The sequence below is a fragment of the Rutidosis leptorrhynchoides genome, chromosome 8 (genome assembly GCF_046630445.1).
Source record: "Rutidosis leptorrhynchoides isolate AG116_Rl617_1_P2 chromosome 8, CSIRO_AGI_Rlap_v1, whole genome shotgun sequence".
Taxonomy (NCBI): Eukaryota; Viridiplantae; Streptophyta; class Magnoliopsida; order Asterales; family Asteraceae; genus Rutidosis; species Rutidosis leptorrhynchoides.
In genome coordinates this window covers 27,356,475-27,428,563 of record NC_092340.1, presented here as the reverse complement: position 1 = coordinate 27,428,563, position 72,089 = coordinate 27,356,475, and the positions used below count along the sequence as shown (strand labels likewise).

General features: G+C 34.3%; 1 protein-coding gene and 1 pseudogene across 1 annotated transcript; both read right to left on the bottom strand.

Annotated features, from left to right (window-relative positions):
• Positions 1 to 26,713: 26,713 nt before the first annotated feature.
• LOC139863252 (uncharacterized) lies at positions 26,714 to 56,560 on the bottom strand (annotated as a pseudogene).
• Positions 56,561 to 61,133: 4,573 nt separating this feature from the next.
• Positions 61,134 to 63,392, bottom strand: LOC139863251 (uncharacterized). Its single transcript, XM_071851890.1, has 5 exons — positions 62,711 to 63,392; positions 62,507 to 62,656; positions 61,813 to 62,000; positions 61,592 to 61,632; positions 61,134 to 61,509 (listed from the first exon to the last, which is right to left on the bottom strand). Exons 1-5 carry the CDS (start codon positions 63,390 to 63,392, stop codon positions 61,134 to 61,136), a joined length of 1,437 nt encoding a protein of 478 aa, XP_071707991.1.
• Between the last annotated feature and the right edge of the window lie 8,697 nt (positions 63,393 to 72,089).

Sequence of the window (72,089 nt, the reverse complement as noted above, 5' to 3'; positions counted from 1 at the left end):
TACAAACTAATTATTAAAAGTAATTCATAACCTTTATGATGTATTAAATTAAATTACCAAAAAATTGTACCTGCAGTTAAAAATTGGTAGAAAATGCAGAGAATAGAGACGAGGGAGGGATGGGAGAAATCATTAGGAGACTTTTTGGGCCACTACATTCTTGTTTTGGGCCACCGCTCTCTAGTTTGGGCCATTATTGGGCCGATCACATTATTCGGTGCAAGTAGATTTTCCCTAATCCACAAACCTATATTAATATTAGGGGTGTGTTCGGCATGCGCTTATGGAAGCTTATAAGAGTTTCGACTTATGATCTTAATAAACTCTGAGTCATAAATTTGTTTGGTAGTACATATAAAATATATATAGCATGTAAAAATCATAATCTCTAAAAAATTAAGCTCTTAAAACAAGCTTCTAAAAAAAGTAGAGCTTAAGGTTGTAAATTACTTAAATACCCTTTAATATATTATTTTACATTTATTTATGTAAGTCCTTTTAAGTCAATTCCACAACAACAAGCTCCAACAACTTAACACTTACCAAAAATAATAAGCTTCAGCTTTCAGTTTCAATCATAAGCTTCTATAAGTTAACGGACATTAGGGACGGGGTCCATGGTGATTCAGGTGGAAACCACATGGACCGTTCTTGTCGAAAAAAGTATTGGGTCCTTAAGTGTTATTCAATACAAACTACGGGAATCATCTGTGAAACTTTGTCTTAACATTTCCATATTTCCTCAAACACGTAAATATTTTAAAAGAAATTTCAACCATGATAACATAAATAAACGATCCAACGATCCAAAAGTTCAAATTTATTAAAATATAAATAAAATAATCTTTTTCAAACTAAAGTAATGGACTTAAATTCAAAAGTAGTAGTATAAGCAACTGTCCATAGCTGCGAATAGGTTCAATATGTAAAGTTGCAGGAGCCAATAATGTATCTCTTTGATGTAGGTTCAATGTGTAAAGTTGCAGGCGCCAATAATGTATCTCTTTGATATTTTTTTTCTCAATTCTTCGTTCTAGTGTCCCACATATTCGTGAATGTCCTAAATTTTTTGAGCTGGTCATGAATTGTGAATAATGCTATTGCTTGTTATCATTACGGCCCATATTGCCACCTCTAAATGAACATACTGAAATGAGAAAATACAAATCGACCCATTCATATGTGAGACAGTCGACCTAATAACCTCTCAACAACATCAAAAAAATGAGCACTAAAGAAAGATCTTACTACCTATTCGTCAATGCCATCCTGATCTTCAAGCGCTTGTGGAGGGTCAAACAAAGTAAAGACATTTAGACTTATCTGTCTTTGTGACATGGTTAACATTCTTTGGTCCCTTGACTTCTTTATTCAGGGGCTATTGCATTAAGCATTTCCTGGTAACCATTCAATGATAGTCCTGCAAAGTACCAACGCAACATGCGGTTAAGAAAAATGTAAGGTATAACAGTGTAATTGTGATATTAAATATGAATACATTACGGGTTATTTTTATAGTTGGAGATTGCAAAGTACATACGGGTTTACATATGTCAGAATGATTGAAAAAAAATTGCTGTGAAAGGTATGTTTTTCTTTGAATGTTTCTTTAACCAAAAGCAAACCCATTCAATTCGGGTATAGCAACGATATAAACACAAACCCATTCAATTTGCGTATAGCAACGATATAAACGCTGTTACAGGATTAAGGAGTGAAACCAACCCTGTGAATAAAGCACAATAACATGTACTACAAAATGACCAACCAAAGCATTGATAGAAACTTTCTTCTATACCCACCAACATGTATTGGCTTATATAAGTGGTTTGACTATCTAAGGCTAAACATAACTTCAAAAGTTTGAAGGATTTGTTACTCTAGATATTGGCCAGTTGTGTATGTTCATTTATACATAACCCATAGTGACACCTGTTAAGAGCAAGTACATATTCATATTAATATTAGTAAAACAATACATAAGGTGACTGAGTGTACTAAATCAGGTAGCAAAAATCTGAAATTCCTTTTAAGAATTTTTGGACAAAATCAACAGTGGATCATCCTGCACCAAAAATTCAAACTTGAAAATATGGAAGAATAAGATGAAGTGAAAGAAAATAATTGGAAAAAATTAAAATGAAATAGTAAGTATGTTAATTTTAGATTAATTTATTAAGTGTGATGATTTATAAGTTTTAGTTATGAGATTAATTTATATATTTGTGATAAATGAGGGGGTATTTATGAAAGTAGAACATGGATAGGAATCTTTAGAAAGTAGTTTTTATATTAGTAGAAAAATGTTGTCTGATTGTTTTGTACACCCATTTTGAGAGACAACTAGCCTATATATAGGCATAATAAGTCGGTGGACTTTCTCTAGTTTATTCTGATATTTTGACTTACTTTAATATCTAGATTTTTATAGTCTAATCTTCTTAAATATCTACCAGAGTAGTTAATATCTTATATCTCTAATATCTTCTAATAAAATATCTATTAATTCTAAATCATTCTAGAAATATATTATGATATTTTAACACTCTTCCTTAATGTATTTCGGTGTTACTCCAAGCATGTTGCGTAGAAACTCGAACTTGGGTCTTGGCAACGCTTTGGTGAATATATCTGCAATTTGCTCTTCAGTCTTGCAGTATTTTAATTCAATATCTTTCTTGGCGGAGACTTCTCGCAAAAGGTGATATTTGATGTCAATATGTTTTGTTCTGCCATGAAACACAGGATTCTTAGCCATTGCAATTGTAGACTTGTTGTCGCAGAATATTTGAGTGGCTTCATTTTGTTTTTCGCCCATGTCTTCTAGAATTCTTGTTAGCCATATAGCTTGATTAGCTGAGTTTGCAGCTGCTACGTACTCGGCTTCGGCTGACGATTGTGTAACGGTTTCTTGTTTCTTTGATGTCCATGAGAAGACACCAGATCCAAGTGTGAATGTGTATCCTGAAGTACTTCTCATGTCATCCACCGATCCGGCCCAATCACTATCTGTGTATCCATGAAGCTTCGAGTCTATAGTAGGCTTGTACCATATTCCATAGTCCATGGTACCTTGCAAGTATCTTAGTATTCTTTTAGAAGCTCCGTAATGTATTTGAGTAGGGTTTTGCATGTACCTGGATAGTAGACTCGTTGCGTACATAATATCTGGTCTTGTTGCTGTTAGATAGAGTAGGCTTCCGATGAGACTTCTGAATCTTGAAGCGTCCGCTTTCTCCGATCCATCTTCTTGTCTCATCTTCTCATTGGTAACTAGTGGTGTGGCGACGGTTTTGCAACCGTATAGTTTAAATTTCTTCTGGAGATTTTCTGTGTATTTCTTTTGACATATGAAGATGCCTTCATTTTCTTGACTAATTTCGATGCCAAGAAAATAGCGCATCAATCCAAGGTCGCTCATCTCGAACGTTTTCATCATGTCTTCTTTAAATTCTTGTATCATTCTCTCATTGTTTCCCGTATATATAAGATCATCAACATACAAGGAAATAATGAGAGTGTCGGAGTTACCTTGGGTTTTGATGTAGAGTGTGGGCTCACTTTGACTCCTCTTGAATCCTGAACTTGTGAAGTAGCTATCAATGCGACTGTACCAAGCACGTGGTGCTTGTTTAAGTCCATATAAGGCTTTCTTCAACTTTAGAACTTGATCTTCCTTTCCTTTCTGGATGAACCCTTGTGGTTGCTCTATGTATATTTCTTCTTCGAGAAATCCATTTAGAAACGCAGATTTCACATCTAGTTGGTGAATCTTCCATCTTCGTTGAGCTGCTAGCGCCACAAGTGCTCGTAAAATATCCATTCGTGCTACAGGTGCGTAGGTTTCGGTATAGTCGACTCCTGGTTGTTGCGAATAGCCTTTAGCTACTAGCCTTGCTTTGTGTTTTTGTATAGAACCATCAGTGTTGAGCTTTGTTTTGTAAACCCACTTAACTCCAATGATTTCTTTATTTTCTGGAGGATCAACTAACTCCCATGTGTTGTTTTTCTCGATCATTCTGATTTCTTCGTTCATAGCAGTTACCCACTTTTCATCTTTGGCTGCAACTTCATAGCTTTCAGGTTCTATGGCTGTAAAGTTACATGCCTCGTATACCTCTGCTAACGCTTTGACTCTTCCAGGTGTGGACTCTGGGCTTGACTCGTCTTGCACCAAAGGTAATCTTGTCGACGGAGAAGTTGGTGTAGTAGGACTTGTTTCTCCTGTACTTTCCTGTTGTTGAGAATGCTCCATTTGTAGTGGTTGTTGAGCTGGAGTTTCCATAGATATCTGCGGCAGATATGTTTGTCTTTCAACTTTGTCTTTCTCCCAGTTCCAAGAAGCGTCTTCGTCAAACTCCACGTCTCGGCTGATTATAATGTTATTGGTCTTCAAGTTGTAGACTCCGTAACCTTTTGATTGTGTGCTATAGCCCAAGAATATTCCCTTCTCTGATTTTTCTTGGAGCTTGTGACGTTTCTCCTTTGGAATATGGATGTAGCAGATAGATCCAAATACTCGCAGATGTTTCGCCGACGGTTTCCTTCCACTCCATGCCTCTATCGGAGTCTTATTTTCGACGGTTTTCGTGGGGCATCGATTTAGTATATATACAGCTGTGTATACAGCTTCAGCCCAGAAACTGTTTGGAAGGCCTTTTTCATGTGTCATTGTTTTGGCCATTTCCATTACAGTTCTATTTTTGCGTTCAGAGACACCATTTTGCTCAGGGGCATAACCAAAAGTGAGTTGGCATTTAACTCCTTCATCTTTGCAAAATTTATTGAATTGAGTAGAGGTATATTCCTTTCCTCTATCACTCCTTAGTGTTTTTATATGATGGCCACTACTCTTTTCTACGAAATTCTTGAACTTCTTGAATATAGTAAATACTTTAGATTTTTCACGCATGAAGTACACCCACATCATTCTAGAATAGTCATCGATAAAGAGAATAAAGTACCTATTTTGGTTAAGTGACGGGGTCCTCATTGGTCCACAAACGTCGGTGTGCACCAGCTCCAGTATACCTTTCGCTCTCCAAGCTTTGTTACGAGGGAAAGGTTTTCGATGTTGCTTGCCCATCACACAGCTTTCACATGTATCGGTGATCTCTTCTATGTTAGGCAAGTCTCTCATCATATTCTTCTGTTGGAGGATTTTTAGTGCGTGAAAGTTAAAGTGGCCAAATCTTCGATGCCATAGCCATGATTCTTCAACTTGAACTTTCATGGCTGTGTCTTGGATATACTGCCAACGAAGCGGAAAGTTGCGGTTCTCCATTGGCACTTCGGCTATTAATTTATAGTTATTTTTCTTGTCACGAATAACGCATGATTTGTCTTCGAAGAGTAAAGAGTATCCGTGCTCCATCATTTGTCCAACACTTAGCAAGTTACTTGCAAGGCTTGGTACTAAAAGAACGTCATTAACAGATCGAGTGACGTTATTAGTTTGAACAGTTATCGTACCTTTGCCTTTAGTGTCAACAAGCGCTCCATTCCCTAGTTTGACGCGGGACTTTACGGAGGTGTTGATACTATCAAATAACTTTTCATCTCCTGTCATGTGGTTGCTGCACCCACTGTCGATCAACCAAGTATCGTCCCTCTGTTTATTTGCGACATGACAGGCATAGAATAGCTGATTTTTGTTCTCCGGTATATCTTCACTGAAGTTAGCTCGATGATTTTGTTTTAAACGGCAATCTTTTTCTATATGCCCAAATCTTTTGCAATTATTGCATTGTGGCTTCCATTTATGGAAACAATCTTTCTCCAAGTGGTTTGTCTTTTTGCAGATACCACATGGAGGATAGTTTTTTCTTCTTTGATCGAACCCGGTTCTGGGTTTTTCTCTGTGATGACCCGGAAATTTCTGATCAAATTTAAACTTTAATCTTTATATGATTCCGACACGATAAGCAAAATCTGTATTGTTGAGTCTCGAAAGTTTCGAAATCTATATTTATGTAATCAATTACCCTTGTCTATGCTCGACGATTCACGAACAATTGTGTGTAATTAAATATGTAAATATATATAAAAATAGATTTAAAAATATAAATAATATTTTGAATTAATAGGATACACATTAATCAACTGGAATTAATAATGTAGAATAATATACAAATAATAATTAAGAAACTATTAAAAAGAATATAATACCTAAGTAATAATATATATCTATATATATATATATATATATATATATATATATATATATATATATATATATATATATATATATATATATATATACACACGCATATTGTAATTTATAATTATTAAAATTTCAAAGTATTATATAATTGGTGCATATGATATAGTGAATACATTGTACTATATTAAATTTAGTTACAAGTTCGAATATAATTATTAGATTAATACCATTATCATTATTTTTATTATTAATATTAATATTTGTATTATTATTTCTAAAATGAAATATAAGCATATATATGAAATCTGATATGTATAAGTATTATTATTAATATTAGTATTATCATTAATAATATTGATATTATTATAAGTAGTGTTATTATTAGCATTATTAATAATATTATTGTTATCATGATTATTATTAGTAAACTTATTAAAATTACCAATTTTATGATTTTAGCATCACTACTATTTATTATTATTACTACAATTAATATTATTATTAGTTTCATTTTTATTATTAATATTAAATATTAATGTTGTGTAATTATTATTAATATCATTATTAACATTTTTATTAACAACTACTATTATACTTGATATTAATAATATTATTATCATTTTAGTATTATTAATAATATTAAATGTATTATTATTAATATTTACTAATTAATTATATATATTATATATAAGAAATCAAATAACAGAATCTGAATCAGTTTCATGTAATTTTCATACTGTGGTTGATTGTTCTTTTTCATCTAACTAGTACCAATCACGAATCCAATCAGTAGAATAACACCAAAATCAGTTAAAGGTTAATATCATCTTTTATTTTTTATATATATCCCTCGTACCTGGTAAGCTGTAGATGTCGGTCACGTATCATAATTGAACCAACTTAGCTGTAACTATATCTGTTAATCTATTTATAAACCTATGTTAATGCATTTAGAGGGGAAACAAGAAAATTAAAAAGAAATTTTAATAAAAACCGAAGCTCCCTCTGTTCATACTTCATTTTATAAAAAATTTGAATTCTAATGAATTTTCAAAAAGTAAAAGTGCAGATAGGTTAGGATTAATTTACTTAATCTATCTGCAAAATATCACATTCAAATTCTTTCTATCCAATCCAAATTTTGGAGTCAAAGGTCAAGTTTAAAAAGTCAACATAGTGTTCCTTAATCAAATTAGAGTTCATGTTTATGTTTTCAGTTCAATTGAGAATGGAGGAGTTTTCTAGGAATGATTTCACACATTTTTCATGTTGGAGTCATGTTCTAAAACATCCTAAAAAGTTAAATTGATTTTATGAGTTCATCATCGCTGTTAAGAAACTGTCCCAGCTTTTTTTTTATTTTTTTTCTGTTTCAAATGATTAGATTAACACAGGTTAATCGTTTATGGTTCAGTCAAAAGTCATTAAAAAAATAATGAATTGAATACTAAGATTTTTTTTTTTGGATTAGTCGATTTGACTGGGAAGGCGATGAAGAACATGTAACAGAATTAAATTAAGGGTTTAAAAACAATTGAATGAGGTTTAAATCAGGAAAGTAGAAGTGGACGAGTGGTTTGGATGGTGTGCGGGTTAGCCAGTGGTTGTGGGTTCGAGTCCCACTTCGGGCAGTTTAATTTTATTTTACACTACAAAGGTATAACTAATATTATTGCTATTTCTATTATTATTATTATTATTATTATTATTATTATTATTATTATTATTATTATTATTATTATTATTATTATTATTATCATTACAATTATCATTAATATTATTATAGTTATTGTCATTTTATTGTGTGTTATAGTTATTGTTATGATTATTGTTACTATTAAGTATTATAATTATTATTACTAAAAGCATATTTATATTTATAAGTATTAAAGACATTTTAATCATTAGTATTATTATAAGTGTTATTAGTATTATTATTATTATTATTATTATTATTATTATTATTATTATTATTATTATTGCTAGTGTTAATTATTGTTGTTAAAAATTGTTATTATTATTAACATTAGTATTACTTAGTGTTATTGTTATTATTATTATTAATATTACATAGGTATTATTATTATTATAAGTTATAATCATTATTACTATTATTATCATTAATATGAACATAATATAAGTTATCATTATAAACATTATCACTAGTATCATTTTATAAATTGTTAGTATTACTGTTATTGTTATCAACAAAAGTATTAGCAATAAACTCACTTTTGACAATATTATTATTATTATTATTATTATTATTATTATTATTATTATTATTATTATTATTATTATTATTATTATATATTCATCAATATTATTAAGATTATTATTGTTATCAATATTATCTATAACATTATTATTAAAATAATTACGATTATGAAAAATAAAAGTATCAATGACATTATTAAAGTAATAAGCATAAAATAAAGATTATATAAATATAAATATATATTTAATACACTTAACTTAACTATATATATATATATATATATATATATATATATATATATATATATATATATATATATATATAAATGGAAATATATATAATGAAAATTAGTAATCTACTATATAAATGAATTACATCACTAATAATAATATATTTGCTTGATTACAAATTATGTATATTAATAAATATACAAATGATATAGGTTCGTGAATCCGAGGCCAACCCTGCATTGTTCAGTTGTTCAATATAGTCATATGTATTTTTACTACAAAATACATTAGGTGAGTTTCATTTGCTCCCTTTTTAAATGCTTTTGTAATATATATTTTTGGGACTGAGAATACATGCGCTGCTTTTATAAATGCTTTACGAAATAGACACAAGTGATCGAAACTACATTCTATGGTTGGATTATTAAACCGAATATGCCCCTTTTTAGTTTGGTAATCTAAGAATTAGGGAACAGACACCCTAATTGACGCGAACTCTAAAGATAGATCTATCGGGCCCAACAAGCCCCATCCAAAGTACCGGATGCTTTAGTACTTCGAAATTTAAATCATGTCCGAAGGAGGATCCCGGAATGATGGGGATATTCTTATATGCATATTGTGAATGTCGGTTACCAGGTGTTCAATCCATATGAATGATTATTTTGTCTCTATGCATGGGACGTATGTTTTTGAGAAATGAAAATCTTGTGGTCTATTAAAATGATGGAAGTGATTATTTATGTTTAACTAATGAACTCACCAACCTTTTGGTTAACACTTGAAAGCATGTTTATTCTCAGGTACGAAAGAAATCTTCCGCTGTGCCTTTGCTCATATTAGAGATATTACTTGGAGTCATTCATGACATATTTCAAAAAACGTTGCATTCGAGTCGTTGAGTTCATCAAGATTATTATTAAGTCAAGTATATTTAGATATATTATGAAATGATATGTATGCCTGTTAACTGTCGATGTAATGAAAGTTTGTCTTTTAAAAACGAATGCAATGTTTGTAAAATGTATCATATAGAGGTCAATTACCTCGCGATGTAATCAACTGTTGTGAATCGTTTGTAATCGATATGGACTTTGTCCGGATGGATTAGGACGGGTCCTTTCAGTTGGTATCAGAGCGGTGGTCTTAGTGAACCAGGTCTTGCATTAGTATGTCTAACTGATAGTTTTTAGGATGCATTAGTGAGTCTGGACTTCGACCGTGTCTGCATGTCAAAAGTTTTGCTTATCATTTTTGTCGAAAATTATCTGCTTATCATCCTTAGGAAATCACTTACTCATTATTCTTAGTCTAGACACGTTTTACTGCATTGACTGCATGAATAGTGTATAGACAAAATTCATACCTTAGCGTATCTGACAATTCATATCTTAACGTATCTGTTACTGTAGACCTTGCCTGATATCTCTCGTAAATTTCTCCTTAATTTAAGGTATCCTGGTACTATATATATATATATATATATATATATATATATATATATATATCTATGCAAATTATGCATTGAGAATGCCATCCAACTATTAATTGCTGTCACTAAACTCTTCACGCCAAAAATCTTTCCTGAGATCGCGTAAGATGGCCTCTACGAATCGACCAAGTTCCTCTGACTCTGAAGACAGCGTGACAGGAGCACACCAACCAATCAACTACAGTGATTACTGGAAAAAATGGGGGTGGGTTCACGACATACTCACCCTATGGAAATGAGAAGAAGGTACTCCATATCATGAACCGAATCTACCACCTAACCTTGGAGTACTCGACCCGCTCACTGGCGAACCTGTTCGCAACACCGTTTATACCTTTTTTGCCAGAATTTTTTGTCTTGAGACTACCATTAACGGAACTAGAGAAGATATCCGATCTCTACCTCATACTGATAACCAACCAGGGTTAGTAGAAGAAGTTAAAGAACTCCGAGCTCGAGTGTTAACTTTAGAGAGCACGGTACACACTTTGCAAGCACCAGCAGTATCACCAACACCAGTAACATCACCAACCTTAGCACCAACAGCATTAGTACCACCAACAACATCCGCATCACCAGCTTCGAAATCTCATTCTGTACCTCGAGTATAATCATCGTTCTACGTATCGTTCTATCTATTTTATTTTCATTCGACATGGCGATTATGTAATCTCTAATGTTTTAGAGATTATATATTCTTGTTCTAATGGTAAATCAAATGGGATTAATATCACATTAACTCATTAAATTCATGATTATATCTGAAGAAAATATATATGTATATATATTTTCATAAAGATTGTAATTAAAAATTCTTTCGTACAAACTGTTAATGGTGAAAATATTTCTAACGGGTAGGTCATACTCGAGGAATATTTAGATTTCACTTTAATAAGTTACACTATACATTCGATGAAGCTGATTCAACAGTCATTTACTATCTTATTTACATTCATCGATATACGAATCCGTTCACCACAGAATAACCATTTTTATTCAATTTCATATTTGGATTTTGACTTCTCAGAATCCAACAAGAGGCATAATGAAGAAAACATTGAACAAAATAAAAATTGCTAGAAACAAACGAATTAACTAATTGAAATATTGTTAAGAATCCACGCTAACTGTTCCTAGCTAACTGGTTACATTTTATTTTCCGCAATTTAATTATCGCAATTTATATTCTCGCAATTTTATTCATCGTCATTTAATTTCTGTTATTTACTTTACGCACTTTAATTATCGTCATTTATTTTCTGTTATTCATTTTACGCACTTTAAATATCGGGACACGTATACAAGGTTTTGACATATCATATCGACGCATCTATATATATTATTTGGAATCACCATAGACACTCTATATGCAGTAATGATCGAGTTCTCTATACAGGGTTAAGGGTGATTCTACAACAATATATATAGTTTGAGTTGTGATCGAGTCTGAGACATGTACACGGGTCACGATACGTATTAATTAATTCGAATATTATATATTAAATTATATATGAATTATTGGACTGTCAACTGTGGACTATCAGCTCAGGACTACCAATATTGGACAATTAAAATGAATTAAAATATTGATTATAACATATGAAACAAAACAATTCTTCAAGTTTGCCACTTGATTTCATCTTAAACCTCATTTGTATCTTGACGATTACAATCTGCGTTCAAACCTTTCATGATTCTTGAAAACATCTCAATCGAGGAGATGAACCAACCACACGATACCTATGAAAGAAAGAACTTATGCATATAGTTATGCACCTGAAAAACTCTCGGAAACTGAGTAAACGTTTAACACGTAGTTGTGCTAGTTCCTTAGTGTTATTATCACCCAAAATAACATTGCAATTCTTTTTCACAATTAGCCAATTTTGTCACAGCTCCAACAAATCCACTTCAATTTTTCATTGGAATAAACTTTATTATAAAGATTACCCCTTCATCATCATTACCGGAGAACCATTTATATACCACCACATTAGCAGTAAACTTACTAGCAAATTCATTATTCATTAACTTAAGTTTATCTCCGAAAAACCATTATAATTGTTCATTAAAGTCCTATCATATACCCATCTGCATCTTGTAAAGAGAACTGCCATACCAAATACCGGGAAATCAGCAATCAGTTCTTTGAAAACTCACACCATTACTGCATCAACAGTTATATGTATACATATAACACTTATCTCTTAGAATCATGATCTTCCATTATGGAATTTTGAAAAGCACCCAGTCTGCGAATCAATACTCTGAATATTGAAAAAGCTGAATGAAGCAGCAGAAACCATAGACAACCGTAAATGACCTTAATCATCAAAAGTTTGATGATAAAGAATAGTATGTTGGAAAAGCTCAGAAAAGTTGGAACTGGAAAACGGATTGAGCTAACCACGAAGGAGACCAAGGACAAATACAAGGACCATGTCATATATTCAAAGAACCCAAGTAATTCTGGATCCGATGAAACCTTCAACGAATATCTTACTCCGTATCCATGTTAAAATCTTGCGGAAAATCTTTCTTCATCAACCATCGAACTTAGAAATTCCAAAATATCATCATCAATATCTTCGATATTTCTGAGGATATTTTCATAAATATTCTCGTCCGAAATTATATACCTCTTTGTGCTTCATGTGTATCATTATATTGGAAACATTCAAGAGAAAATTTAGTACCGAAAAGCAGATTATGCTAAACTATGAAGAAAGCCGTGGACAAATCACAAAGAATAAGTTTGACTTCAAAGAATCCAAAAGATTCAATGTCTGCTAAAGTCTTTAGTGAATATCTTGCTCCTTACTCTAAACCATTACAGACAATAGTTTCTATCATCCGTTGATCTTAGATATTCCGAGATATTATCGTATCTTTCATTATAAATATCCTCCATATTTCTGGAGATATTTTTATAACTATTCTTATCTGAAATCATTAATCTCTTCGTGCTATCAGTATTACATTATATAGAAACTGTTAGTTTCTATATTCTGTAAACTTTTGAGCTTAAAATATGAATGTTATTGAAGTAATGTTAAGAACTGATGCATGGGTTAGTATAATATAATGACACTTGATCAACGTGATTATATTACAGTAAGTCATGCTGAGTTTCTAATGGGATGTGTGATTCACAGATCCTAACGTCATCACGTGTCATGTTACATAACTCTTTTATTATGCTTAACTTCTGAACATATCAAGAAAGTATATTCTTGATAGTTCTATTCTCAGTGATTCTGGTAATTTGATAAATCAAATCGTGCTAATACATTAGTTCTTATTTAGGACACGATGTTTATTCGAAATTCCATACTTACGAATTCTGGACCGTTACTCGCTTTACTAGAGGTCGGGAGGATAATAAAAAAAAAGGCAAAGAGCTCCAAAATATAAGAGAAAATATAAAGCCCAATAACAACACGGAGGTTATAAACTGTGGATATTAATACGAATAGCAATATAAAAACACGGTCTAATTAAGAATAGTATCACCCCAAGGTAATAGTAGAAGTAAACAGATTCTTCTGATTGAAGATTGAAAAGAAGGATGACAGAAGTGGTAATTAGAAAAATATCAAGGATTAGAACTGGATTAAACATTTTCACAATCTTTTGGATTTATGAACTAAGGAAGAAAGTATAGGAATGGTGAGAATAATATAAAGGAAGAGCTTCATTTATAATGGAAATATCAGACAGAGTAATCGAGGCAGATCACCGTATTTAATTATAGAGATCTTAATTTCCTTACTCGCCGAAGAATCAAATCCTTTAGATTTCGAAGATTTACTTTATATCCCTTAAATTCCGGAATTCGACCAAGACAACGTCAGAAGTTAAGACGCACCATATTTTCTAAATTCAACCATGACTAGTCAAAAGTTATGATGAAAAATGTCTCTCTCATATCACTATTTAGTGATAGCTTCATTCGTACTATTCGAAAAATCAAATCGTTTTATCTATACTAATCAATAATGATAAAACTCTATTCATCAACTCATATTCGTCATGAAAATATTTTTATTGTTAACCATGACGACCTCACTCAAATTTCGGGACGGAATTTCTTTAACGGGTAGGTACTGTGATGACCCAGAAATTTCCGATCAAATTTAAACTTTAATCATTATATGATTCCGACACGATAAGCAAAATCTGTATTGTTGAGTCTCGAAAGTTTTGAAATCTATATTCATGTAATCAATTACCCTTGTCTATGCTCGACGATTCACGAACAATTGTGTGTAATTAAATATGTAAATATATATAAAAAAAGATTTAAAAATATAAATAATATTTTGAATTAATAGGATACACATTAATCAACTGGAATTAACAATGTAGAATAATATACAAATAATAATTAAGAAACTATTAAAAAGAATATAATACCTAAGTAATAATATATATATATATATATATATATATATATATATATATATATATATATATATATATATATACATACATACATACATATTGTAATTTATAATTATTAAAATTTCAAAGTATTATATAATTGGTACATATGATATAGTGAATACATTGTACTATATTAAATATAGTTACAAGTTCGAATATAATTATTAGATTAATACCATTATCATTATTTTTATTATTAATATTATTAATATTAATATTTGTATTATTATTTCTAAAATGAAATATAAGCATATATATGAAATCTGATATGTATAAGTATTATTATTAATATTAGTATTATCATTAATAATATTGATATTATTATAAGTAGTGTTATTATTAGCATTATTAATAATATTATTGTTATCATGATTATTATTAGTAAACTTATTAAAATTACCAATTTTATGATTTTAGCATCACTACTATTTATTATTATTACTACAATTAATATTATTATTAGTTTCATTTTTATTATTAATATTAAATATTAATGTTGTGTAATTATTATTAATATCATTATTAACATTTTTATTAACAACTACTATTATACTTGATATTAATAATATTATTATCATTTTAGTATTATTAATAATATTAAATGTATTATTATTAATATTTACTAATTAATTATATATATTATATATAAAAAATCAAATAACAGAATATGAATCAGTTTCATGTAATTTTCATACTGTGGTTGATTGTTCTTTTTCATCTAACTAGTACCAATCACGAATCCAATCAGTAGAATAACACCAAAATCAGTTAAAGGTTAATATCATCTTTTATTTTTTATATATATCCCTCGTACCTGGTAAGCTGTAGATGTCGATCACGTATCATAATTGAACCAACTTAGCTGTAACTATATCTGTTAATCTATTTATAAACCTCTGTTAATGCATTTAGAGGGGAACAAGAAAATTAAAAAGAAATTTTAATAAAAACCGAAGCTCCCTCTGTTCATACTTCATTTTATAAAAAATTCGAATTCTAATGAATTTTCAAAAAGTAAAAGTGCAGATAGGTTAGGATTAATTTACTTAATCTATCTGCAAAATATCACATTCAAATTCTTTCTATCCAATCCAAATTTTGGAGTCAAAGGTTAAGTTTAAAAAGTCAACATAGTGTTCCTTAATCAAATTAGAGTTCATGTTTATGTTTTCGGTTTAATTGAGAATGGAGGAGTTTTCTAGGAATGATTTCACACATTTTTCATGTTGGAGTCATGTTCTAAAACATCCTAAAAAGTTAAATTGATTTTATGAGTTCATCATCGCTGTTAAGAAACTGTCCCAGCTTTTTTTTATTTTTTTTCTGTTTCAAATGATTAGATTAACACAGGTTAATCGTTTATGGTTCAGTCAAAAGTCGTTAAACAAACAATGAATTGAATACTAAGATTTTTTTTCTTTTTTGATTAGTCAATTTGATTGGGAAGGCGATGAAGAACATGTAACAGAATTAAATTAAGGGTTTAAAAACAATTAAATGGGGTCTTAATCAGGAAAGTAGAAGTGGACGAGTGGTTTGGATGGTGTACGGGTTAGCCAGTGGTTGTGGGTTCGAGTCCCACTTCGGGCAGTTTAATTTTATTTTACACTACAAAGGTATAACTAATATTATTGTTATTTCTATTATTATTATTATTATTATTATTATTATTATTATTATTATTATTATTATTATTATTACTATTATTATTATTATTATTATTATTATTATTATTATTATTATCATTACAATTATCATTAATAATATTATTGTTATTGTCATTGTATTGTGTGTTATAGTTATTGTTATGATTATTGTTACTATTAAGTATTATAATTATTATTACTAAAAGTATATTTATATTTATAAGTATTAAAGACATTTTTATCATTAGTATTATTATAAGTGTTATTAGTATTATTATTATTATTATTATTATTATTATTATTATTATTATTATTATTATTATTATTATTATTATTATTATTGCTAGTGTTAATTATTGTTGTTAAAAATTGTTATTATTATTAACATTAGTATTACTTAGTGTTATTGTTATTATTATTATTAATATTACATAGGTATTATTATTATTATAAGTTATAATCATTATTACTATTATTATCATTATTATGAACATAATATAAGTTATCATTATAAACATTACCACTAGTATCATTTTATAAATTGTTAGTATTACTGTTATTGTTATCAACAAAAGTATTAGCAATAAACTCACTTTTGACAATATTATTATTATTATTATTATTATTTTTATTATATATTCATCAATATTATTAAGATTATTATTGTTATCAATATTATCTATAACATTATTATTAAAATAATTACGATTATGAAAAATAAAAGTATCAATGACATTATTAAAGTAATAAGCATAAAATAAAGATTATATAAATATAAATATATATTTAATACACTTAACTTAACTATATATATATATATATATATATATATATATATATATATATATATATATATATATATATATATATATATATATATATATATATATATATATATATATATATATATATATAAATGGAAATATATATAATGAAAATTAGTAATCTACTATATAAATGAATTACATCACTAATAATAATATATTTGCTCGATTACAAATTATATATATTAATAAATATACAAATGATATAGGTTCGTGAATCCGAGGCCAACCCTGCATTGTTCAGTTGTTCAATATAGTCATATGTATTTTTACTACAAAATACATTAGGTGAGTTTCATTTGCTCCCTTTTTAAATGCTTTTGTAATATATATTTTTGGGACTGAGAATACATGCGCTGCTTTTATAAATGCTTTACGAAATAGACACAAGTGATCGAAACTACATTCTATGGTTGGATTATTAAACCGAATATGCCCCTTTTTAGTCTGGTAATCTAAGAATTAGGGAACAAACACCCTAATTGACGCGAACTCTAAAGATAGATCTATCGGGCCCAACAAGCCCCATCCAAAGTACCGGATGCTTTAGTACTTCGAAATTTATATCATGTCCGAAGGAGGATCCCGGAATGATGGGGATATTCTTATATGCATATTGTGAATGTCGGTTACCAGGTGTTCAATCCATATGAATGATTATTTTGTCTCTATGCATGGGACGTATGTTTTTGAGAAATGAAAATCTTGTGGTCTATTAAAATGATGGAAGTAATTATTTATGTTAAACTAATGAACTCACCAACCTTTTGGTTGACACTTGAAAGCATGTTTATTCTCAGGTACGAAAGAAATCTTCCGCTGTGCCTTTGCTCATATTAGAGATATTACTTGGAGTCATTCATGACATATTTCAAAAAACGTTGCATTCGAGTCGTTGAGTTCATCAAGATTATTATTAAGTCAAGTATATTTAGATATATTATGAAATGATATGTATGCCTGTTAACTGTCGATGTAACGAAAGTTTGTCTTTTAAAAACGAATGCAATGTTTGTAAAATGTATCATATAGAGGTCAATTACCTCGCGATGTAATCAACTGTTGTGAATCATTTGTAATCGATATGGATTTTTTCCGGATGGATTAGGACGGGTCCTTTCATTCTCCTCCTCTTGAATTTTCTTCAAGATTTCTTTTTCCCCCATTATTAGATTTCTGAGACCTTATTTTGAGTTTAGACTGAAAAGCACTCTCGAGTGAGTTTTAACTACGCCGACTCAGTCTAGCCTCATATGCTTCAAGAGAGCCAATTAATTCTGGTACCGATAGAGTCTCGATGTCTTTCGACTCTTCGATAGCAGTAATGACATGATCGTATTTTTCGGTCATACTGATAAGTATTTTTCTACGATCCTCTTATCAGTTATGATATCTCCATAGGCTCTCATTTGATTTACTATTTCTTTAATTCTAGAATAGTAATCTTTTACGGTCTCAGTTTCTTTCATATTTAAAATTTCAAAATCTCGTCGTAGAGTTAGTAGTTTGACGGATCTCACCTTGACATTTCCTTGAAATTCTTCTTGAAGGATCTTCCACGCCTCTTTGGCTGTCGTAGCTCCCATGATTTGTGGAAAGATAGACGGTGTCAAGGCTTGTTGAATGTAGCCTAGAGCTGCAGCATTTCTGACTACATTTTTGTTGTATTTTTCTTGTTCTTCTGCGGACAGAGTTTCGACGTCTTTCGGAGTTATAAACCCGACTTCGACAATATCCCACAAGCTTTGTGCTTGGAAATATGTCTTCATTCGGATACTCCAAAAATCATAGTTGTCGCCATCAAAGATGGGGACGGGAATATTGTATGCACCGACGGTAGTCATGTTGTATTCGAACGAACGCCCAAAATGGCTCTTGATACCACTTGTTAATTTTAGATTAATTTATTAAGTGTGATGATTTATAAGTTTTAGTTATGAGATTAATTTATATATTTGTGATAAATGAGGGGGTATTTATTAAAGTTGAATATGGATAGGAATCTTTAGAAAGTAGTTTTTATATTAGTAGAAAAATGTTGTTTGATTGTGTTTTGTACACCCATTTTGAGAGACAACTAGCCTATATATAGGCATAATAAGTGGGTGGACTTTCTATAGTTTATTCTGATATTTTGACTTACTTTAATATCTAGATTTTTGTAGTCTAATCTTCTTAAATATCTACCAGAGTAGTTAATATCTTATATCTCTAATATCTTCTAATAAAATATCTATTAATTCTAAATCATTTTAGAAATACATTATGATATTTTAACAAAGTAATGGATAGATACATGGGCACAATTTTTGGGCAGCAGTAGAAATCCAATGGAAGAAATAAAGTTTAAATACCATTTTCAGAGTTGACTCGGTGTGATCAAGCAAAGCTAAATCATAAAGCTTTTACTAACAGTTAAAAACTTGTAATCTTTGTTGATTACTGTAGATCATGATCTCGCATCGTCAAATCCTACGAAATGTTACCTGATGACAGATGTTGAAAAGTGACACAATCCCTGGGTTGTGACTTGTGAAGGAGGTTTTAAAAATAATTCTCATCTTTTAAGGTATAGAGGGGAGGGGATGATTGGTATATTTGACCGGTTTCTACATACGGAAATAGCATGACTTACAATTTTGCAGCTCACTTTTATCTTTTATACAACAAAATACAACCAAATGTTTATGGCAAAAACATGAACATACAGTTTGTTTAAAGAGGGCATATCAATTGCTTATAGCTTATTAAGCACCTCTGATTAGTTACCACTGCATTCTAGCTTATTTAAAAAAAAAATTATTATAATTATATTAATTATTATTATTATTACTATTATTATTATAATTATTATTAAGTTATTAATTATTATCATTATTTAATTTTATTTTATTTTATTTTATTTTATTTTATATAACTAGAGGACAGGTTCTTATTTTGAACACATTTTAAATACATTAGCACTTAAGTATATGCATTTCCAAACACACACAAAAAAGTTAACAAACATAATATTAAAAAATCTATATTACACACCTAAAATTTAAAAAAGTTTCAAACTTTAAAAAAAAAAAAAAAAAAAGGCTAACCTCAAGAAAACAGACTTGCCAAGCTTCTCAAACATAAGAAAACAGTGTTCAGTTCTGATTAACTTTACATACTTGTTCGGTGTTGACAGCAATGTCTTGTCATACCTAAATTCTTCAACAATGTTCGAACCAATTCTTGAGCCTCTGCATTTTCCTCAGAATTTGATGAATTTCTTTTGTATCGAGTTGTTGAACTGCAGGTAACTGTGTATCCTCTAGGTTTTTTATGCGGGTAGAATTTGTAATTTATGGAAAAAGATATGTTGGTGAAATTCATTTGGGTTGTGGGAATCGAAGGGAAATGAAGCGACCCGTTAAATAAATATGCACTCATATTTTAAAGAGTGAACCACGACCACCCAAATATGCAGGTTGGGTATCTGGTTAAAAGTGGTTTGTGCCAAAGGAGTCAGGCTGAAATTATGTATATGTAGAAACTATATATGTATTTCAAGCAAGTATCCTGCATGAAACACAAAATTGCATTGCAATAAGCTTAATGAACAGCTAATAACTTCAAAATTAAAACTTTGATATATGAAGCAAGCAAAACAGCACAAAACAACACCAATAATATCAGCTAGCATAAAGTCAAATATTAGCTAAAATTATTCTAACTAGCACTACATTAAAAACTTCTTAAGGATCAAAGTTTGTTGTCTGCAGCCTGAATCATGATGAGGTCAGTCATGTCAATAACGTGTAGTAGCATTTAGCTGAAATAATAGTAAACAAAAAAGATCGACATTATATATTAAGAGGTTCAAATAAGATCAAAGTCTCATTGGGGAATTTCATCAAGCAGTTGGTGCTCATTAAGGGTTACATACTCATTGCACTAACTGTTGAGGACTGGCCAAAGAAATTGAGAAATATGGCTTGTTCATCAAAACTTTGCATCACTATCATTTAAAAAACTCATCAATCATAGGTTTAACTAATACCGTAAAATTATACTCTTTTGGAATAACATGTGTATAGCCGCATGTAAGGATATTAGGATCCAAAACAACGCAAGTGATTTAACAAGATCACTCACCGATAGTAATTCTACAAGATTACTAACCCACTTAATGAACGAAAGATTATAATTGCAAGAAATGTAAATCGACACAAGAGATAACGTGGTTATATGCAATCGTTGTGATTGCTTTAGTCCACGGCCAACTAGAGAATATTATTGATAATTTTTCTTGGTATGTTTACAATGAGTTACAAGAGGGTCTATTTATAGAATGGTTTAAGGAGTAAGCTAAAACAATTCCTTGAAGTTTTATGTGAGTTTCCTGACAGCTTCATGGAAGCTACATGTGAATTTCCTCACAACTTTGTGGAAGCTACATGTGAGTTTCCTAACAACTTCGTGGAAGCTTCGTGTGAGTTTCCTAGAATCTTCCCTCTAATTGTTTAAAGTACTCCATATCTCCAACAATCTCCCACTTGGAGACTTTGAACAAACCCAACCTTCGTCAACCCAAAAATATCAACGATCTAACCAAGAACGTTAAACCACCATTATACCGCCAAACTCCATTTGGGACACGCACACTCAACACATACTTCGGATGAGCAGACTTTCGATACAAGGTCTTCAACACTACTTGTTAGAATCGAAATATCAACTCTCTAATTCCCTAGTCGACGTCTTCTCTCATCAAGTCATGAGAAGACCGGTTGAGGCAACGCAAAACCTCAACTTCTCCGTCGTAACCACCTTAGTAAACATGTCAGCAGGATTCTTCGTACCAAGGACTTTTGCCAATGCTAAAGTACCATCATTTATATGTTGTCGAATAAAATGATACCTTAACTTAATGTGTTTCGTACTACTATGAAACACCGGATTCTTCCCAAGATGTATTGTACTTTGATTATCACAATACAAGACACAATAGTCTTGTCTTTTACCCAACTCACCTAAGAAGTTCTTCAACCAAACAAGCTCTTTAGAAGCTTCTGCAATAGCCATATATTCGGCCTCGGTGGTTGACAAAGCAACACTCTTTTGTAGTCGAGACATCCAACTAACCGCCGTCTTTTCAATTGTGAAAACATAACCCGTAGTGCTTTTTCCCGAATCGTCACATCCACTCAAATTAGCATCCGCATAACCTCTAAGTAAGACATTGCTTTTAGAGAAGCACAATCTCATATTAGAAGTACCTTTCAAATAACGAAGTAACCATTTAACCGCTTCTCAATGCTCTTTCCCGGATTAGACATATAACGACTTACAACTCCCACTGCGTGAGCAATATCGGGTCTTGTACAAACCATGGCATACATAACATTACCCACGGCCGATGCATATGGAACCTTTTCCATCTCCATTTTGTCTTCTACCATTTTAGGTGATTGACTTTTCGATAGCTTTATTGTGCTACACAAAGGCATAGAACAAGCCTTTGAATTTTCCATGTTAAACCTCTCTACAACTTTCTCAATATATTTCGATTGAGACAAGTATAGAGTACCCTTCACACGATCACGCACAATACTCATGCCAAGTATTTGCCTAGCACCACCAAGATCTTTCATCTCGAACTCATGGGAAAGTAATCCCTTCAACTTGTTGATTTCGGACATGTTGGAACCTGCAAGTAACATGTCATCAACATACAACAATAAGATTATGTAAGAAGACTTGAATTTCTTCAAGTAGCAACAGTGATCCGCTTCACATCTTAAGAAACCAATCTTCTTCATAAACTCGTCAAACTTCAAGTACCATTGCCGAGGTGCTTGCTTCAATCCATACAAACTTTTCTTTAGCTTACAAACCCACTTCTCTTTACCCTTTACCTCAAAGCCCTCGGGTTGCCTCATATAGATCTCTTCATCAAGGTTACCATGTAAGAATGCGGTCTTCACATCTAGTTGCTCTAGATGTAAGCCCTCGGATGCAACCATAGAAAGTACCAAACGAATAGTAGTCATCTTCACCACCGGAGAAAATATCTCTTGGTAGTCAACTCCTTTCTTTTGTTGAAAGCCTTTAACCACCAAACGAGCCTTGTACCTTTTCTTGCCATCCAACTCATTCTTGATTCGATACACCCATTTACTTTGCAACGCCCTTTTATCATGAGGTAATTTCACTAGTGACCAAGTTCTATTCTTCTCAAGTGACCCCATCTCTTCTTTCATGGCAAGCTCCCATTGTATGGATTCTTTTGTCTTCCTTGCCTCAAAGTAACTTTCGGGTTCACCATTCTCGGTATAGAGCAAGTAGTTTGCTGATGGAGAATACCTAGGATTAGGTTTGGGCACTCTAGTCGAGCGTCTTAGTGTAGGAGCAACCGAAATGGTTGGACTTCATTTGTGTCCTCCTCATCACTAGAACTCGCACTATGTTCGGAATCATCACCGCTTTCTGAACCATCCCCATCATTAGCATTTTCCGATGTCTCACCGTTAATTGGCAATTCATTGTTACCCGTACTCCCACTAGAACCTGCAAGATCATCAATAGAAACATCACCAAAAGTAACATGACCCGGTTTGGGATTCCCTGTTTTCGGTTTGCCATAGACCGAATCTTCATCAAAGGTAACATCACGAGAACGAATCACTTTTCTAGCCTCGTTATCCCAACAACGATAACCCATTTCATCCGACCCGTAACCTATGAAAATACACTTTTTTGACTTAGCTTCAAGCTTGTCTCTATCCGCATCTTTGGTCTTCACATAAGCATTACACCCAAAGATCCTAAGGTGACCATAACTCACCTTCTTACCATGCCATTCTTTCTCGGGAATTCGGAAACCCAACGGTGTTGAGGGTCCCCTATTTATCAAATAAGCCGCCGTATTTAACCGCATCCACCCAAAACATTTTAGGCAAACTGGCATGTAGTCTCATACTCTTTGCCCTTTCATTTAACGTACGATTCATACGTTCGGCGACCCCATTGTGTTGCGGTGTCTCCGGTATCGTTTTCAACATTCTAATACCGAGCTTTGCACAATGGTCTTTAAACTCAAGACTACCATATTCCCCTCCATTATTCGACTTCAAGCACTTGACCTTCAAGTTAGTCTCATTTTCTACCATAGCTTTCCACTTCACAAAAGTATAAAATACATCGGATTTAGCTTTAAGAAAATAAACCCATACCTTTTAAGTGGAGTCTTCAATGAAGGTGACATAATAGCGAGAACCTCCATGTGATTCTACATTGGTTGGACCAAACACATCCGTATGAACGAGCTCCAATTTCTCCAACTTAGGTGCATTCCCTGATTTCCCAAAAGTCACCTTCTTTTGCTTCCCATATACACATGGTTCGCAAAACCCAAGTTCTACCTTTTTCAAATCCGGAATTCTCCCACTCGAAACAAGCATCTTCATACCCTTCTCACTCATATGCCCGAGTCTTCGGTGCCATAGAGTTGATTCGGATTCAACATTAACCGTAGAAACCACCGTGTCTTCATCAAACACTTCAACCATATAAAGAGTTCTCCTTTTATGTCCACGAGCCACTACACAACTACCCTTAACCACCTTCCATTGGCGGTTTTCAAAAGTAACCGCGTTACCTTCATCATCTAATTGACCAACCGAAATAAGTTTCCTTTTTAATTTAGGAATGTACCTTACGTTTTTCAAGGTCCAATTAGAACCAAGAGTAGTCTTCAAGACAACATCTCCAATGCCCTCTATATTGAGTTGCTTGTTGTCTGCCAATCTCACCTTGCCTTGATATGAACGAAAATTCTTCATCATGCTTTTGACATGAGTAGCATGAAACGAAGCTCCCGAATCCAAAATCCAAGACTCCATAGAATTTTCAACACTACACAAAAGTGCATCATCACTTTCCCCTTCGGCCAAGTTTACACCTTTCGCGGAACCATTTTTGCAATTCCTTTGAAAGTGCCCTTTTTGATTGCAACCCCAACAAACAGCTTCACTTCTATCTTTCGATGGATACCTCTTCTTAGACTTCTTTCTACCCTTCTTCTCACCGCGTTCAAATTTCCTACCACGGCTGTCGGTACTTAACAAAGAACCAGATGTCGATTCCCCCGAGTTTCTCCTACTAGTATCTTCACCAAGAATCAAGTCCCTTATTCCTTCAAACGCTAGCTTAGTAGTTCCCGTAGAGCTACTAACCGCGGTGACCGTACCCGACCAACTTTCCGGTAATGATGAAAGCAAGATTAGTGCCTTTAACTCATCATCAAACACAATATCTACCGATGCTAACCTCGATATGATGTTGTTGAACTCGTTGATATGATCCGTTGCACTCGTACCTTCCTTCATCTTCGTATTGAACAATTGTCGCATGAGAAAAACCTTATTAGAAGCGGTAGGTTTCTCATACATGTTAGAGGGTGCTTTCAAGCAAGCAAACGTCGTCTTCTCATTCACAACATTGTATGCAACGTTCTTAGCAAGTGAAAGACGAATCGCACCCAAAGCTTGACGATCCAAAAGCGTCCAATCGGCATCGCTCATGCTTTCGGGCTTGGTCTCTAACAGAGGTTGATGTAGCTTCTTTTGATACAAGTAATCTTCAATTTGCATCTTCCAAAAGCCAAAGTCTCTCCCATCGAATCGGTCGATTCTAAACTTTCCGTCTTCCGCCATCGTTCTCAAAGTCGAAACCTTGTGCTCTGATACCAGTTGTAAGGATATTAGGACCCAAAACAACGCAAGTGATTTAACAAGATCACTCACCGATAGTAATTCTACAAGATTACTAACCCACTTAATGAACGAAAGATTATAATTGCAAGAAATGTAAATCGACAAAAGAGATAACGTGGTTATATGTAATCGTTGTGATTGCTTTAGTCCACGGCCAACTAGAGAATATTATTGATAATTTTTCTTGGTGTGTTTACAATGAGTTACAAGAGGGTCTATTTATAGAATAGTTTAAGGAGTAAGCTAAAACAATTCCTTGAAGTTTCATGTGGGTTTCCTGACAGCTTCATGGAAGCTATATGTGAATTTCCTCATAACTTCGTGAAAGCTACATGTGAGTTTCCTAACAACTTCGTGGAAGCTTCGTGTAAGTTTCCTAGAATCTTCCCTCTAATTATTTAAAGTACTCCATATCTCTAACACCGCACACATCGAAATCACAAGAATCTCACCTTTGTAGAGATCCTTATTTTAATAGATAAACTGTTAGAGCTTGAAAAAGAATCATGAAGTAATCATCAGAACTAAAAGAAAAGATGAAATGTTAAGGGAAGAGAAACAGATAAGTTCAATTAAGATGAAAATTTGGGAAATAAGCAATGCTAATTTCATAAATAAAAACGCAATAAAAGAATTTACAAAATCTGAAAAAATAAAAATAAAAATAAGTTTCTACAAACCCAGAGCTTGATACACTAACTGATGACCAGCCAAAGAAATCGAGATATACAACATGTTCAACAAACTTCTTCATCATTAACATCAAAAACTATCAATCGTACATTCAAGTAATATAAATTGATGCTTTTTAGAGCAACATAATGCAACATGCCAAAATACAGCCGTACACTTCAAAATCACAAAAAACGTAATTATTCCCCCAAAAAATTCAATTTTAAGTGTTCAATATATCATTAGAAATCATATTCAGAGATATAGAGCTTACAAACTAATAATTAAAAGTAATTCATAACCTTAAATTGAAATCAAACAAGACAATGTGATACTCCTTAATTTGCTACAGAAGTAAACTCATATAATTATATTACATCACCATGAAATCAAACCATATATTGAACATCTTTGACAGTAAATATAATGCAAGTCTAATACACATCATCTTCGACTTGACATTTATTTCCAATTCTTGAATGCAATCTTGGTATTCTACCTGAAAAGCTGAAACACACATACAACGATCAAGTCAAACCATTTAGAGATAATCTACATATCATTAAAAAGATAAAACAGGGCACCTCAAGTACGTTGAATTGCATCCAGAATATGTTGCAATTCATGGACAACATTTTTGATATTCATCCGTTGAGATGGGGAGTCCACAGAGCATGATACTCCGATCTTCACAGTTAAAGCCACACATTCCTCTATAATCTTTGCATTTGAAAGCCTACTTCTCGCATTGACATAATCCTCATGATGAAGACTTAAAAGTTCCCCATCGATAATATCACTTACATGATCCGGTAAGGCCATGTAAGCAAAATTATGAAGGCTAAAACCTTCCTTAAATCTGTCATCAGTCGGCTTTTTCCCAGTCATCACTTCCAATAATAATATTCTGTAACTATAGATATCCCCACTGCTTGTCATCTCATTTCCAACGCCATACTCTGCACGTTATAAGCAATTACAATAGAATAATAGTGTATTAATAAATTAAGTATATGTATAGGAGTACATCACTTTACCTGGTGGTGCATAACCAATTGTTCCTTTGATGACAGATGAGCTGTTTAAGCTTAAATTTGTTTCATGAAATCGAGCTAAACCAAAGTCTCCTACATGGGCTACCATATCTTCATCAAGTAGAATGTTGCTAGGCTTCAAGTCACCATGAACAATGCTTGGTATGCATTGACTGTGAAGATAATCAAGTGCATATGCGATGTTGATTAGAATATTTATTCTTTGAACAAGGTTGAGTTTAGATGTATAACTTTAACTTGAATGCAGCCAATCATGTAAACTTCCATTGGGCATGAACTCGTAAACCAAAGCTTTGAAATCATTGCCTTGAAAGTCTATACCAGAACATGAGGTTATGATCTTCAACAAATTGCGATGTCGAATACTCCGCCATACTTGGCACTCAACTGTAAAGCTTCTATCCGCTCCTCGGTTTTGAAGATGTAATACTTTGACTGCAACCAATTTGTCATCTTCATCAAGTGTTCCTTTATAAATAGAACTAAACCCACCCTTGCCTATTAAGTTGGCTTCTGAGAAGCCATTGGTAGCTTTCAGAAGCTAAGTTGGCCGTATGAAACTTTCAAGAATAGCCCATTCATCGATGATGATTGAGGCGCTTGGTCCTTGGTTTTCCTTTTATTACAAAGGTACATGAAACCTAATATGCTGACGAATGCAGATACAATCAAAATGAATATCACAAAAAGAGGAAACTTTTTTTCATCATGTTTCTTCGTCTCCTTGCATTTGCGTAAACCGAGTTCAACCAAGCCACCACAAAGCCTATTATTGCCCAAGATTGAGAACGCACTTGAATTAGCAAACACTCCTACTACCAGTACTTCACCCTCAAAATCATTAAAGGATAGGTTCAAGTATAACAAAAACGAGAACCGTTCAAAGAATTGTGGAATTTTGCCTAATAATTTATTATAAGAAAGATCAAGTGTTTCGAGTCCACCCAAAGAACTTAACGATAATGGTATTATGCCTTGAAATAAGATTCCCTTGAGGGATAAAAATGCAAGGCTAGTGCAACCACTAAGGGTACTAGGTATGTTACCCGATAAACTATTATCAGAAAAATCCAGATAACTCAACATGTTGAGGTCTCCAACCTCTGCTGGAACTGAACCAGACAAATTGTTATTAGATAGAGCTAATGCTAGCGTTAGCGATGAAAGTTGTAAAATTTCTTTCGGTATGCTGCCGCTAAGTTTATTGTCAGATAGGAACAATTCTGATAATCGGCGACAGTTCCCTAGGCGTGATGGAATACGGACTTCGAGTGCATTGGAATGTAAATACAGAGTATATAATATCGATAAGTTGCCGATTGTATCTGGGATCCACCCTGAAAGTTGGTTCTGGTATAGACTAAGATATTGTAGATTTTGAAGGTTACTAATAACAGAAGGTATTTTTCCAGTGAATTGATTTTCTGATAATTCTAAAACACTTAATCCAACCAGATTGCCTATCTCTGAAGGGATGTTTCCAGATAACATATTCCCTCCTACATCTAAGTTCTCGATTTGATTCGAAAGATTACCAATGGACCCTGGGAGAACTCCTTCAAAATTGCAGTTAAAAATAAGAAACGTCTTCAATTTGCTGCAGTTTTTCAACGAATCGATAAACTTCATTTCACCAGCATCTGCACGTCCATGGAGGTTGGTATCACCCAAGGATATTGCAGAAATATCACTTAATTTTCCAAATTCAATGGTCACCGTCCCTCTAATATTATTCTTATGAATTTCAAATATTCTTAATTTCGAACAATTAGATATCGAGGATGGAATAAATCCACTGAGTTGGTTCTCCCATAATGCAAGCCAGTCAATATTTGGGAGCGTTGCACCAATGTTGGATGGAATAGTACCGTTAAGTTGATTCTTAGGCAAGAACAAAGTAGTGAGAAACGAGAGGTTGTAAAGGGAACGAGGGATCATTCCATACAGTTTACAATCTCCAGCTATAAATGTTCTTAAACTTTTCCATCTGCCTAATGTGTCCGCTATATTCCCACCCAAAGGATTTGATACAACCGAGAAATTTCTCATTGATGTGATATTCCCCAAGGATGATGGGATTCCACCAGTTAAGTTATTTTCGTAAAGTGAAAGATAAGTAAGTTTCGAGAGCAAACTAACCTCTTTAGGTATGCTTCCGACTAGCTGGTTTCCACCAAGGAAAAGTGTTTCAAGATTGGAACAACCAGACAAGTTAGTTGGAATGACTCCATTAAATTGGTTTAGCTCAAGAACAAAGACACGTAGTCTTGATAAACGACCCAGATCTTGAGGGACGGTTCCATGAAAACTGTTGTTTTTAAGTACAAATTGACGAAGGAAGGTAAGGTTTCCTACATGAGGAGACAAAGAACCTTCTAGACCTTGTGAAATCAGTTGTAGAGCAGTCACTCTTCTATGTAGTTTTCCACATGACACACCACTCCAATCACATAAATGGAAAGAGGTGTTCCATGAGGTTAAAACTCCATACGGATCTCGTGTGATCATCTTCTTGAACGATAACAACGCCATGTGATCGGTCTCGTTTCCGTCATAGGAAGCGGAGATGATGGTGGCAGTTATAAGAAATATAATAATAAAACCAGAAAACAGGAAAGTAATAATATGAGAGAAATTTACTAGTAAGTGTTAGAAATATGTTCTCGGGTTGGCTACGGTTCGATCGTGGTTTGACCGTGGTACATATATTCCGAAGATATGCCCATGACATTAAATAATAAAAGTCCATTTATCCTATTCGGTCACACACAAAGGCCAATCGTAAATTGTTTGATATACCTTCTAATCGAAAATTAATTTATTAATCATTAGTTAATGGTTTAATAAATTAAGTAAGTTTTTTTATGTGTGTACATATACTTACAAATCTAAATATATAAGATTTGATTTGATATAAATAAGATTTGATTTGATTTGTAAATCTTATTTTATATAAAGATTTGTACTATAATCATATTTTATATAATATATAAGATTTGATTTGATATAAATAAGATTTGATTTGATTTGTAAATCTTATTTTATATAAAGATTTGATTTTACAAATCTTTTAAAAATCTTTCCAAATCTTTATATTTGTATTATATGTATCAATTTTATTCTATATAATACCAAGTCTTGGTATTGAAAATAGATATGTAACTTGAGATACAAAAACACACATACAAAATGCTATTTCTCTTTCTCATTTTCAAGTAACCAAAATACTTTATAATTGGGTTCGGGTTTTGGTGGAAATAAGGAAAAGAAAAGATCCGTTAAGTAGAAGGTATAGATCGAAGCAAGGTTAGAACTTTGGGTGTCTACCGTTTAGAGGAACTCTTCTTTGGGTTTTTCAGATTCGATCTTCAAAAGGCTACAAAGGTTGTATTCTAATCTTCTCTTGTTTAATTTCGTTAATTTTGTTTTGTTTGCTAAAGTTTTGTACAATGATCCGTGGAAGAGTATGATTTTGTAAAGTTTTAAAAATGCTTCCGCTCGCTTTGAATTTGTATCATACTCCAACAGTAAGCAAGATATTGGTTTCCTTGAGTTCATTTTTTGATCTGATCAAAATAATTCACAAAGATAAGTTTGTATTAGCTTTTTATATCAGTTTTTTGCATTAACATCTTAACGTGTATGACAATGCAATGCAATGTATCCACATATTGCCTTTCATGTTTGACCATTACAAACTGACTGAGGACACTAGTCAACCTTAGTTAATTAAACGTCTTGGTTTTTTTTTTTTTTTTTTTTTTAAATATTATGGAGGAAAATTACTTTTTTTTTTTTTTTTTTTTTTGAAAAAAAAACTATATAACAGGGAAACCTTAGAATATTCATCTTTAATATGTTTGGATTGCGTCGTTACCATTTACAACCCTTTAGTAAGTTGAAAGTTACCTTTTGTACCCCCTAAATTTTCATTTTTTACCCTCAAAGTAAATGAAAAATTACCTTTTATATCCCTAGTATGGCATTGTAGTTTTGGGTAACTTTTTGACTATTACACACTCCAAACGACAATGTTTGTGGTTTCTAATAGTATGTAAGATAACAATAACTAGAAAGATTTCGACGTGTAAGACCCGAAAACTTTTGATGTACATATCGTATATAGCGTCTATAAGTGGTATATATTGTATATAAATGGGTATATAAGAAGTACGAAGCGTTAACACTTGTTATATGTTTGTTGCTAAAATCAGGACGAAAAAGCCTATTGGTCGCGGCGTGCGGTGTGGGAGCCGCGGCGCGGCATGTGCCTGTTTTGTGGGTCAGCATGCGAGCGAAAATGGGAAAAAACTTCGGACGAAAAACACTCTTGGTCGCGGCGCAGAGGCCGGGAGCCGCGACGCGGCTGAACGGCAGATTTGACCAAATTTTCCTTTTAAAAGCATTTAAATGAAGGGCAAAGTTGTCTTTTTGCTTGTGGGCGGTTTGAGGGCCACATATCTGGCCAAAATCTTATCCCCACCTCATTTCCTTCCCATTTTCTTATCTTCTCCCATCTTGAAACCCTAGAGAGAGAGTGAGGCTTTAGAGAGATAAAGCTTCAATTGGTGAAGAAGAGGAAATCGTGTCGAGTTGCAAGAGTTAAAGTCGTTCACCTCGTTCACGGTTACGTTGTGGTAGTATTGATAAGTTCTAACTCCGAGTTTTCATAGTTTGATTATTGTTCATAATTGGAGTTTTGATTTGTGTGTTCTTGAGTAAACCCCACTAGTTGACAAATGGATGTTTAAGCTAGAGATTGGTGTTGATGACCATTGTTGGTGGGTTTTGGGTTGGTTAATGAAATTGATTAGTTAATAATCATGTTCGAGTGTTGAAATCACTATTTAACTTATGTTTTAAGTGATTAGAGGTGTAAGCTTGCAAATTGGTGTTTTGACTTGAGTTTAGGTCAAAATGGGTTTTGTACAAAATTCGTGTTAGTGAGTGTTTAAGGGCTAAAAGTGGTGTAATTAGTTATTTCGGGAACGCGGGAACTAGCCTTGATAATTTTGGACCTTCGGGTATCGTTAAATGTGCAAAAAGGTGTATATTGCACTTTATGTCCATTTGGGCGGGTCGAGAGTTCAAGTGGGTGATTGTTTGATCAAACCTTGTATAAAATGTGTTATTGGAACGTATTAACAATTTGATTGTGATTATGGGTGGTTCGGGCGAGATTTGACTTAGTCAAAGTGGAAGTAAGTGTAAATGGTTCGAGATTGCACTTATGGTAATTTGAGTATAAGCTTGAGTGTTTAGCTTATTTGTGTGTAAATTACTTAGGTGACTTGCATTTGAACGATTAGGAGCTCAAGCGGGATTATCTCTTCAAGTATTCGAGGTGAGTGGAATATTTATACGTGTATATATATAATTTGTTTGCTTGTATGCAACGTGGCAAGTGATATCCGTTAAGATTCACTTTTCGTGGGCCACACTTGGGTTGTGAATTATGGCAAGTGATTTCCGGATGTATAGCTCTTCGTGGGCCATACTTGATTGTAATATGTGGTGAGTGATATCTGTAAGGATTAGCTCTTCGTTAACCACTTTTGTGTTGTGATACGTGGCGAGGTTTCCGGAAGGATTCTCTCTTCGTTGGCCACATGTGTCTTTGGGTAAGTGGTGTGTAAGACCCGAAACCGAATTGTACATATTGTATAAAAAATGGTGGCTAGAAATCGTGACTAAAGGAATGCGCGACGCGCATATGGCTGAACGGCGCGCAAAGGCTACTTACAGCTCACTTCGTTTTATTCCACTTTAAAGTGGGTATTTTGGTCTTTTCACACTAGATCCAGGTTTGAGGCCACAAAACTGAATGGTACTTATCCAAATCTCATTTACACACTTCCACCAACCTTATCTTCTTCTCATTCAAGTTTAGAGAGAGAGTAGAGTGAGAAAGTAAGATCTTGAGTGATTCAAGTGGGTTTTTTTGCTAGATTGAGCTCAAATCTTGGTGTTCTTGCTTCCTAGCATCTCCTTTACTGTTGTGGTAAGTCTCTAAACTGAGTTCGAGGTTAATTCATGTTTAAAGTTCATAAGTGAGACTTATTTGTGTTTAAACCCTAATTGGTGCAAGATTTGGGGTTTAGGGGTTTGATTAGTTGTGTGAAAACCGATTTGTTGTGTTTTGTGTTTAAAAATCTAAGTGTGTGTGTATTTTGAACTTGTAAGTGTCAAAACACTTGGTGAACTTGATTAAAAGAGTTTTTGGGTGTAAAACTAGTGAAAGCTTGAGTTTGACCCATTTTGGGTGTCAAATGGATTTTGTGAATGAAATGGGCAAGAATGTGTTATACGTGTATAATTGTAAATGAAATGGATCGAAGCGTGCGTGCTTACTTTCTTTCACTTCTTGCGGATAATAGGTGAGTGGAATAATTATACGTGTATGTATATGGTGTATTTATTTGTGTGCTATGGCATGAACCACGGAGCCGGTAGTGCCATAGCATGTGTGAGTGTGCTATGATGTGAACCACGGAGCCGGTAGCATCATGGTGCGTATATTGTAGTGTGAATCACGGAGCCGATAACACTATGGTACGTGTGTTGTAGTGTGAACCACGGAGCCGGTAGCACTATAGCACGAGTTGTTGAGGTGTGAACCACGGAGCCGGTAGCGCCTCAACGTAAGTATGACTCGAGTTGTGATGTGAACCACGGAGCCGGTAGCATTATGACAATGCGTATGGTGTGAACCACGGAGCCGGTAGCGCCATGACGCGAGTATGGTTAACCATGTGGTTTGTGTATGTATTGTAGTGTAGCATATTATATTGTTTCGACTATATGCTATTTGATATGCTAGTTACGGTATTCGAAGTTATTAGCTTTATACTTGAGATGGTATGCCAATTATATTGCTAGTATGTATGCGGTATGTGTGTAAGCGTATGCAAGTAGGTATATTATATATGTATGTGTATAATTGTTGCATTCACTAAGCGTTTTGCTTACCCTCTCGTTGTTTACCTTTTTAGGCTCCGGTGTGGACAAAGGCAAGGGTATTCGTTTGAATTAGAGATTTCCCGCTTTGATATGATAGTGGAGGCTTTTGTGATTCGACCTAGGTTTTGAGTAGTTTAATCCCAAACACCATGCTCGTCTTTTGTTTGGTACTTAAACTCGTGGGTCGAAAATATATTGGCGATGTACGGGTCATTGTACCCTTTTTGTAAACTCGAAATCTTGGGAATTGATTAATTATATTGGTCGTAAACGAATTAATGATGGGTTAATATGGGTTAATATTAATCGATAAAAATATTTCGGATAAAAGAAATACGATAAAAACGTTATGATTTGAATAACGATAAAAACTGTTTTTCGAGCAACGAAACGCTCGAGTTTATTTTAATAATTATTTTATTAATTATTAACTTTTTAAAAATATTTAATTTATTGGGTTTTTTATAAATTAAATGTTTGGTTGCATTTTAGCGATCGATTTAGCGTTTTGGACCTTCGGTACGTTTAAACGGCACTTGAAACGGACCACGAGTAAACGCTTTTGCAAAACGAGAGCCCGAGAACCCTATGTGGGTCCCAATCGGCCGAAACCCCCAACCCTTCCCCCTTATGTTTTTAAATTTTGCATACTTGAGGGACTTATGTGCTGATTTGTGAATTTAAGGTCTAATTGATATTGCTCCATTTAGATATGTTTTATTACGCAATATAGACCTCATTTTATTCGGTTTTGATGTTCATTGGGCTCAAAGTTGTTTTTCTGCGCCAAAGTGTCAACTCAAGGCAAAATGCCTAACTTGGTGTAAAATTGACCAAGAAATGCTCAAAAAGTGCAAAGAAAATGACAAGTGTAGGAAACAGCTCAAAAAGCGCCGCTCCTGTCAAGGAGCGTCGCTCCTCAAGGCCCAAAAGCGCCGCACCATAATGAAAAGCGACGCAATTACACACGATTTGTCTCCATTTCTTCTCGGTGAGCAGAAGCGTCGTTCTTAAAGCCAAAAGTGTCGCTCCTGTCAAGCCAAAAGTGACGCACCAACATTAAAAGCGTCGCTCTTGAAGGAGAAGCGGCGCTCCACTACAAACAAATTGACATCTAGTGGCACACAATAAGTGCCACAAAATCAGCAATAAATGCCACTAAAGAGCTGTTTGGGAATCGATGGCACTTAAGAAAAGTGTCACTAGAAGCGCTGCCACTAAATCCATTTAGTGGCACATATTGGGTGTGTCACTGCAGCATTTAAAGGATTTAGTGGCACATTTTTGATAGCCATAATGGGTGAAATTGCTATTGTGGCACATTTTTTATGCCATTACATGATTATATATATATGGTATTTTTAGTAGCAAATAGCTTCAAATATTTTATGCCACGCAAAGACTTCTTTTCAATGCAGCAATTTCTGCTATTCTAAACTACGTTATTTTACCAAGAGTCAAAATAACAATAAAAGATGTAGACATGAAGTAAAAATAGTCAACTTAAAAGTTCATATATCTTTCAACCACCTTACATATACTTACAAGTAAAAGCTAATGAGTCTAGATCTCTATGTACACGAAACAAAAACTAGTATACAAATTACTCAAAAGCTAAATAACTCAAAACTTCATCTTCTGCTTGAAAGTTGAAAGTTGAAAATTGCAAACTTTTTAATACGAGTAATCTGTCAATGAAAGAATAAATGACAAAAAAAAGTCAACTTTACATACATGAAAAATGATACACATGTTATAATTGATGTCGATGTCGATAATGCATAAGGTATGGTTATCATCCTACAGGTGGTACCAAAATGAACATCTCTACAGTTAATAAGAGAATGGAAACTCTAAGTTGCAAATATTTGTAACATAAATAGATGTCTAACAAAAGGTGTTGTGGTTATGATTTTTATACAGATACATAAAGGCATTCATATAAATAATTAATGAATAAGAGTAAATGAGCAAAAAAATTATTTACCTTGGTTTTATAACAAAAGGCACGATTAACATGAGTCTTGAAGTGTTGAGTTTGCCTTTCTTTTCGGGTTATCTCCGCCATCAGCAACCACAATATTAAATAAATTAGGCTGCGCACATGAACAAACCAAAGTGAGAAACAAAAGGGCATTTCTGAATGCATTTAAACCAACAGAAAAAAACAGTCAAATAAAAAATAAAAGGCTTAAGACAATAACCTCTATCCAAAGATGAAGAACCCTAACTTTTGTAATCTCATACGGAGTACCACCCAAATCAACAATCAACTAAACTAAAAATTATACAATAAATATTAGTGAATCTGTATCATCAATTAACGATTTATATTCAAACAAATATCACAATTTATCATACCAAAAACCATGTAACATAATCTTTCAAAATTACAATTACTATAAGAATGATAATGTAAATAATAATAAAAAAAAGCAAACCTCACACGATATGCAAATAGCAAGATAGATCTAGACTAAAAGAGTAGTATTATTTACAGGTAGGTGGGGGAGAGGAAATGAGTAGGAGTTTATTGCCCTAATACTTAAATGAAATCGGAAGAGTAAAAAGTTTTGTAGGTGGGAAAGTGATTTAAGAGGGAGTGTTCTAAATTTTTAAGAGGATGGGGTGGGAAATTTGGCGCTATATTTTTAGGTTGTGAAAGTCTTCTAATTTTCTGAATATTTTTTGGGGTAATTAATAAAAGGAAAAATTACTTTTAACTGCATACGTTATGCATTTGAGTATTTGACATTAGTTTTAAGGTATATAGTACATTACTGGCACATTTAACGCCCTTAAACGATAATTTTTTTTTTTTTTAAAGTAAGCTGGCCACCCAACCCAGTGATATGTCGCGGCGCGGCTAGTCTGGGCGCGGTGTGGCCAGACAAAGGAATTCAGGTCAGTTTTTCAGTTCTCCTGTTCCCAAAACACTCTAAACGGCGCGGCGCGGCTTAGAGGCTCGCGGCGTGACCATGTGCTGTCGCTGGTGCTGAACTTAATTTGCCTTAGAATCACACTTACACAACTTGTAACATCACACAACATCCTTTTTAATCATCGCAATACATTAACAAACTTAACGAAACAGTTTCAACATCATTAAGAGTTACGGAAATAATTTAGTCGCACCCGACCCATTTACATAACTTTTACTTAACACTTTGACCCAAATTTCAAGATGAACATAGTTTATGAGTACAAAATGAAGCGACCCGTCCCAATCCATCAGGACGAATACAATAACATATGATTACATCGCGAGGTATTTGACCTCTATATGATACATTTTACAAACATTGCATTCGTTTTTAAAAGACAAACTTTCATTTCATCGAAAGTTGACAGGTATGCATACGATTTCATAATATCCAAACTATAAATGACCTAATCTGTCATTTAGTTAATAATAATCTCTATTGAACTTCAACGACTCGAATGCAACGTATTTTGAAATATGTCATGAATGACTCCAAGTAATATCTTTAAAATGATCAAATGCACAGCGGAAGATTTCTTTCAAACCTGAGAATAAACATGCTTTCAAGTGTCAACCAAAAGGTTGGTGAGTTCATTAGTTTATCATAATCATTCATTTTCATCATTTTAATAGACCACAAGATTTCATATATTGTCACGCGTAACTCACGAATTTAAATCTATTCATATGGTGAACACCTGGTAATCGACCTTAACAAAATGCATATAGAATATCCCCAAAACAGAATCCTCTCGTCTGTATAATATATATAAACCTCGAAGTACTAAACACCACGCCCACTAGCTCTTCTGTCTAGTGAACATTCTGGGTGAGGGTGTTAAACCCGGTAGCTACCTTTAGGATTCGCGTCAATATGGGGCCAGTTCCCAAATTCTTAGGTTACCAATCTAAAAGGATGATATTCGGTCTAATAATCCAGCCATAGAATGTAATTTTAAGTACTTCTGTCTATTTCGTAAAACAGTTATAAAAGCAGCGCATGTATTCTCAGTCTCAAAAATATATATTGCAAAAGCATTTAAAAAGGAAGCAAATGAAACTCACAATATTGTATTTTGTAGTAAAATACATATGACGATATTGAACAAGTGTAGGGTTGGCCTCGGATTCACGAACCTATATTCAATTTTATATATTAACACATATAATGGTAAACAAATAGATTTATATTTTATTATTAGTGATATGTTTGTTAATAATTTATAGGTTTTACTAATTAATTATGTATATTTAATTTATATATACTTTAAGAATATTAATATATGTACTAAATATATTTTTATGTAACTAATATATATTTGGTAAAATAATATTAATAATAAATAAAAATTGTATTTTTATAATAATAATAGTAATAATACTTAATAATGATAGTAATTATAGTTATGAAAATAATGAAAATAGTTTTAACGATAACAAAATGATAATTTTTGTAAAAATGATAATTTTAATAATAATGATAATTTCAATAATAAAAATGATAATAATATTAATAGTAATAATAATAATAACAATAATAATGATAATAATAATACTAACAATAATGATAATAATATTAATTGTATGAATGATACTAATAATTATATTTTTAATATTTGTAATGATAATAATAATAATAATAATAATTAATAATAATAATAATAATAATAATAATAATAATAATAATGAGTAATAAGTAAACTACCTCAAAGAAATAGCCCTTAAAAAAAATGCCTAAGTCCGGGTTTGAACCTGCGACGTCCCGTTAACCCGATAACAACCTTAACCATTCACGCTATCTTATTTTTCTGATATTATCCGCATCATACGTAAATTTATCCCGTATTCATCTTATAACCTGGCCCAATCCTTCGGCCCAACACTACTTTCATAAGCCCAAGTATTCACAAGTTCAAAAGAAGCCCAAATCATCAAACCATTTAATTGATCGATCCTATAAGCCCAACACTGTATAAATCAGTCGATTAAATGGGTGTAAGAAGGTTTCGATCAAACACACTTCATACGGATTCATCATCATCGTCTTCATCGCGATTACCATCACCATCATCATTTACGGACTGGATTTCATACTCCGTTGTTAATTAGTGGCGGATAAAAAGTACCGAGATAAAATCCCAAATTTTTAAATTAAATTCCTTTATTTATTTCAGTCATTATGGTATAAAATTCGATCATTAATTTATTAAATAAAAATTACATCAACTGTCCCTCTCAATTCTGGGAAAAATATAAAAAGTGTTAAAATTTAATAACTAGATCCTAAATACATTTTTAGTAAGCCTAAAATTTATAGAACTCGTTTTCGGATCACCGTTTATTTTAGTTTGAATATTGACTTATCAAGAGATACGAGACAATCATTATAAAACATGCATTGAAAGTCAGGCAGGAATCTCCACTAACATTTGTCTGGTTCTCGTTAATTGACACATTCGTTCTTACTTGTAATCACTTCACCATTTTTTCTGAATACCGTTAAAAAGGACAGATTTCTCAAATCAAAGTGGACCTCATAACAGAGACTCGTAATCATAATTCAATGTATCTGATAATTCAATCATATGATATTATCTTTTAATTCCATCAATAACTATATTGAACAAATATCGAAACAAACACGTTTATGTAAAGTATTATACATCTAATACCTTGTTAACGTTTTCAATTACTATAACTATATAATATATATACACATCTATATGCATATAAATGTTCGTGAATCGTCGAGCATGGTCAAAAGAGAAATTAATTACATGAATATAGTTTTAAAAATTTTGAGACTCAACATTACAGACTTTGCTTATCGTGTCAGAAACATATAAAGATTAAAGTTTAAATTTGGTCGGAAATTTCCGGGTCATCACAGTACCTACCCGTTAAAGAAATTTCGTCCCGAAATTTAATCGAAGTCGTCATGGCTAACTATAAAAATGTTTTCATGACGAATATGAGTTGATAAATAGAGTTTTATCATCATTGAGTAATATAGATAAAACAATTTGATTACGCGAAGAGTATAAGTGAAACTATCGCAAGAGAGTGAAATGAATAAATGTATATTCGTTTTAATCGATGACGTAGTTACGATTGATCTCGGAATTCATGGGATTTAAAGAAAATCTTCGTAATAAGATTTGGTTCTTCGGTAATTAAGGAAATTAGTGTGATGACCCGGAAATTTCCGATCAAATTTAAACTTTAATCTTTATATGTATCTGACATGATAAGCAAAATATGTAATGTTGAGTCTTGAAAACTTTGAAACTATATTCATGTAAGCAAATACCCTTTGACCATGCCTGACGATTCACGAACAATCATGTGTAAATAAAGATATATACATATACATAGGTGTGATTATTAAATTGAGATATATTAATGAAACATTGAACGGATTAGTTGATATAAAAATAAGCTATGAGATCTATTTTATGAATTTGGAAATGCTATCAAAGTATTGAATGAATAATACTTTACATGAACGTACTTGTTCGATGTAAGTTTATCGACGAGATTAAAAGATAATATCAAATGATTGAATTATCAGATACATTGAATTATGATTACGAGTCTCTGTTATGAGGTCCACTTTGAATTAGAAAACTCTTACTTTTAACGGTATTCGGAATAATTGGTAAGGTGATTTACAAATAAGAACAAAGTGTCACTTATCAAAGGTTAGACCAAAGTTAGTGGAGAATTGAATTTCATAATATTTGATTAATCTATTTTCAAATGTGCGAAAACATTTTACAAATATAATATAACTAGTATATAAAAATGTCTTGTCTAGATAACGTAACTTGGAATATCGGTTGAGATATATAAATAACGTGCAATATGTATTTAAACGTGTTTATGTATATTAAATATATATATATATATATATATATATATATATATATATATATATATATATATATATATATATATATATATATGATTACAAATTAGTTATGTAAACTATGGTAACACTTGTTATTCGATTTGATCGATGTTAAGATATATTGTTTAGAAAGTTTAAGGAAATTAAACTAAACGTTGGCGCATAAATGAGTTATATCAAATTAATTTTAAAGTATAAACGTTACATGTTATAAAATTTTCTAAACGAATTTAAAATAGACTTTGAACTATTATTAGTTTTGAAAAACTAAATATTATATTATTACGTTATATTTCCATTAAATATGTTACGTACGAGTTTATATTTTTTAAATGAAAATACATATATATTTTATAAAGTGATGAATTATAATATCAAAATAGTCATAAAACGTTTTGATTTAAACTAATATTATTAAATATGTTTTGATATATAACGAGACTTTGATTTATAAAAGTAAATGACCAAAACGATTAAAATGATTAAGTTACAGTTAGAGTAAAAACAGTTTCTATTGATTTGAGTCTTGTCATTCGTAAGGGTACGTTACACAAAATATAAAATGCTAGTTTTCTAAGTTTACGTTAATGTGTTCGAAATACTGAAAGTGGTACATGAGTCAAGTGATGGCGTACGTATCATTTTTGTAAAAATTATATTTTTACCACGAATGTAAATATAATATAATATATAAATAATTATATAAATTAAATATAATATATATTAAATATATAAAAACCGTCGGCAGCCCTTAATCATTTGAGTGTGAGCTGGAACCTATCGAGCCACGATCGCGGAGTTTAAAGGGGCAAAGTACCGCGATCGCGGGGCCATCAAATGCAGATCAGGATCTATAAAACTCGAAGTTTCAACAGAATTCATTTCATAATCCATTCTCAATCTCTCTCGCTCTATTACTTACTCCGTATGTATTTATTTATTTTAATTATTATTATTTTTAATCTAAAATATTATTAGTAGTAGTATTAAAAATATTATTAGTAGTATATTACATAAAATACTACGACAAGGGTACGCGCGAGTTATTTTAAAACACGTTTTGAGAGCGGGATAGGAATAAGGAAATTATGGGTTGTAGCTATGGAGGTGATGCGTATGGTTCATGGGTATGCTCGTGAGGTCAATCTAGTGTTTATCATCTTCGTTGTGTCTACGTACCTTTCCTGCAATATTGAATCTCAATATTGATACGTGAGTACTCCTAAATTAATTTTTACATATTAATAGTGTATCCTTGACTAGTGCTCGAGAAAATAAAATTATACATGCTTGTACTTTTGATATTGCCCCTAGATAGGTTATGTTGAATCTTGAATTAGTTACACATGCGATTAAGATAAAGTATAAGATATGCATGTCCTTGGAAAGCTAGCGAAAAATTAAGAACTTTCCCTTTAGATATCGAATGGTTTTGATAAACGGATTAGAAGTTATAGTCAATTGAAATTTTGTAAAAATAATTATTATTATCGTCGTTATTATCGTCGTTCTAATTTTTATATAATTACTATTATTAATATTATTATTATTATTAGTATTATTATTATTATTATTATTACTATGATTATTATTATTATTATTATTATCTTTATCAATAAGAAGTATTATCATTAAAAATTATTATTATTATTACCATCGTTATTATCACTAAAATTATAATTAGTATTATTATTATTATTATCATTAAATTAATTATTAGCATTATCCTTATCATAATATTTATTATTATTAGTATTATTATAATTAAAATTAATATCAGTAACACTTAATTTTTATGAATACTATTATTATCATTAAATTGAATGCGATATAAAAGACGATTTAAAAACTATTAACAAATTGATTAGGAAATAATGAGTAGGAGTATCGTGATGAAATTTAAATATTGTAAGATAATGACTTAGATAAAATTATCGTTATTATTATTTTTATCATTACTATTATTATTAAAAGTATCGTTAGTATGAAAACTATCACTTTAACATAAATTGTCATTTGTCATTGTTATTATAAAATATTATTATTATTATCATTTTAAATAAAATTATTATTTGAAAGTTAATATTAAGGAGTATCATATATAATAAAGTATCATTATCATTTTATCATATTATCATTCTTAGTAAATTTAAATATTAATATTTTATTAACAGGATAATAATAATTATTATTACAAAATAATACAATTTTTACTTACTATTATTATAGATATTATTTTATCAAATAAAAATGTGATTCAAACATATTTTACTACGTGTAATAAAATTACATTAGTAATACCTATTATATTATCTTTATGATATCAAATAAACTTTATAAATTTTATTACTCAATATATATAAAAGTATATTTTATTATATAAATGTTAATATAAAATTTTACTTATCAATACATGAATTATATTATTCACTCTAATAAATCTTTTAAAAATATTTAAAATATACAACGACGATATTTAAACTATATATAAATTTTGGAAATCATTTGGAGTCCAATTGACTTCTGTTGACTTTTGCATATTAGTCTCGAGCATTAGGATTGTGGTACACTATGACTTGACTTAAATTGTTAGACAAATATTGACCAACATATAATTATATATAATTAATATAGGTTCGTGAATCCGAGGCCAACCTACACTTGTTCAATGATGTTATATGTATTTTTACTACGAAATACAGTATGGTGAGTTTCATTTGCCTTTTTACCCTTTACATTTTTGGGCTGAGAATACATGCGCAACTTTTATGAATATTTTACGAAATAGACACAAGTAATTAAACTACATTATATGGGTGAATGATCGAAGCCGAATATGCCCCTTTTGCTTGGTAACCTAAGAATTAGTAAACCGATCTACTAATTGACGCGAATCCTAAAGATAGATCTATGGGCCCGACGAACCCCATCCGTTGGAGCAGATACTTTAGTACTTCGATGTTGTTTTATATCATGTCTTAAGGATTTCCCGAAATGATAGGGGATATTCTTATATGCATCTAGTTAATGTCGATTACCAGGTGTTCACCATATGAATGATTTTTATGCAGATGCAGTTTGCGAAATGCCTAATATGCATGTTATTTATGAGAAATGGAAATAAAAATCTTGTTGTCTATTAAAATGATGAAAATGAAATGATTACTATAAACTAATGAACTCACCAACCTTTTGGTTGACACTTTAAAGCATGTCTATTCTCAGGTTTGAAAGAAATCTTCCGTTGTGCATTAGCTCATTTTAAGGATATTACTTGGAGTCATTCATGACATATTTCAAAAGACGTTGCATTCGAGTCGTTGAAGTTCATTAGAGATTATTATTAAGTAAATGACAGATTAGGTCATTTATAGTTTGGATATTATGAAATGGTATGCATGCCTATCAACTTTCGATGTAAATGAAAGTTTGTCTTTAAAACGAATGCAATGTTTGTAAAATGTATCATTTAGTGGTCAAGTACCTCGCGATGTAATCATAGGTTGTTGTATTTGTTCCTATGGATTGGGACGGGTCACGGCAATTAGGATCTTCTTTGGTTAAATGTGATAATCTGTTTCGATTGCTCTGTCGGATATTTCACTATAAATCCACCCCCTTCGTTTCCTTATTTCCATATCTCACATCTTCTATTCTTTCTCATCAATTCATACTTTAAAACATTCGTCAATATGCTCCATCCCATTCTGATCCTTGATATCCTCTTAACTTTCATATCTGTCATTCTTCTCTTTCATCTACCACCGGAGGATTTTATTTACTTTTACTATTACCTTGGGGTTATAGTGTTTTTAATTCCCCACAACCTTTACGTGGTAATACGTATTGATATGCACGGTTTGTAATTTATGTGTTGTTGTCGAGCTTTATATTTTCTTTTATATTCAAGGGTTCCATACTTTTGTCTCCTCTTCCCGACTACAAGCCAAGCGAATAATGGTTCAGAATTCGTAGGTATGGATTTTGAAATGAATATAGTTAATGTCCTAATAAGGAAGTTGTAATGGCACGATCTTGATTTGTCAAATTACTAGAATATCCGGAAAGATAGAACTATCAAGAAGATATGTTCTTAATATGTTTAGAGATTTGGTAGAATGTAAGAGTCATGTAACATGGCACATGATGACGGTATGGTCTGTGAATCATCATGTTTCATTAGAAACTCAGCATGACTTACTGTAATATAATCACGTTGATCAAGTGTCATTATATTATACTAACTCATGCTTCAGTTTCCCAACATTACTTCAAAAACATTCATATTTTAAATTCGAATTTTTCAGAATTTAGAAACTAACATAGTTTCTTTCATGTTGTAATGCATATATTGCGAAGAGATAAAATGATTTCGGATAAGAATAGTTGTGAAAATATCTTCAGGAATATCGAAGATATTTATAATAAACGATATGATAATATCTTAGAATTTCTAACATCGATGGATGATGAAGAAGATTTGTCTGTGAAGGTTTAGAATAAGAAGTAAGGTGTTTGCTAACGATTTCAGCAGACACTGAATCATTTGGATCCTTTGAAGGCAGGTTTAGTCTTTGTGATTTGTCCACAGCCTCCTTCATGGTCTGTTCAATCCGTTTTCCAGTTTCAAACCTTCTCTTTTTGTCAGCTTTACCACCATACTATTCTTTATCATCAAACTTTTGACTGTTAAAGTCGTTTACAGTTTTTGCTGCTTCATCAGCATTTTTACAGTTTCGGAGAACTAGTTCATAGTTTGGGATGTTTTTCAGAAACTTCACATTCGAAGTATGTAAGTCTTGGAGGTAGACGTTATATATATACATATAACTGTTGGCGTAAAATTGCTGCGAAATTTAAAATACTGATTGCTGATTCTCAGTAATTGGTATGACAATTATTGTTACAGGATGTAGGTGAGTACATGATGGGGTTTCGATGAATAAGTATAGTGACTTTTTGGAGAGGCTTAAGTCGAAGGTTAATGAAGTTGTTGATAAGTTTACTGCTAATGTGGCGTGATATGAAAGGTTTCCGGTAACAATGATGAAAGGATAATCGTTATAATAAGGCTTATTCAAATGAACAAATGAAGATGATTTGCTGGAGCTGTAACAAAACTGTCTATTTTGAAAAGAGATTGAAAAGTTATTTTTGGGTAATAAATGCCAATGATCTGACACGGATACGTGTTAAACTATGTCTTTGGTTTCAAGAGTTTTTCAGGTGCATGACGGTGGGTAATATGTGGTTGGATCATCATCTCGCATGTCTTTAGGAATTTTGAAGGGTTTGAACATAGATTGTAATTGTTAATATATATATGATGTTCTAGGATTTTGAATGATACAAATTTTTTTTTTCTGGGTTCCATGAATAGAAATGATGTTCTAGTACAGTTTTGAAGTCAAAGTATAGCTTTGAAAGATATAAGAATTCTAAGAGTGATGTCTTCTGTTAAGTCTTGACTTGGATTATGATTTGTCAAAATCAGAATATGTAATCAAATTTGGAGGAGGATGGTTGTTTTGATTTCTATGAAAGAATGTGTATCGTTGTGAAGGTAGTGAGAATAGTTGGTGATTGATGAATCAGATTCGAAGAATGTAATATATTAATTGTGAACTTATATATCTCTCGAGTATTACCTACCCGTTAAAAAAACAAAATTCACAATTAATATTTTGTACAAAAGAATTTTATTACAGTCTTTATGGAAATATATATGTGTATATTTCTTTAGATGTAATATAGATTTAATGAGTTAATATTAAATTAAACTCATTTGATTTATGGTTGAAACTGAAATTGAATAATCCCTAAAAACTTTAGAAATTACATAACTTTTACGGAATATTTCTTCAATGAAATTGAAATTATGAATCAATACTTCATTATTTGTTGATGCATGATGTTGGTGTTCGTCGAATTCTTGTGAACTTCGCAAGGTACGAATGATGTTATCTGAAAAGTTTCAAGTACATCGATAATGAAAGTGTAAAATCAAACATATATTTGAATAATACACTTGATTTATTATGAAATGAAATTCATTGAATTGAAACAGAGATTGTAGTTAACGATGATTAAGTCGTAACGAAGAATGTACATCATAGCACATTAGTAATATGAATTAACCGAGTAGTTAAGTTCCATACATAATAGCTTAGTACAAAGAGATTTATTATGGTTTAAAAAATTTATATATATAAGATATACATATAAATTCTTCAGAGGGAATGAGTTAATATTTCATAATTCGTTGATACAATATACGCGTTATTGATTCGTAATGATGTCCACGGTGATTCTTGAACTGGCGGAGCTTGTGATGTTACAGATGCTGATGATGCTGACAGTACTGACGGTGCTGGTGGTGCTGACGATATTGTTGGTGCCGGTGATGCTTGTATAACAAGTCTAGCTTGTAAATCGCGCACCATTCTTGTCAGGGTTTCGATTCTTCTCTCTATCATCTCTATCCATTCTACTCATCTGATTTTCGGTTAGAACTAGGAATAGTAATCTCTAAAACTTTTAGAAACTACATATTCTATGCAGAATATTTCTTCAATGAAGTGATAAATTAATACTTCATTGTTTGTTGTTGTTGGTACTCCTTGGTGCGTGTGATGTTAATATCCGAGGTACAGATTGTGATGTTGAGGCGTGTGATGCGGATGTGATTGTTGGTGGTGGTAATGATACTGTTGATGTTGATAACGGTGATACTGATTATGCTGCTGGTGCTGCTGCTGGTGTTTGTAGCCTTTGCACCATACTCACCAAAGCCGTCACGCGAGGGCGAAGTTCGTTAACTTCTACTAGTACACCGGAGTGATAGGCGGTTGGAACGAGCAGATGAATAAGATTCATAATATGGGATAGTATATAATCGTGACGAGATACTCTAGCAATGAGTGAGAAAATGGTGTCTCGAATAGGTTTGCCGGTAAGTGCTTCAGATTCATCGCCAAGAGGGCAATGTGGTGGATGAAAGGGATCACCTTCTTCTTGTCTCCAATGATTGAGTAGACTACGAACCCATCAGATGAATTGGGGATGGATGATTGGTTGATTCATTCTGATGACGCTGCTTTCAGAGCTTGAGTCAAGATTCATATCGGAATGGTTGTCGGAATCTAAGGAATTGAACTAGTTACGAGTTCCATCTGTACGGTTAGATAAAGGGTTTTCGATGTGAATTGATTTTTGGATATCGGATGACATTCTAATTACATAGAATACCTATCTATAGTACAGAAGATCTCGTAGATTACGGAGAGATTTAAGGAAACGTGTTAGATAAAGTCTACAGTAACAGATACGCTAAGATGTGGATTAGCAGATACGCTAAGATATGAATTTGTCTATACACTATTCATGCAATTAATGCATTAAGATGTGTCTAGACGAAGATTGATAAGCGGGCAATTTCCTACGGGTGATAAGTAAATGATTTTCGACTATAAATGATAAGCAAAACTTTTGACATGCAGACACGGTCGAAGTCCAGACTCACTAATGCATCTAAACAACTATCAGCTAGACACACTAATGCAAGACCTGGTTTGCTAAGACCACCGCTCTGATACCACATGAAGCGACCCATCCCAAACCATCAGGACGAATACAATAACATATGATTACATCGCGAGGTATTTGACCTCTATATGATACATTTTACAAACATTGCATTCGTTTTTAAAAGACAAACTTTCATTTAATCGAAAGTTGACAGGTATGCATACCATTTCATAATATCCAAACTATACATGACCTAATCTGTCATTTAGTTAATAATAATCTCTATTGAACTTCAACGACTCAAATGCAACGTCTTTTGAAATATGTCATGAATGACTCCAAGTAATATCTTTAAAATGAGCAAATGCACAGCGGAAGATTTCTTTCAAACCTGAGAATAAACATGCTTTCAAGTGTCAACTAAAAGGTTGGTGAGTTCATTAGTTTATCATAATCATTCATTTTCATCATTTTAATAGACCACAAGATTTCATATATTGTCACGCGTAAACATGCTTTAAAGTTGGTATCAGAGCGATGGTCTTAGTGAACCAGGTCTTACATTAGTGTGTCTAACTGATAGTTATTTAGATGCATTAGTGGATCTAGACTTCAACCGTGTCTGCATGTCAAAAGTTTTGCTTATCATTTCGTGTCAAAAATTATTTGCTTATCATCCTTAAAGTCTAGACACGTCTTACTGCATTTAGTGCATCGATAGTGTATAGACAAAATTCATATCTTAGCGTATCTGTTACTGTAGACTTTGCCTGACAGCTTCCGTTGATTCCTCCGTAACTTATGGGATTTTAGTATTATATATGCATATGTAAATCATGTATTGCAGGGTACTAATCTACATCCTATAATCTATTTCATATCGAAAATCTTTCATCTGATCGTACGAGATGGATCCCTCAACCAGTTCGAGTTCCTCGGAGTCCGACAGCTATTCCGACATGGATATTCACCTAAGCTCCGAAAGCATTGTAAACGAAATGGATCAACCAATTAGTCATCTTCTATTCGGGATGAATCGGGGATGGGTTCGTAGTTGACTTAACCGATGGAGACGAGAAGAAGGCGATCCTTTCCACCCACCAACCTGCATTCTTGGCGAAGAACCTGAAGCACTTACCGGTGAACCCATTCGAAACACCATTTTCACACTCATTTCCAGAGTATCTCGCCACGATTATATTCTATCTAAAATTCTAAACCTTATTCATCCGCTCGTTTCGACCGACAATCATCCTGGAGTAATGGAAGAAGTCAACGAGCTTCGCGCTCGAGTAATAAATTTGGAAAATATGGTGCAAAACTTACCAGCTTCAACAACACCACCGGCACCAACAGTACCACCAACATCAACACCGGTACCACCAACAACCCAAGTTTCAACATCACACGTCTCAACATCACAATCCATACCTCAAACTTAATCATCATTCTATGAATCGTTCTACATCATTTATCTTCGTTCTACATGGCGATTATGTAATCTCTAAAGTTTTAGAGATTATTCATTCTAATTCCAACCGAAAACCAAATGAGTTTAATATCATAATTGACTCATTAAATCCATGATTTCATCTGAAGAAAATATATATATGTAAGTATATTTTCATAAAGATTGTAATTAAAAATTCTTTCGTACAAACTGTTAATGGTGAAGATATTTTAACCGGTAGGTAATACCCGAGGAATATTTAGATTTCACATTAATAAGTTACACTGTACACTCTTCAAACCTGATTCGACAGTCAATTACTATCCTACTTACATCCACAGATATATGTATCCGTTCACCACAGAATAACCATTTTCATTCAATTTCATATTTTGATTTTGACATATCAGAATTCAACAAGTGGCATAATGAAAAAAACGTTGGACAAAATAAAATATTTTAGAAACAAACAAATTGACTATGAGGAATTCTGTTAAGAATCCATGCTAACTGTTCATAGCTAACTGTTCCTAGCTAACTGTTCCTAATTCCTTATTACATTTTAATTATCGCAATTTATTTATCGCAATTTTAATTCTCGCAATTTTATTTATTGTCATTTAATTTCTGTCATTTATTTTACGCACTTTAATTATCGCCGGATAAATCGGGACACGTATACAATGTTTTGACATATCATATCGACGCATATATATATATTATTTGGAATAACCATAGACACTCTATATGCAGTAATGCTTTAGTTAGCTATACAGGGTCGAGGTTGATTCTAAAATAATATATATACTTTGAGTTGTGATCGAGTCTGAGACATGTATACAATGGGTCACGATACGTATTAATTAATTCGAATATTATATATTAAACTACATATGAATTATTGAATTATTAAATGTGGACTATTAACAGTGGACTACCAACATTGGACGATTAAAATGAATTAAAATATTGATTATAACATATGAAACTAAACATTTCTTCAAGTTTGCCACTTGATTTCATCTTAAACCTCATTTGTATCTTGACGATTCCAATTTGAGTTCAAACCTTTCATAATTCTTGAAAACACCTCAATCGAGAGAATGAACCAACTGCATCTCATCTACGGATGAAAGGATTTATGCATATAGTTATGCACCTAAAAAAAAAAAAACTCTTGGAACCTGAGTAAAGGTTTAACACGTATCTGTGCTAGCTCCTTTGGCATTGTTATTACAGAAAATAACATTTCAATTCTTTTTCACAATAGTCAGTTTTGTCACAGCTCCAGCAAGTCAACTTCGACTTTTCGTTTGAATCAACCTTATTATAACTTGGATATATATGTTTGCCATTGTTATTGTTACCGGGAAACCTTTTATATTCTATAATATTACCAACAGACGTACCAGCAACCTCGTTGCTCCTTGGCTTAAATCTCTCCTAAAATTTTTTATATTTATTTATTGAAACCCTATCATGTACTCATCGACATCTTGTAGCGATAGTTGCCATACCAAATACCGGGAAGCATTAATCATTAATTCTCGAATTTCGCAGCGTTCCTATGTCAACAGTTATATATCTATATATAACGTATATCTTCTGGACCGATGAATTTCAATTCGGAATCTCTGAATTCCTGAAAAGCACTCTAGCTTACGAATCAGATCTCTGAGTTCTGAAAATGCTGATGAAGCAGCGAAAACTGAAGACTGTTTAAACAGTCAAAAGTTTGATAATAAAGAGCAACATACTGAAAAAGTTCAAAAGTTTTGATACTGAAAAAAAAAACTGATTGAGCAAATCACAAAGACTAAACCTGCCTTCAAAGAATCCAAATGATTCAGTGTCTGCTGAAGTCATTAACGAATATCTTGCTCCTGACTCTAAACCCTTACGGACAAATCTTCTTCATCATCCTTTGATATTAAAAATTCTAAGATATCATCGTATCTTTCATTATAAATATACTCGATATTTCTGAAGATATTTTCATGACTATTCTTATCTGAAATAATTTATCTCTTAGCGCTATCTGCGCTACATCATAAAAGAAACTATATTTAAGTACTTGTGTCTATTTCGTAAAATAGTTATAAAAGCATCGCATGTATTCTCAGTCCCAAAAATATATATTGCAAAAGCATTTAAAGAGGGAGCAAATGAAACTCACAATACTGTATTTTGTAGTAAAATACATATGACGATATTGAACAAGTGTAGGGTTGGCCTCAGATTCACGAACCTATATTCAATTTTATATATTAACACATATAATAGTAAACAAATAGATTTATATTTTATTATTAGTGATATGTTTGTTAATAATTTATAGGTTTTACTAATTAATTATGTATATTTAATTTATATACACTTTAAGAATATTAATATAGTTATGTTATATGTACTAAATATATTTTTATGAAACTAATATTTATTTGGTAAAATAATATTAATAATAAATAAAAATTGTATTTTTATAATAATAATAGTAAAAATACTTAATAATGATAGTAATTATAGTTATGAAAATAATGAAAATAGTTTTAATGATAATAAAATGATAATTTTTGTAAAAATGATAATTTTAATAATAATGATAATTTCAATAATAAAAATGATAATAATATTAATAGTAATAATAATAATAATAATGATATTACCAATACTAACAATAATGATAATAATATTAATTGTATGAATGATACTAATAATTATATTTTTAATATTTGTAATGATAATAATAAAAATAATAATAATAATTAATAATAATAATAATAATGAGTAATAAGTAAACTACCTCAAAGAAGTAGCCCTTAAAAAAATGCCCAAGTCCGGGTTTGAACCCGCGACGTCCCGCTAACCCGATAACAACCTTAACCATTCACGCTATCTTATTTTTCTGATATTATTCGCATCATACGTAAATTTATCTCGTATTCATCTTATAACCTGGCCCAATCCTTCGGCCTAACACTACTTTCATAAGCCCAAGTATTCACAAGTTCAAAAGAAGCCCAAATCATCAAACCATTTAATTGATCGATCCTATAAGCCCAACACTGTATAAATCAGTCGATTAAATGGGTGTAAGAAGGTTTCGATCAAACACACTTCATACGGATTCATCATCATCGTCTTCATCGCGATTACCATTACCATCATCATTTACGGACTGGATTTCATACTCCGTTGTTAATTAGTGGCGGATAAAAAGTACTCAGATAAAATCCCAAATTTTTAAATTAAATTCCTTTATTTATTTCAGTCATTATGGTATAAAATTCGATCATTAATTTATTAAATAAAAATTACATCAACTGTCCCTCTCAATTCTGGGAAAAATATAAAAAGTGTTAAAATTTAATAACTAGATCCTAAATACATTTTTAGTAAGCCTAAAATTTATAGAACTCATTTTCGGATCACCGTTTATTTTAGTTTGAATATTAACTTATCAAGAGATACGAGACAATCATTGTAAAACATGCATTGAAAGTCAGGCAGGAATCTCCACTAACATTTGTATGGTTCTCGTTAATTGACACATTCGTTCTTACTTGTAATCACTTCACCATTTATTCCGAATACCGTTAAAAATGACAGATTTCTCAAATCAAAGTGGACCTCATAACTGAGACTCGTAATCATAATTCAATGTATTTGATAATTCAATCATATGATATTATCTTTTAATTCCATCAATAACGATATTGAACAAATATCGAAACAAACACGTTTATGTAAAGTATTATACATCTAATACCTTGTTAACGTTTTCAATTACTATAACTATATATAATATATATATCTATATACACATAAATGTTCGTGAATCGTCGAGCATGGTCAAAAGGGAAAATAATTACATGAATATAGTTTCAAAAATTTTGAGACTCAACATTACAGACTTTGCTTATTGTGTCGGAAATATATAAAGATTAAAGTTTAAATTTGGTCGGAAATTTCCGGGTCATCACACAAAAGTCTTAGCGTCTATAAACAGTATCATTAGAGCTAGATTCAAAATAGGGACTTGCACTTCCACTTACTATAAGACCGATGCTCCGCTATCCTCAAATAGGCTCCTTACCTTCACGGTGTCCTTTCGTTCCTATTAAAACATAAACATAACATAAGGGTAAGCTTTCATGTTTAGTGAGTTATAACTGAATAAAAGAACACATAACATTAAACATAAACAATATATCACTTAAGCTTTCCAACCCGAAGGTTGCCTACTTACTATCGGATCCGATTCCATTCCTTACCATATACACAACTTACTAAGGTCAAACTAGTAATTGTGCCTAAGCTAAACATGACCATAGGCATACACATATGCCTAAGCTAACCTTATTGCAATGCATACATACATACATAGACATTCAAAGTGTGTAAGCTAAGTCATACCGTAGACGAGATCATTAAGCAAGCTCAATGACCTTGCCTAAGCTAATCATCAACCATAGATACAATTATTAGGCATGCCTAATAATCCTATCTAAGCTAACCATCTAGTGCACTTAGTCGTCACCCTCTTGCACTGATGCAATCCGGGAACACTAAGCCACTCTTGACCCACCCAATTTACCCCCTATAAACTCACCTTGGTTAAATGAGATTTCTTGGTCGCTTGAAGTTCCTTTGTCTTGATTAGCACCTATACATGAGCTAATCTCATCATTAACATAATTCAAACGAATTTACATCTTTCAATTGCTTACAACACTTTCATATACTTACACATTTGAACTTAATCTTTCTTAATCCCCTTTTTAACTCATCATAATACATGAACATTCATAAAGTATCATTTTTCTTTAATACTCAAGTTCTCTAGTTTAATCCATACAATTTAGAACTTAACATTCTTAACAACAATTACTTATAATAATTTCAACAATTTAAAACATAACCTCTCTTCTTCACAATTTAGCTAAATCTCATAATCATCTTCATTGAGGCATTTCATCAAACACCTAGTGTGCATGACTTGATTCTAGACTACTAGCAACACCAAATTCACCCTTTTCATTTCACACATTCAAATAGCAAGTTCATACATGAACTTACATCCAAACATCAATTAAAATTCGTTTTTAAATCATACAAATGTGCACATTCACAATAATAACAATTTATAAACTTGAGATTCACTTAGAACACCCACTTTAGTGATACAAAAGACTTAGAAGTTCATACCTTGTCTTTAGGATTTATGAACCCTAATTGTGCACAAATGAAGAAGAGATTGAAGGATTGCAACTTGCTATGATGATCAAGGCACACTTAATTACATGAATTTCTACTTGCATGTGCTTAATTCTTCCAATTAAGGATTTCTCCTCTTCCTCTTGGTGCTAGTCGACACACACACACACACATACACACACACACACACACTAGTTTTCTGGATTATTTTTTTGCAACTGATAAGAACTTTCAGCATTTTACATGTTTTAATTAATTATCTTTGCCTTATTTGCACTTTCTACCCTCCCCACCAAAACTATAATATGGGAGGTCCTTAAACTAACTTTGCACACTTGGTCCCTCTTATCTTTAACTTAACGAGCTTTAAATATTAACCCATTATAATACAAAAATAACACTTACATATAATGTAACAATAATTTACATAAAATATTACCTTAGTTATTTGGGATGTTACAACTCACCCCCCCCCCCCCCTCTGATCGTTCGCGTCCTTGCGAACCACTTTTGGTACAACGATGGATAATACTTTATAAGCCATTCTTCGGGTTCCCACGTACATTCGGAACCCTTTCTAAATTTCCATAAAACTTTCAACAATGTCACCGACTTATTTCTTAATTGCTTAACCTTATGATCCAAAATCTTTATTGGCTTTTCCGCATATCTTAGCTTATCGTCAACCTCAATTTCATTAAGTGGGATATACGTTGATTCATCCGCCAAACACTTTCTTAATTATGACACGTGAAACGTGTCATGTATGTTACTCAATTCATCGGGCTAGGCCAAATGGTAAGCTACCTTCCCGACTCTCGCAACTATTTCAAATGGTCCCACAAATCTTGGACCCAATTTTCCCCTTTTTCGAAAACGAATTATACCCTTCCATGAGGAAACCTTAAGCATTACCTTATCCCTCACTTGAAATTCTATCGGCTTCCTTCTCTTATCCGCATACGATTTTTGTCGGTCTTGTGCCACTTTCATCCTTTCACGAATTTGATCTATCATTTCGTTTGTTTATTGCACTATTTCCGTGCTTCCCAATTCTCTTTGACCCACTTCACCCCCAAAATATTGGGGTCCTACACTTTCTCCCACACAACATCTCATAAGGTGCCATTCCGATCGTAGAATGATAACTATTATTGTATGAAAATTCAACTAAAGGTAAGTGAGTATCCCAACTACCACCAAAATCAATGACACACACCCTCAACATATCCTCAAGAGTTTGGATAGTCCGCTCACTTTGACCATCCGTTTGTGGGTGAAACTGTGACGCCCCGTACAAAATTAACGTGTACGGATCATCAACAACAGGTCCATTACACGGTTACAATACTATATGCTGTTTTAAAACAAGTTTTGCATTCATGAAAAGGTAACGTCTTTACCGAAATCAAATGTTTACAAACGATAACGTGCTTCTACGAATAGAAAGCATTAACATAAGTACGTGACTCAAAGGTCATTACAAAACCGTTGTTCAAATGTAGCATAAGTTGTGAATGCAAAAATAAAAGTTCCATGATTGAGACATCTCTAAATAATGCCGCGGAAGTCTAACACATCGAGTCTATAACAGCAAGTCTATAGCACCAAGACTATAGCAGCAAGTCTAACAGCGAAAGCAACAATGTCTAAGCACCTGAGAAATACATGCTTAAAAAGTCAAAACGAATGTTGGTGAGCTATAGTTTGTTTGTAATGAGTAATGTAATGTAGGCCACGAGATTTCAGTGCTTCAAACCAGCGTTTCAAATCAGTATTTCAAATCAGTATGATAAAGTATATGCTTATCCGTGGGCACCCGGTAACTAACTTAACGTAATAATACCCCCTAAAAGTATACTTGGCGAGTGCGTATGTTCTCGAAGTATTAAACACCCGTTAAATGCTAGCGCAACTAGCCCGAGTGGGGATGTCAAACCCTATGGATCCATATCTAAGATTCGCGTTCACTGGTTCAAAAACCAATGACTAAACGTTACCGAGCTAAGGGGAAAGTTTATGCCGTTGTATAACCCACACATATATAAAGTTTAAGTACTCGTCCCTAGTATGTAAAACATAAAAAGCGCATGTATTCTCAGTCCCAAAATAGTTGAAGTAAAAAGGGATGCTATAACTCACAGTGAATAAGCAGTAAAATCGATACGAGATAAGTAAGCAAGTAAGTCGGTCCGAATGGTCCTCAACCTAAGTCAAAAGTTACTAAGTCAGTAATTCATTCCCAAAGGTTTGAAAGTACGTAAGTTAAGTCTTAAGTATCATCATCATCATCATCATCGTACGTAAAAAGTAAAGTAAGTTTTCAATCAAGAATAGAGATCGAAACAAAGGCTGACTTCGTTCAGCTGCTAAGACCCCTATACAAATCGAAAAGACTCGTAGTCAGTGGCCATGGCTTTGTATGTGAGTTTCTAACTACTGACCAATTTTCAGATCCTAACTCATCTTCGTTTGATCGTGGCGACGGTTTAAGTGCGAGTAGGTCAGAAATTTCAGCACAACGTTACAAAGGCATAGTGACTTTCGAAAGGCTATAAATCCTAAACCATATATCGGATTAAGACGAGTCTTAAATGAAAAGTCATCTACTCAAACCGAACTATCTGGAAATCAACTTTTCCAGAAGCCCAGGGGCATGATCAGACCCATAAAAACAGTAATCAAGTGCTCCGGTGGGATTCTTGGTGCTTGATGCTCATCACGGTTCTCATCCTTGATGCTTGTAGCTTCAAGTGTACAACTCATTGATGTGTTAGCATCACTTTGACCAAGGTTTAACCATCAACACACAAGAGTCAAGACTAAGAATTAAAACACAACTCATGTGAGAGTTTGAGCAAGGTGATGAACCAAAGTTACCTCAATTTTCTTAGTTTCAACACAAGTACAAGTCCTATTAAGTTATAAACTTTTAATCAAACTAAATAAGCAAGACCTTAAGTTATGGAACTTAGATCTTAGCTAAGTATCAAGACCTTAGACAAAAAGTCTAGATCTCATGTTCTTGTGAAACTCTAAGTCATAACACTTAGTCTTTCAACTTTTACACAACTATAAGTTATGAAACTTAGATCTTGTAAAGTAAAGTGAACACAAGTTAATGAACTCTTGTTTTAACAAGTTAGATGACCATAAGTTACATAACTTAGATCAACTTTAGATGAGTGAAAGTTATAAGCTAGGAAGCTTAAACTTTCTTGTTCTTGAATATTCAAAGTTAGACTTTGGTTACAAGATTCATGAGATCAAAGTTAACAAGTAAATCTTTGACCAAGGAACTTATATAAATCGAATTTCATAAACATAAATGATAAATTTAAAGTTAAAGATAAACAAGTTCAAGTTTGGATCCTTTATATAAAGAGATATCAAGTTACAAGCTTGAATCTTCATAAAATGAACTTTAAAGTTCCAACACTTGAACATAAAGAGGATCTCAAAGTAATTGATCCTTAGATTATTATAAGTTTCATGTAGAACCAAAAGCTACAAAGCTTTGATCCTTGTTCTTGCTTCTTTATCATACAAGTGATTAAAGATTGCAAGATAACATGAGCATTTAAGTTACAAAAACCAAAATCCAAAAATAATAAAAAGATGATAATGATTTCGATTATGAGAGCAAAAAAAGAAGAAATAGAGTTTAAACCTTCAAGTTCTTCAAGTAATTTAGAGAGAAAAGTTAGAGAGAAACTTGAGAGAAAAAGAGTGTGTTTTTGAAATGAAATAAGATGTTTAAAATGAAATGGTGGTGATGGTGGGAGCCATAAAGGCCGACGGTTAGCATGGGTAGGGTGGGGGGACCATTTGCTTGGCATGGGTGGTAGTACATGGTGGTGTAGGCTAATGTTGGGTGGCATGGGACATAATGTTAAAATGTGTAAGTATTAGTACACTAGCATGCTTAAACTTTGTCTTACATTCTATTGGGTTTTGTCTTATGTTTCATGGGCTAGTTAGTCCATTAATTAGTCCACTAAATAAGTCCTTTACTTGAGTAGGTTGGGCCATGGAAGTCCACTAAGGTGTTAAGTCCAATAAGGCTACTAGTGAGCATTAGTAAACACTAAGCGTAATTAATAAACCACCAAGCCAAGTAATTGTCATAAATAAATAACAATTATGTTTACGTAGTCATAATATTCCAATTATGACAAAATTTTAACGTGTACCAAGTACGTAGCTCGTTTTAAAAAATAAGTGACACTAACAGTCGTAAATGCATTCAAGGATCATGTTAAGTAACTAAGTACTTAAAAACACGTTGTAAGGAATTAACGAAAGTAATTAATCATAAATAATGATCCCAGAATAAAATCTAACTCAGTACGCACAAATGCGCAGTTTTGTGAAAGTATAAAATATAAATATAAGTCGAAAAAGTCGGGTCGTTACATAAACGCGGTGCTTACACCCATCTCTTCTTGAAATTTCCTACAATATCGCGAGGTAAATCGAGTGTCACGGTCCGAAACGATGGAAAACGGCACTCTATGTCTTGCAACAACCTCATTCATATATAATTTAGACATTGTTTCGGATGATGAAGCTTCTCTTATTGCCAAAAATAATGCACTCTTAGTCAATCTATCAACAATAACCCAAATGGCGTCATGTTTCCGAGGGGTCTTAGGCAACTTGGTTACTAAATCCATCGTGATATGCTCCCATTTTCGTATCGGTACCTCTAGTGGTTGAAGTTTACCATACGGCATTTGATGATCGGCCTTTACCTGGAGGCAAGTAAGACACTTATAAACATACTTTACTATATCTCTCTTCATTCCTGGCCACCAATAATCTCTCTATAGGTCCCTATACATTTTTGTAGCACCGGGGTGAATCGAATACTTAGATTTATGAGCTAAGTCAAGGAGCTCACTTCTAGCACCACTTTGTAAAGGTACCCAAATTCTTCCATATCTAAGCCTTAGACCACGTGAATCTACCATAAAATCACCCACTTGCTCTTTAATCCTTTCTTTTCTCACATTTTCGGGGGTTAACGCTTCATCTTGCGCTGCTCGAATACTATTAAATATTTGGGGTGATACTACCATGACTAAACTCATTACCTTAATTGTTTGGTGGCTCGACTTTCTACTAAGAGCATCCGCCACCACATTAGCCTTCCCGGGGTGGTACAAAATTTCACAATCGTAATCTTTCACCAAGTCGAGTCCTCTCCTTTGCCTATCATTTAAATCTCTTTGATCAAACAAATACTTTAAGTTTTTATGATAGGTATGGATGGAGAACTTTACACCATAAAGATAATGACGCCATATTTTCAAACCATAAAGATAATGACGCCATATTTTCAAGGCAAAATCCACGGCCGCTAATTCTAGATCATGGGTGGGATAATGCTTTTCATGTATTTTCAATTGTCGAGAAGCATAAGCTATGACTTTCCCTTTTTGCATTAGCACACAACCCAAACCTTTTTCTTAGAAGCATCGCAATAAACCGTCATATTCTCATTTCCTTCCGGTAAAACTAGTATAGGAGCTTGAACAATTTTCTCTTTAAGGAGTCTAAATGCTTATTCTTGCTTTTCTTCCCATTTTCATTGCACATTCTTACGGGTTAACTTTGTGAGTGGGGTGGCTATTCTAGAAAAATCTTGTATGAACCGTTGGTAATACCCCGCTAACCCAAGAAAACTTCTAACTTCGGTGGGATTCATAGGCGGTTCCCATCTCATCATCGCTTCAATCTTCGATGGATCAACACAAATACCCTTCTTGTTAATGACATGTCCTAAAAATTGAACCTCGGGAAGCCAAAACTCATACTTAGAGAACTTAGAGAACAACTTTTCTTTCCTGAAAGTTTCTAACACTTTTCGTAAATGCACCACATGTTCCTCTTCCCCTTTAGAATATACTAAAATATCGTCAATGAATACAATCACAAACCTATCGAGCATCGGTCGACACACCCTATTCATTAAATCAATAAACGCAAAAGGCATTACCACTAGTTAACCCAAAAAGCATTACCACGAATTCATAATGACCATACCTAGTGCAAAAATCCATTTTAGGGATATCCTCTTCCTTCACCTTTAATTGATGATAACCCGACCTTAGATCTGTCTTTGAAAAGAAACATGCCCCTTGTAATTGATCAAACAAGTCATCTATCCTCGGTATTGGATATTTATTCTTAATAGTGACTTTATTCAATTCACGATAATCGATACACATTCTCATTGTTCCATCCTTCTTTTTCACAAATAGAACCGGAGCTCCCCAAGGTGAGCTACTAGGATGAATAAATCCTTTATCTATCAAATCTTGTAGTTGAGTCATCATTTCCCTCATTTCCGACAGAGCTAGTCGATATGGTGCTTTGGCAATTGGCGTGGCTCCGGGAATCAACTCTATTCGAAACTCTACTTCTCGTTCGGGAGGAACATCGGGCAATTCATCTGGAAACATATCCGGAAACTCATTAACCATAGGTACATCATTTATTCCAAGAACCTTCTTTGAATCATCGATCACGTGCACCAGGAACGCACAACACTCATGGGACAAAAATCATTTGGCTCTAGAATACGTACATATAGGAATAGCACGTCTAGCCCGTTCCCCATAAATCCAAATAACCTTTCCACTTGGTGCTTGAACTAGTACAATTTTCTTTCAACATAATATTATTCCTTCATTGTCATCTAGCCAATCCATACCTACAATTACTTGAAATTCTCCCATATGCATGGGTATTAAATCTATAGCAAACTTCTCATCATCCAAAATAATTTCACATCCCTTAATGACACTATATACCATAACGGTTTTATTTTTTGCTATCTCTACCTCTAAAGGATGCTCTAACATACTTGGGGTCATGTCAAAATGTTTACAAAAAGAATAAGAAACAAACGACCGTGTAGCACCGGAAGCGCATGTAAAGAGTTTACAATAAAGGTACCTGACACCACATTTTGGGATTCCTTCACTTCGAGAGCGGTAATCTGATGAGCTCGGGCTCTTGGTCGATTATCACTTGTCTTTGGTTCCTTTTTAACCTCCTTCTTAACACCACCACTTGCTAAATCCTTCTTATATTCCGGGCATTCAGCTTAAAAATGACCCTTTTCAAAACAGTAATAACATTGTTTTCCTTTCTTAGGACATTCGGCGGCTCTATGACCCGGTTTCCCACATGAGTAACAATCGGTAGTACCCGCTTTACACTCGCACGTATGATTTTTACCACACCTATTGCACGTTTTTACTTCTTTACCACTACCTTTCCCCGGCGTGAAAGCACCTTTTGACTTTTGTGGGGAGTCGGAATTAAACTTACCTTTCTTCGGGCTCATATTTTGCATTGACTTTGAATCTTGATCCAAATTTTGTTTAAACGCGGCTTTCTTCTTAAGTTCATGTTCCCACACAAGAGCCTTGTTCATCATTTCAGCTAAGGTCTTATACGTACCATTATCGATAAACTCACGTATTTCAGGGTTTAACTTCTCATGATAGTGGTCCATCATTAACTTAGGACTTGAAACAAAATTCGGGCAAAAATGAGACCCCTTATCATTAAACTCGGCATTGAACTCGGTCACGGATTTACTCCCATGTTCAATATTCATGAATTCGGACTTTAACCTACTAACTTCGGCAGGTGGAGCAAATTGATCCATAAACATTTCACGAAATTTTTCCCACAGAAAACTTGTCGCCACATTTCGTCCATGTGACTGAACTATAAAATTCCACCATTCATAACTACTGCCCTTCATTTGGTGTGCCGTGTAAATTACCTTTAGGTGTTCAGGACATTCACACAACATGAAAGTTTCTTCCATCTCGTCGATCCATCTTTGACTAACAATCGGATCAACTTTACCATGGAATTCCGGTGGATGACAGTTTGCAAACTTTTTGAACTCAAAACGCTCATCCTTCTATTTTGGAACTTATACTTCCTCTTGTCCCACCCCACTTCCCCCCTTCTCCTCTTAACACGGGATTTTTCGTCATAAGAGTCTTTAATTTTTCATCTAATTGCTCATTAATCAACTTCTTTATTTTTTCTAGGAGAGTTAGGGTGTATCGCACCAAGGCTTGCCCTATTTGTCCCGAAAGATCATTTTCCATTGAAATTTCATCAGATTCAGATTGCGAGTCTTCGATGGACTCCCTTGAAGGGTTGTGAACGTACTCGTCGTCCTCTTCATTGCTTCTATTAGGAGATACAATAGCCATTCTGAAATAATACGTCCAACCCATTAGTTCAAACACATGTATCAACAATTGAGCATAACTTAAGTGACCAAATTAAAATTCAACTCATTTCACCATGACCATAGTAGATGTTCATGCGTACTATAATGATGTAATGGCGATGGTCGGTCGTCATTACACCATCCTATTAAGCACTTGATTATTTATGACTCATGGTTAATGAGCATTAAACTCTTTGTTCAAATCATTCACAATCTTAGAACCACACTATAGGTCTCGTCAATAAACTCTTTCCTATGGAGCATGGCATAACCCTTTAAACTTATCTATCATGCAAGTCCTAAACCGCTTATCTTCTATCAACGATGGTTTAAGCCCAGATAATCCCTATAGTGAATTATCCAAGTCCCTTAAACCATAGCTCTGATACCAACTTTTAATGCCCTTAAATGATAATTTTTTTTTAAGTGAGTTGACCACCCAACCCAGTGATATGCCGCGGCACGGCTAGTCTGGGCGTGGTGCGGCCAGACAAAGGAATTCAGGTCAGTTGTTCAGTTCTCCTGTTCCCAAAACACTCTAAACGGTGCGGTGCGGCTTAGGGGCTCGCGGCGCGGCCCTGTGCTGTCGCTGGTGCTGAACTTAATTGGCCTTAGAATCACACTTTCACAACTTGTAACATCACACAACATCCTTTTTAATCATCGCAATACATTAACAAACTTAACGAAATAGTTTCAACATCATTAAGAGTTACGGAAATCATTTAGTCGCACCCGACCCATTTACATAACTTTTACTTAACACTTTGACCCAAATTTCAAGATGAACATAGTTTATGGGTACAAAAGTCTTAGCGTCGATAAGCGGTATCGTTAGAGCTAGATTCAAAATAGGGACTTGCACTTCCACTTACTATAAGACCGATGCTCCACTATCCTCAAATAGGCTCCTTACCTTCACGGTGTCCTTTTTTTCCTATTAAAACATAAACATAACACAGGGGTAAGCTTTCATGCTTAGTGAGTTATAGGTGAATAAAAGAACACATAACATTAAACATAAACAATACATCACTTAACCTTTCCAACCCGAAGGTTGCCTACTTACTATCGATTCCGATTCTATTCCTTACCATAGACACAACCTACTAAGGTCAACCTAGTAATTGTGCCTAAGCTAAACATGACCATAGGCATACACATATGCCTAAGCTAACCTTATTGCAATGCATACATACATAGACATCCAAAGTGTCTAAGCTAAGTCATACCATATACGAGATCATTAAGCAAGCTCAATGACCTTACCTAAGTAATGATACGCATACCCGATTGGCTCATGTTGCGCATCACACTTGCACCATGTGCATGCCCTCTGCGCTATTGCACTACTGGCGCAAGTAAATGTGCGTCAGGGGCGCCAACTTAATGATGGCACGCTATAAAAAGATGGCGTGTCCCGTACTTATCACGATCTCTGTACAAAGGGCCGACATGTAATAAAAAAGGTAATAGTACTGTTCCCTGGTCCCCTCCATGAAGTTATCAGGCAGTACATGCAAAAAAGTAACGTAGAACACGTGGCCCCAATGAATGGATGGCAGTGTAGCTATAAATAATGGACTCGAATCATAAGGCAAGAAGCTGAGATTTCTGGAAAACTAGACACATACTATTTTTAGTATACCCGTACGAATCAATCGCGCTGTTTACATAACGCCTCCCTCACCCGCGCTACCGGATTTATAGCATCCCACTAGACATCCTTGATATACAGGTAACGTTCCTCGAACATAAATCCTACCACCTAGTGCGAGCCATTAATGACCGGACTACCCGCCGATGGTGGGTCTATGTTTAACCACCCCTGTTGAGATCATCATCTCGCAACGGGTTATTCACGGTACTTCGAACCGGAGAGTTAAACTCAATTGACCCTTAAATCCCCTCTTAATGATGTCAAGCATGGACCGAACCCGACCCGATTATTCTATGCTTGATCATTTGGCGCCATCTGTGGAACATACAAGTTAAAAGGTTTTGATTTGATCTTTTTTCTATATGTCCACTTCTCATTTATCTTTTCTATACAGGCACATGTTGCGAAAAAATAAATGCATTCAATGGCCAACTGCCGACCACAGCTAGGAATGAAGCGCAAAGCTGGTGCTGACGGGGGCTCGAGGATGACGGAGATATCATTTCCTGCCATTTAGATGATCAACACTTCCTACGCACCAATTGCAGTGCAGGGATATCTGCCAGAGTCAGGATACGGCGTTAAGCGCCTTCACATGGACAACGGCAGTAGCGTCGACATCATGTACGAGCATTGCTTCCGGCAGCTACCCACAACAGTGAGGCGAGCCATCAAACCTCCGACTACGGCTTTATCCATATTTTCCGGAGAATCAGCGTGGCCTATCGGAATCTTGGATTTGAATCTCAAGCTGAGAGACATCAGAGATAAATCAAAGAAGCGCACCAAAAGTATAGAATTCTGTGTTGTGCGCTCGTATTCTAGATATACCGCTATACTAGGGAGGACTTCCATTCAGAAATTTGGGACTATACCGTCCAAAATTCACGGGATGTTTCGATTCCTGACGGATCAAGGAGTTGCCACCCTCGAGTCAACGCCATTGGACGCCTTATGCGCGTCTGTTACTGATAAGGGTAGTGCCACTCCAGAAGAAAAGGGTGCAAATGAGTTATGGGTTATAGTCAATCCCGAGTATCCGGAACAGAAGGTAAAGATAGGGGGAGCCTTACACACGAGACTAAGGAGAAGCTGCGGAACATCCTCATCGCTAACTCTGACGTGTTTTGCTGGCGCGACGCTGACATGACTGGAGTACCTCGAGAGATAGCGCAGCACCACCTCCGCGCCAGCATCAATTTGACCCCAATCAAGCAAAAGAAGCGGCCAATTGCCCCAGAGAGAAGTGAGTGGTTGCGCTGAGAAGTGGATAAGCTGGTCAAAGCCAACATACTGCACAAAGTAAATTACCAGACATGGGTAGCCAAACCTGTGCTGGTGGCCAAGTCGGATGGAACGTGGCGGCTCTGTATTCATTTTAAATACATTAACAAAGCTTGCCCCAAAGACAACTATCATTTGCCGGAAATAGACTGGAAAGTAGAGTCGCTTGCTGGTTTTAGGTTCAAGTGTTTCCTGGATGCCTATAAAGGATATCACCAAATACAAATAGTGGAAGAGTCTGAAGAGAAAACCGCGTTCCACACAGACCAAGGGATATACTGTTACACTAAGTTGCCCTTTGGATCGAAGAACGCGGGCGCTACATACCAACGCACTATCGATACGGCATTCGCTAAGCAGATAGGGTGCAACCTTGAGGCGTATGTTGACGACCTCGTCATTAAGAGCAATACCGAGGAACAATTGTTGGCCGATATACTTGAAACGTTTAATGCGCTCCGAAGCATCAACATGAAACTCAAACCGGCCAAGTGCAGCTTTGGAGAAGAGGAAGGGAATTTTTTGGGACACATTGTGACTCCGCGTGGAATCAAAGCTAACCCAAAGAAAATAGAAGCAATTGAGAAAATACCTTCCCCTAAAACAAAAAAGCAAGTTCAAAGCCTCAATGGGAAGTTGGCCGCGTTGACGCGATTCTTGTCCAAGGCCGCCGAAAGATCACTCCTGTTCTTTCACACCCTGAAGGACTGCGCTAAGAAGTCAAACTTTAAGTGGACCGACGAAGCGGAAAAGGCGTTCCAGGAGATGAAGGCACTCCTCAAAGACCTCCCGACGCTAACGACGCCGATTGTAGGCAAAACCCTATAACTTTACCTCGCGTTATCTAGGGAAGCTGTTAGCTCCGTGTTAGTTGTTGAACGAGGAGACACCTAAATGCCAAATTTACTTCGTCAGCAAAGCGTTGTCAGGAAGCGAGCTGAATTATCGCCCCATAGAAAAACTTGTGTACGCGCTCTTCGTTACCGCACGACGTCTGCGCAGATACTTCCAAGCACATCCGATAACGGTGCTCATTGATCAACCTATTCGACAACTACTCTACAAGCCCGAGATATCAGGTAGGCTGACCAAATGGGCAATAAAGCTAGGTAAGCATGAAATCTCATACTGCGCTAGAAGCGCTATCAAGGGGCAGGTGATGGCTGACTATTTAGCCGAAACGTCCGCTGATATGCCAGCAATAGACGATCCTGAGCCGCCTTCCATGCCCCCGCTCAAACTGTGGGAGCTCTATACGAACGGTGCTGCAAGCTCTGAAGGCGCCGGCGCAGGGTTAATCCTTACAGGTCCACATCAGGAAGAGCATACGTACGCGCTACGATTTAACTTTAAGGTGACAAACAACGAGGCAGAGTATGAGGCGTTGTTAGCAGGAATGCGCATAGCTCGAGAGCTAGGAATAAAGAAGCTACAAGCCTACGTGGATTCACAGCTAGTCGCCAATAAGATAAACGACACCTTTGACGCTAATGACAAATCCATGCAATCATACCAGGATTTGGTTCATTCTCTAGCTGACGCGTTCGTCGACTTCAGGATCAGCCAAATTCCCAGGAGCCAGAACAAGCAGGCAGATGTGCTCAGTAAACTAGCGGCCCTTACCTTCAATCACCTGGAAAAGAAAATATTAGTAGCGCAGGTCTTCACGAAGTCCGTAGACCCAGAAACTACAATCGCATCTATTGAAGAAGAAGCGACTTGGATGACAGATATCATAGAATTCCTGCGAACCGGATCTTTACCCGAAGGAGAGAAGGAAACAATGAAGATCAGGGTGAAGGCGCCAAACTACGAGTTGCAAGGGGAAATTTTATATCAAAAGTCTTATTTAGGCGTGTCCCTATGCTGCGTAGGACCTAAAGAGGCTGCTATGATTATCGATGAGGTTCACAAAGGATCCCGCGGGTTGCATTCTGGGTGGAGGACAGTCACTGAGAGGATTAAGCGACTAGGATATTATTGGCCTAGAATGTACACTGACACAGCTGAAAGAATTAGAGTTTGCCAGGAGTGTCAGTTACACGCGCCCGTCAGCAGAGCGCCTCAACATCCCATGATACCTTTCGTATCACCGTGGCCATTTTGCAAGTGGGCGATCGACATAGTGGGGCCTTTCCCAAAGGGCTCGGGAAACGCTGAATACCTAGTGGTAGCTATCGAATTCTTCACCAAGTGGGTGGAAGCAAAGCCATTGCGCACTATTACCAGTAAACAAGTTAGAGATTTCTTCTGGGAAAGCATCGTGTGCAGGTTCGGCGTGCCTAATGAGATTGTTAGCAATAATGGTACATAATTTGAAGGTAATCCCTTCCGAAGCTGGTGCCAAGATCTGAATACCAAACAACGCTTCACCTCCGTCGCGCACCCTCAGGCCAATGGTCAATGCGAGGTCACCAACAGAGACATTGTGTACACTATCAAAGCAAGGTTGGGGATGAAGCGCAGCGGATGGGTAGATGAGTTACCCAAAGTCTTATGGGCACACATAACGACGCACAAGAACAGTACAGGTGAGACACCATTCAGTCTGGTGTACGGCTCAGAAGCAGTAATCCCGGCGGAGATAACCGTTCCAACAGAAAGAATTTTGTCATACATCGAAGGCGAGAACGATGAAAGATTGCGAACTAACCTGGACTACGCGGAGGAGTGCAGGGAGATGGCGGCCATCCGAGAAGCCGCCAACAAGCAGCGCATTGCAAAATATTACGACAAGCGCGTAAGGGCAAGAACGTACAAAGTAGGAGACCTTGTGTGGCGCGACAATCAAGCAAGAAGGGCCCAAAACACTGGAAAGTTAGGGCCAAATTGGGAAGGACCTTACAGGGTCATTGGGATCAGTAACACTGAAACTTTCAAACTGGCAGAGCTTATAGGAAATCCAATCAAGCAGACCTGGCATGCTACCGCGCTTAAAAAATGCTACATGTAATATAGAAAATAGGAGACTTGATCAATCACCTACTTTGTCTAGACTTACATGTAATTACTAAAAAACGCGCCTTTGTAGGTCGACCGTGTACGGCGCTATTGTAAACTCGTTTTTCGATTATATTAAAGCATTAAGTCATTTTCAGTTAAGATTTCATGTGCCTCTCGGAGCTGAATAGCTTTATGATTTGAACTGCACGCGCACAGTAAAATACTAGCTCGTTCCTGCCTACTTAAGGGATGACTTTCCCTAGCTCCCGCGTGGCAGAAGTCTGTTTGGCGACAGACTAGACTTATATACGGAGAGCAACGGTCATTGGGTTGACCTAGTTCCACCCGAGCAGACCTAAGGATCTGCAAGTCATGACTCTAAACAAAAAAAATGTTGGTCGCGCTTGACCACAGTCCCAAACTAATGTTTGGAAGACTCTTCGATGCGATTAAAGGCAAGCAGCCAAAGTGTGTGTTGAGTGCACATCAGCACACATGAAGGTTAGCGACGGCACGCCGAGAGTATAAAATAACAATAAGTACCAAGTAATGAAACAAGAATACGAAAATTAAGCACATCACAAGCTTACATTGCGATAATACATTTTCCACTTATTGCGAAAAATACACTTGATACAAAATGTTACACGCGTAGCAACGCATTATGATATTAGAAAGCAAAAATATAACTCAGAATCTATCAACTCTCGTGCTGAAACTCGCGGGTTGCGCAACAACTCCTCAATCCGGGGAATGGGGATGTGATGTAACGCTCTGCAGGCCTCCCTAGCAATTTTTCATGCTCCAGGAATGAGGCAGTCTCGAAAATCCTTGGGAAGAATAGTGGGCACCTGAATGTGTTCCTTTATGATATCCCAAAAGTGCAGGCGCTCGACATCCTGTATAGCTTTTAAAGCATTCTAGTATCGATCATTCACGGCAGTGCTATTTAAGGCATGATCCACTATACGAGGTAGACCTGCCTTCAACACTTCAAACTCGTGAGTGGCCGACCTCGCTCGCTGCTCTAATTCGGCGCACTGAGCACGTAGCACGCGAATAGTCTCCTCATGATCGTTATTCTGAAGTTTAGCGCGATCCAATTGCGCTTGAATCTTATTGTTTGCTTGTTGTGCCTTGTCAAGCCTAGCACAGAGACGCATTATGGTATCCCTCATCACGCCGAATTCATCGTCGAACTCGTTGTTCGGCCTGGGACTTTGGACGCTTTTACCTTTACAAGAACCCGCCGAGTTTGAGCGCTGCCTTTCGACAGAAGAGTCACTGTCGATCTGAATGGGAGAAGGATGAGGCCTATCCGCGCTCCATCTCGCACTACCACCGTACCCATCATCTATATCAGAATAATAACAATTAGAGTAATGCCGAAGTGCAAACAAAATAAGTAACAAATGACATGCGTAGCATACCATTACGAGCGCGCTTCGAGGGGAAGAAGCAGCAGGTCTTTTGCACTTCTTCGGAGCAGGCGCGTCACGAGGAGGAGGAACGAGTTTCCCGCGAGGACATCGCTTGGGCAAGTCAGCATATTGCGCCGCAACCTTCTTCTTCTTCTTCTTATGCGAAGGGCCAGAAGTAGAAGCTGCAGGGACGGGGCGCTTTGTAGAAAAATCTTTCCCTAAAGGCATGCGATCCACCACTACAAAAGTAGAAGAAAACTCGAGGTACTCGGAGAAGGAAATTGTTGTTAACAAAGAGTAGGAGCATTAAGGAGGATGAAGAATATGAGAAGGTAAAAAGCTTTGCATACCTTGCAGATGACGACTGAAGTGAGGATAGTAGTTCAGATCTGTCCAATGTTTGGATATCCCTCCAGCATACAATACGTTATTGATATACGCGTGTAAGGGAAGCGCGTGACCTGCACATTTATCCAACATCGACCTCTCGCTTGAACTTAAAGGTGGCACCATATTTAAACTATCGTCAAAAATATATTGCCAAGCACCCACATTTGAGAACTCTAACGGAATGAAGGTGTCATTCACGAAGAAGTAACGCTCTTTCCAGTCGCGCGGAATCTCCTCCAAGGGAGCGCCGGTAAAGCGAACATTGTCACGAAAAGAGAACCAACCTATATCAAGCCGCTCAAACAAAAAGATGTTCTTGAATAAATTCACAGAAGGAATAAAGTCGTGCGCCCTGCACCACATCTGAAAAACAACAAGACGACAGGCGCTGTTAGGATCCAACTGACCCACGCCAATATTAAAATGAGAAAGTATGCGCAAGATGAAGTTCGTAGGCGGAATGAACATATTCCCACACTCGAATACCACACTATAAATGGCCACCTTTCCACTAGGAGCGCAGTTGGCCCGGTCTAAACGACCAGGAACGGCAGGCAATAGAGATCTCATAGGAGGATA

What these genes read in the sequence shown, in the direction of transcription:
- LOC139863251 (XM_071851890.1), bottom strand. Translation starts at nt 63,392, where the DNA reads ATGGAAGAAACTTTCATGTTGTGTGAATGTCCTGAACACCTAAAGGTA. An exon ending in GCTCACCTTGGGGAGCTCCG is followed by an intron (nt 61,633 to 61,812) that starts GTTCTATTTGTG and finishes CATCAATTAAAG; the next exon opens with GTGAAGGAAGAGGATATCCC. An exon ending in AAAATGGATTTTTGCACTAG is followed by an intron (nt 61,510 to 61,591) that starts GTATGGTCATTA and finishes TTTAATGAATAG; the next exon opens with GGTGTGTCGACCGATGCTCG.